Here is a 72,089-nt window from a genome sequence, read left to right on the forward strand (position 1 = left end):
ACCAGTAATTTCATTAATACAATAATTGCTCTTTGTACCCAAAGAATACAAAACACTAATTCAAAGGGATACATGCATTCTTATATTCATTGCAGCATTATTTAAAATAGCCAAGATAATGGAAGCAGCCCAAGTGTTCATCAATTGATGAATAGATAAAGAAGATGTGATATATATACATATATATGTATATGTATGAAATGTAATATTATTCAGCCATAAAAAAGAATGAAATCTAATTTGCAACAACATGAATAGAGCTAGAGAGTATTTAATGCTCAGTGAAATAAACCAGTCAGAGAAAGACAAATATCATATGATTTCACATATGTGGAATTTGAGAAACAAGACAAAGGGGCAAAGGGGTAAAAAAAGAGAATGAGAGACAAATCAAGAAATAGACTCTTAATTATAGAGAACTTCCCGTTACCAGGTGGGAGATGGGTGGGGGTATGGGTGAAATGGGTGATGGGGATTAAGGAGTATACTTGTAATGATGAGCACTGGCTAATGTATGGAATTGTTGGATCATCATATTGTATAATTGAAACTAACATAACAGTGTATGTTAACTAACTGGAATTTAAAAGAAATACATTTCTAAGGACTGAGAACAAACTAAGGGTAGATGGGGGTGAGGGAGAGGGGAAAGTGGGTGATGGGCAGGGAGGAGGGCACTTGTTGGGATGAGCACTGGGTGTAGTATGGAAGCCAATTTGACAATAAATTATATTTTGAAAAATAAATAAAAGAAATACATTTCTGTGGTTTGTAAGCTAAACAAATTTAAAAATTAAAATAAAATGGGAGTAACTACAATTGATGCACTCTCTGGCAATCTTTTGGTCTGACGTGTCAATATCTTATGTGATTTATCTCCTCTGTTACACATATTGAGAAGGGCTACAGAACAGTTTCTATTTTTGCAAATGTAGGTTTTTTTTTTAACAGAGCAAAAGACCGAGGAAGCTACAAAGAAGTTGGAAAACATTAGAATGTTCCTCTGTGAATTGAGAAATCTTTAACCTCTTTATTAAAAATAAAAGTTATATTGCTAATTTTAGAAAATAAAATATTAATGTGGGAATTGTTAGAGTGAGAATAACCTCATACTGGTCCTCTCTGAGAAAAAGCAAAGGGGTGGGAAGTAAGTCAGCTAGTATATCACCATCATCTGTAGAATAGTATCAATCTAAATAAACTATTTGCCATAGATTTTGAAAGATATATAATCAAACTATCATCTTTAGGGGTCTGAAAAATTCTCCACCTAACATTCTGATTTGCCACAGTCACTGCAAGTACCATTGCATCTGCTAAACCATATTCACCAAGTGGCAGAGCAGTTAGCATGGTAGCTTGGGTATACTACAGATCCTTTTCTTGTTCTGGGCCCCACTCGAAACTGACAGCCTTTTAGCATACTCCCTAAATGGGTACAATTAGCACTCCCAAATAAGATATATGATGGACTTCAAAATCAAAAAAGCCCACTAGGCATTTTGCCTAGTAGTAGGGGCCAGTTGCTACAACTTGTTCTTCCCCTTGAAGGGTATTTCAACATTCTCTTTACCTCTGAACCCCTGGAATATTCAACAAGGAGGCCAGCCTCCTGAATTTTTCGTGGGGTTCATTTTCCATTACTCAGGATGTATTCATATTGCCAGGATTGTCACTACATCCTGCTCATCAGGCCAAATCAACATGATGTCATCAATGTAATATGACAGTATAATGTCCTGTGGTATAGAAAGTTGATAAAGCTCTCTGTAGATTAGATTTTGACATAGGTCTGGAGAGTTAATATAGCCCTGAGATAGAATGTAAAGTAACTTGCTGGTCCTGCCACCAAAATCAAACTGCTTTATATGGTCTTCACTGCTAAAAAAAAAAAAAAAAAAAAAAAAAAAAAAAAAAAAACCACAAAAAACAAAAAAAACCTTCATACCAGGCTTCCGGGGATATGTTGCTTTCCTCCAGCAAAGAAACCACATCTTGAAAAGCATGTACATTTGGAGTCATCATCTGACCACTTTTTTTTAATATCAAATTTATTGTCAAATTGGTTTCCATACAACACCCAGAGTTCATCCCAACAGGTGCCCTCCTCAATATCCATCACCCACCCTCCCCTCCCTCCCACCCCCCATCAACCCTCAGTTTGTTCTCAGTTATAAAGAGTCTCTTATGGTTTGGCTCCCTCCCTCTCTTTTTTTTCACTCCCCTCCCCCATGGACTTCTGTTAAGTTTCTCAGGATCCACATAAGAATGAAAACATATGGTAACTGTCTTTCTCTGTATGACTTATTTCACTTAGCATAACACTCTCCAGTTCCATCCACGTTGCTACAAAAGGCCATATTTCATTCTTTCTCATTGCCAAGTAGTATTCCATTGTATACATAAACCACAATTTCTTTATCCATTCATCAGTTGATGGACATTTAGGCTCTTTCCATAATTTGGCTATTGTTGAGAGTGCTGCTATAAACATTGGGGTACAAGTGCCCCTATGCATCAGCACTCCTGTATCCCTTGGGTAAATTCCTAGCAATGCTATTGCTAGGTCATAGGGTAGATCTATTTTTAATTTTTTGAGGAATCTCCACACTGTTTTCCAGAGTGGATGCACCCGTTTGCATTCCCGCCAACAGTGCAAGAGGGTTCCCGTTTCTCCACATCCTCTCCAGGATCTATAGTCTCCTGATTTGTTCATTTCAGCCACTCTGACTGGCGTGAGGTGATATCTGAGTGTGGTTTTGATTTGTATTTCCCTGATGATCAGTGATGTTGAGCATTTTTTCATGTGTCGGTTGGCCATCTGGATGTCGTCTTTTTTTTTTTTAATTTTTTTTTCAACGTTTATTTATTTTTGGGACAGAGAGAGACAGAGCATGAACGGGGGAGGGGCAGACACAGGGAGGGAGACACAGAATCGGAAACAGGCTCCAGGCTCTGAGCCGTCAGCCCAGAGCCTGACGCGGGGCTCGAACTCACGGACCGCAAGATCGCGACCTGGCTGAAGTCGGACGCTTAACCGACTGCGCCACCCAGGCGCCCCTGGATGTCGTCTTTAGAGAAGTGTCTATTCATGTTTTCTGCCCATTTCTTCACTGGATTATTTGTTTTCTGGGTGTGGAGTTTGGTGAGTTATTTATACATTTTGGATACTAACCCTTTATCTGATACATCGCTTGCAAATATCTTTTCCCATTTCGTCAGTTGCCTTTTAGTTTTGTTGATTGTTTCCTTTGCAGTGCAGAAGCTTTTTATCTTCATGAGGTCCCAATAGTTCATTTTTGCTTTTAATTCCCTTGCCTTTGGAGATGTGTCAAGTAAGAAATTGCTGTGGCTGAGGTCAGAGAGGTTTCTTCCTGCTTTCTCCTCTAGGGTTTTGATGGTTTCCAGTCTCACATTCAGGTCCTTCATCCATTTTGAGTTTATTTTTGTGAATGGTGTAAGAAAGTGGTCTAGTTTCATTCTTCTTCATGTTGCTGTCCAGTTCTCCCAGTACCATTTGTTAAAGAGACTGTCTTTTTTTCCATTGGATATTCTTTCCTGCTTTGTCAAAGATTAGCTGGCCATACTTTTGTGGGTCCAATTCTGGAGTCTCTATTCTATTCCATTGGTCTCTGTGTCTGGTTTTGTGCCAAATACCATGCTGTGTTGATGATTACAGCTTTGTAGTAGAGGCTAAAGTCTGGGATTGTGATGCCTCTTGCTTTGGTCTTCTTCAATATTACTTTGGCTATTTGGGGCCTTTTGTGGTTCCATACAAATTTTAGGATTGCTTGTTCTAGCTTGGAGAAGAATGCTGGTACAATTTTGATTGGGATTGCATTGAATGTGTAGATAGCTTTGGGTAGTATTGATATTTTAACAACATTTATTCTTCCAATCCATGAGCATGGAATGTTTTTCCATTTCTTTATATCTTCTTAAATTTCCTTCATAAGCTTCCTATAGTTTTCACCATACAGGTCTTTTACATCTTTGGTTAAGTTTATTCCTAGGTATTTTATACTTCTTGGTGCAATTGTGAATGGGATCAGTTTCTTTATTTGTCTTTCTGTTGCTTCATTATTAGTGTATAAGAATGCAACTGATTTCTGTACATTAATTTTGTATGCTGTGACCTTGCTGAATTCATGTATCAGTTCTAGCAGACTTTTGGTGGAGTCTATCAGGTTTTCCATGTATAGTATCATGTCATCTGCAAAAAGCTGATGCCAGAACTTCCAACAATATGTTAAACAACAGTGGTGAGAGTGGGCATCCCTGTTGTGTTCCTGATCTCAGGGGGAAAGCTCTCAGTTTTTCCCCATTGAGGATGATATTAGCTGTGGGCTTTTCATAATGGCTTTTATGATGTTTAAGTATGTTCCTTCTATCCCGACTTTCTCGAGAGTTTTTATTACGAAACGATGCTGAATTTTGTCAAAGGCTTTTTCTGCATCGATTGACAGGATCATATGGTTCTTTTCTTTTCTTTCATTAATGTGATGTATCGCATTGATTTGCGAATGTTGAACCAGCCCTGAAGCCCAGGAATGAATCCCACTTGATCATGGCGAGTAATTCTTTTTATATGCTTTTGAATTCAATTTGATAGTATCTTGTTGAGAAGTTTTGCATCCATATTCATTGAGGATATTGGCCTGTAGTTCCCTTTTTTTGCTGGGTCTCTGTCTGGTTTAGGAATCAAAGGAATGCTGGCTTCATAGAATGAGTCTGGAAGTTTTCCTTCCCTTTCTATTTTTTGGAAGAGCTTGAGAAGGATAGGTATTATCTCTGCTTTAAATGTCTGGTAGAATTCCCCAGGGAAGCCATCTTGTCCTGGACTCTTATTTGTTGGGAGATTATTGATAACTGATTCCATTTCTTCCCTGGTTATGGGTCTATTCAAGCTTTCTATTTCTTCCTGTTTGAGTTGGAACTGTGTGGGTGCTTAGAAATTTGTCCAGGTTGTCCAGTTTGTCCAGTTTGTCCAGTTTGTTGGCATATAATTTTTCATAGTATTCCCTGATAATTGCTTGTATTTCTGAGGGATTGGTTGTAATAATTCCATTTTCATTCATGATTTTATCTATTTGGATCCTCTCCCTTTTCTTTTTGAGAAGCCTGGTTAGAGATTTATCAATTTTGTCCATTTTTTTTTTCAAAAAACCAACTCTTGATTTCATTGATCTGCTCTCCAGGTTTTTTAGATTCTATATTGTTTATTTCTGCTCTGATCTTTATTATTTATCTTCTTCTGCTGGGTTTGGGGTGTCTTTGCTGTTCTGCTTCTAGTTCCTTTAGGTGTGCTGTTAGATTTTGTATTTGGGATTTTTCTTGTTTCTTGAGATAGGCCTGGATTGCAATGTATTTTCCTCTCAGGACTGCCTTCGTTGCATCCCAAAGCGTTTGGATCGTTGTCTTTTCATTTTCACTTGTTTCCATATATTTTTTAATTTCTTCTCTAATTGCCTGGTTGACCCATTCATTCTTTAGTAGGGTGTTCTTTAACCTCCATGCTTTTGGAGGTTTTCCAGACTTTTTCCTGTGCTTGATTTCAAGCTTCATAGCATTGTTGTCTGAAAGTGTGCATGGTATGATCTCAATTCTTGTATAATTATGAAGGGCTGTTTTGTGTCCTAATATGTGATCTATCTTGAAGAATTCTCCATATGCACTGGAGAAGAAAGTATATTCTGTTGCTTTGGGATGCAGAGTTCTAAATATATCTGTCAAGTCCGTCTGATCCAATATATCATTCAGGTCCCTTGTTTCTTTATTTATTATCTATCTAGATGTTCTATCCATTGTTTTAAGTGGAGTATTAGCATCTACTGCAATTACCATATTCTTATCAATAACGTTGCTTATGTTTGTGATTGTTTTATATATTTGGGGGCTTCCATATTCGGTGCATAGACGTTTATAATTGTTAGCTCTTCCTTAAGGGTCTACCCTGTAATTATTATATAATGCCCTTCTTCATCTCTTGTTACAGTCTTTAATTTAAAGTCTAGTTTGTCTGATATAAGTATGGTTACTCCAGCTTTCTTTTGACTTCCAGTAGCATGATAGATGTTTCTCCATCCCGTCACTTTCAATCTGAAGGTGTCCTCAGGGCTAAAATGAATCTCTTGTAGAGAGCAAATAGATGGGTCTTATTTTTTTATCCATTCTGATACCCTATGTCTTTTGGTTGGAGCATTTAGACCATTTAAATTCAGTGTTATTATTGAAAGATACGGGTTTAGAGTCATGGTGATGTCTGTAGGTCTCATACTTGTAGTAATGTCTCTGGTACTTTGTAGTTCTTGCAACATTTCACTCACAGAGTCCCCCTTAGGATCTCTTGTAGGGCTAGTTTAGTGGTGATGAATTCCTTCAGTTTTTGTTTGGGAAAACCTTTATATCTCCTTCTATTCTGAATGACAGACTTGCTGGATAGAGGATTCTTGGCTGCATATTTTTTTCTGTTCATCACATTGAAGATTTCCTGCCATTCCTTTCTGGCCTGCCAAGTTTCAGTAGATAGGTCTGCCACTAGTCTTATGGGTCTCCCTTTGTAAGTTAGAGCCTGTTTATCCTTAGCTGCTTTCAGAATTTTCTCTTTATCCTTGTATTTTGCCAGTCTCACTATGATATGTCATGCAGAAGATCTATTCAAGTTACGTCTGAAGGGAGTTCTCTGTGCCTCTTGGATTTCAATGCTTTTTTCCTTCCCCAGATTGGGGAAGTTCTAAGCTATGATTTGTTCAGGTACACCTTCAGCCCCTTTCTCTCTCTTCTTCTTCTTCTGGAATTCCTATTATATGGATATAGTTCTGTTTGATTGCATCACTTAGTTCTCTAATTCTCCCTTTATACTCCTGGATTTTTTTTATCTCTCTTTTTCTCAGCTTCCTCTTTCTCCATGATCTTATCTTCTAATTCACCTATTCTCTCCTCTGCCTCTTCAATCCATGTTATGAGTGCCTCCATTTTATTTTGCACCTCATATATACCATTTTTTAGCTCCTCATGACTATTTCTTAGTCCCTTGATCTCTGTAGCAATAGATTCTCTGCTGTCCTTTATGCTTTTTTCAAGCCCAGCGATTAATTTTATGACTATTATTCTAAATTCTTCTTCCATTACATTACTTAAATCGTTTTTGATCAATTCGTTAGCTGTCACTACTTCCTGGAGTTTCTTTTGAGGATAATTCTTCCATTTCATCATTTTGGGTAGTCCTTGCAGTGGCTCCAAACTGCAGGGCACTTCCCCTGTGCTGTCCAGGGTAACTTGTGTTGGTGGGCTGGCTGCAGTCAGACCCGATGTCTGCCCCCAGCCCACCACTGAGGCCACATTCAGACTGGTGTGTACCTTATCTTCCCCTCTCCCAGGGGCAGGACTCACTGTGGAGTGGTGTGGTCCCTGTCTGGGCTACTTGCACAATGCCAGGCTTGTGGTATTGCTTTGATGGGATCTGGCCAAGGGCATATTAGCCAGGGTGGATCTGCAAGGTGCACAGGGGCAGGAGGGGCAAGCTTAGCTTGCTTTGCTGTAGGTGGTCCCCTGTGGGAGGGGCCCTGCAACACCAGAAGGGAGGCAGGCCCATGGGAGGGATGGATCTACAGGAGCACAGCATTGGGCGTTTGCGCCATGCAAGCAAGTTCAGTGACGGGAACTGGTTCCCTTTGGATTTTCGGCTGGGGGATGGGAGAGAGAAATGGTGCTTGCCAGCACCTTTGTTCCTCCACCTAGCTGAGCTCTGTCTTCCAGGGCTCAACAACCCTCCCTCCCAGCATCCTCTCACCTTCCCTGTTCTCCGAGAGCAGAGCTGTTGACCTTTAACATTCCAGATGCTAAGTCCCGCTGGCCGTCAGAACTCACGGAGTCCAGCCCTTCCGCTTTTGCAAGCCAGACTCGGGGGCTCTGCCTTGCCAGGCTGGCTGCCCCTCCACTGCCCTGGCTCCCTCCCACCAGTCCACGTAGCAAGCACCGCCTCTCCGCCCTTCCTACCATCTATCCGTGGGCCTCTTGTCTATGCTTGGCTCTGGAGAGTCTGTTCTGCTAGTCTTCTGGCGGTTTTCTGGTTTATTTAGGCAGATGTGGGTGGAATCTAAGTGATCAGCAGGACAAGGTGAGCCCAGCGTTCTCCTATGCCACCATCTTCCACCATCCCAAATATCATCTGACCACGTTTACAATAATCCCCTGTTAATCTAAAAAAATCCATCCCTCTCCTGTACAGACCGGATCAGAATGTTGAATGGGACTGTTATGATAATCTCTACTCCCTGAATATTTCAAGTCCTTGATGGTGGTGCTAACCTCTGAAGTTTCCTCCATTTGCTTTTGGTTTACTATATGGATAGTTAGAGACAGTTTTACTGTTCTTCATTTGACCTTCCCTATCATAATAACTCATATTCTATGAATCAGGAAACCAGTGTGAAAATTGGTTCAGTTCAGTTTCTAAGTATGTCTATTATGCCTTATGCCTTCTGTGAAGGAGATAACAACAGGTTAGTAGGAGCTGTGTCACTTACTTGAGTGAAAATTCCACAGTGGCATTTTGGGTCGCCAGGATTTAGAGTTACTTCAGAGTCAATGTCTAGTAACCTTTGACAAGTCTGATTTCTTCCCTGTTTCCTCAATGCACAGTTGTCCTGGTAAGAGGATGCAAGTCCTTTTAGGGAAGACCAGATGAAGATTTACAATATTTATTTTGGCTAGGTAGCATAATCCTTTTTCAAGGAGATCTGGCTTCTCCCTTTTTATAGGGCATCCTGTCTGTGAAGTGGATCCAGTGTGGAAACTGATGAGAGGCTGTGATTATTATAGTGATTTAAGTTAGATTTCAACTCATTAGGTATAGAGTCATTTTATTTATACAGATGAAGTAGAATTGAGTAGGCTGCCCATCTAGGGACACCATAATCAACTTGTCAATACCAAAGATCACTGTGAGTCAGAAAATTATTATTACTGCTTGAGCTCTGCCACCTATTATAGTAATAATACTCACCTTGTCTTTGGCAAATATATGTCTCCACTTGGCTCCTTCCAAACCAGGAACACAATGTCCTTTTTCAGTTCAGGAAGCCCAATTTGATGGTAGCAGTTTCCACTCTTATCATGCCCTAACAAGATTATACCTCACAAAGCCTTCAATAATTCTGGAGCTCGCGTCAGGAATGTGTTTCTGATGGCTTTGGTAAAGAGAATCTTCTGGGCTTTTCCAGACACCATTGTGGAGGTATTAAGTGATAAATCCAGTCTATCCTTTCAAACCCTCTAAACCTTTGGATACTTTTATCTCTGCTGTTCTAAGGAAGTTCTGACATTTTAATTTCATTTACTATAGCATGTCTTTGGGTTCATGTTTCTGTTAAATAACCAAGCAAATTGTTAGGTTCACTCTTGTCACTCTATCTGGCATATTAAATATGAGGTTTCTACTCAGTGAGACCATACAAGTAAATTTGGCCCAATGCTACACATTTTTATCATCTGACCTAACAACTTTAGGATCTATTTCTGTATATGTTTCTTTGGTTTCCATTAATATAAGTGAACACAATCATATAACTCATTTTATGTATATCACATTTATTCATAGGCTATACTTTTGAATTCATGTTCTGGAAGCTGCTAGGACTTGAATCTGGTTATAGGTCTAAAAGCAATGGCAACTGTTACATTATGGAGGTGTTAACTAACACTATAGTAGAAATCATTTTGCAGTACAGTAGCCCCCCCTTGTCTGTTGGCAGATATTTTCTAATATCCCTAGACACTTAGTGGGTGTGTGAAGCCATGGATAGTACCAAGCCCCATATATATTATGTTTTTTTCCCTTACATACAAATCTAGGATAAATTTTAATTTATAAATTAGGCATAGTAAGAGATTAACAATAATAAAAGAGAACAATTATAACAATACACCATAATAAAAGTTATGTGAATGTGCCTTCTCTCTCTCTGTCTCTCTCTCTCAAAATATCTTATCTTACTGTACTCATCCTTTTGTGATGATATAAAATGGTAAAGTGCCTACATAATGAAATGAAGTGAGGTGAATGACACAGGCATTGTGACATAGTGTTAAGCTACTATTGGCCTTTTGATGATTTGTCAAAAAAAAGATACTCTACTTTCAAACTGCAGTTGACCACGGGTAACTAAAACCGTGAAAGCAAAATTGCAGATAAGGGGTGAAGGACTAATATATATAAGTATATCAAATCAACACATTTTAAACTTCCATGTATTATATGTCAATCATATCTTAATAATGTTGGAAAAATAAAATGAAAAATAAAAGCAATGATACATTGTATGGGTAGGTCCTAAGGTGAATCAGTAGTCACTTGCAAGGCAACTACCTCAGGTAAACCCATTAGAAGTTTTTCATGCTAGAGGAGACTGATCTTCTCAGACATGAGTGTAAAGGCTGCTACTAGTAGCAAAGGCAGAGCAGCAGAATTTAGGATTTCAAGGATTTTAGATTCAACCTGATTTTCCTGTATGTCCTTGTCTAAATCCTCATTGTTTAATATCTTCCCTATCAATATTCTAACTTTAATGTAAGAGAATCCATGAGGTTGAAAACTAAACTTGTATCATACTTCAGCATTCCACAAGATTACACTTCAGTTTAACTTTTCAGAAACCTTAGCCTCATGACTACAAAAAATGATGACTATTTTTTAGAGCAGTCAGAGGTGTGGTTTGGTTCCCTATCCAAAATTTGATATGGGAATTTAAAACCCTGAGCTCATCATTTTCTTTCTCAAGTTCTCTGGAACATGTAGAAGCAAAAAATCTTCCCTTTATAATACTTATTTTCACTAACCTGTTTTATAGCTACACATGTGTTGTGGTCACCCAAAGTCTTGCCATATATATGCATTTGCTTCCAGGTGTCTATAGGTGATAATATAAAAAACTGTTTTGCTGATGTACACCATGAACTATCATTGTACCCTTTGCCAATGGAAACAGAATCATTGATGTCTTTAAATATATTAAGATCAGAGAACCAATTTCCAATTATCAAGAACTAATTCAGAGAATGCATCCTTAAAATGGTGCCTCTAGAAACACTTCTGATGCCAATTCCTATTCTGGTTATTATTACATTTAACAAATCATCCAAAATATAGTGGTATAAAACAAAAATTGTATTATGCTATATTTTTTTAGTCAGTAACTCTGAGATGGAACAGTAAAAAAGACATCTCTGATCCATTATATCTGGTGCCTCAGCTTGATAGACTTGAAATCTAGGGGTCACTCATTTGCTGGGAAATGAAATAATATAAAGGGACATTCACTCACACATATCATACCTGGACTGGAAGAACTCAAATGCTGACTGTAAGTCAGAGCTCATGTTTGCACATGAACTCTGTACATGACTTAGCTTTCTTATATCATGGTGGCCTCCAGATGATTAGACTTATTACATGGCAGCTCAGGATTCAAAAGCAAGTGTCCCAGAAAGCCATATGGAAGTTGCATTGACTCTTATTGTCTATCCTTGAAAGTCAAATAATGTCATCTTCACCAAACTCCATTAGATGAAGCATTCTCCCAAACCTGCCCAGTTGGAAGGAGAAGGAACATAGACTCCCCAAGCCTCAATGGTGTATAACAATGTTCTTAAACAGCATGTAGGATGGAAGATGAGGTAGTAACCATCTTTGGAAAATACAGTCTTCTACAATCTGCCATATGGCCACAATTATTTATATTCCTTCAGAATGCAAATTACACTTGTCTCCTTCAAGACCTTCCAAAGTCTCTTACCACTAAAAATTCTGCTCAAGACCAAGATCTCATCATCTCAGTTAAGTCCCAGTGCACATGAGGCTCTTCAGGTATTGTTCTTCAGGTTCACCTATTTGAGTACCATTCTCAATCTGAAGACCTGTGAGTTAATGTGACAAATAATTGCTCCCTTCCTTCCCAACATAAAATTTGAGACAGGTACAGGAAAATTACTATAGACACTACCATTCAGAAGGAAATAATAAGCACATAACAGCCACTGAACATGGCAATTCAAATTCTAACTAGTCTCCTCTTGACGTTCCTTGACTAGGGATTAGTCCTACCCCCTGAGATCTAGTCTCTGTGGTTCTTCATTTGCTTTGTGGATCTTGCTTTTACTTTCTGAGTTATCTTTATTTTTCCCTGAGAAGCAGACTGTTTAAAACTGAGTAACCAGAGGTTCTCGGGTTGCTCAGTTGGTTAAACGTCCAACTCTTGATCTCAACTCAGGTCATGATCTTTTCTGCAATGCCAGCGTGGAGCCTGTTTGGGATTCTCTTTCTCCCTCTCTCTGCCACTCCCCCCCTCTCAAAATACATAAACAAACTTTTAAAATGAATAAATAAAACTGAATAAACTGTCTTCTACACTCAGAAAAGTTTGAGTGTCCATATGCCTCTTTTTATTTTGTATAATCCTTATCCCTTTTTTTTTTTGAGAGTAGGGGGAGGGGCATAGGGAGAGAGAATCTTAAGCAGGCTCCATGTTCAGCAAGGAACCAAACATGAGGCTTGATCTCACAATGTGAGATCATGAACTGAGCCAAAATCAAGAGTCAGAGGCTTAACCAACTGAGCAACCCAGGTGCCCCTTTAATTCTTTTTTTTTATTTTTTAAAAAATTTCATTTTTTTAATGTTTATTTATTATTTTTAAGAAAGAGACAGAGTGTGAGCTGGGGAGGGGCAGAGAGAGGGAGACACAAAATCTGAGCAGGCTCCAGGCTCTGAGCTGTCAGCACAGAGCCCTATGTGGGGCTCGAACTCACTGTGAGATCATGACCTGAGCCAAAGTCGGATGCTTAACCAATTGAGCCACCCAGGTGCTCCTAATTTTTTTTTTAAGTTTATTTGTTTTCTTAGGTTTTTTTTTTTTTTTGAGAAAGAGCAAGGGCATAAGTAGGGGAGGGGCAGAGAAAAAGGGAGAGAGAGAGAGAATCCTAAGCAGGGTCTGTGCTAAGACTGATGTGGGGCTCAATCTCACCATCATGAAATCATGACCTGAGCTGATGCTTAACTGACTGACCCACCCAGGCACCTCTGTTTTTAATTCTTTTATATGTATATATATTATACATATATATATATATACATATATATATAAAAGAGACCTATATATACCTATTATAAAAGAGACCTATATATACCTATTATATATATATAATATATATATATATACGAGTAATATATATATGTGTGGTTCATATGATCATTCTACGTTTAACTTCTTGAGAGATCAACAAACTGTGCCAAAACAGCTGCATTCCCACTAGGAATATATTAACATTCTGACTTTTCCATGTCCTCTCTGATAATTGTTGTTTTCCACATTTTTTATTATAGCCACTATTGTAGTTTGGAAGTGGTGCTTCAGTGTGGTTTTGATTTACATTTTCTTAATTCCTAATGGTATTAAGCAGATTTTCATGAGTTTATTGACCATTTTTACATATTTTACATGTATAATTTGCAAATATTTTCTCTCATTCTTTTTGTTGTCTTTTTACTTTTTTCTTAGTGTCCTTTAATCCACAAATGTTTTTCACTTTTATGAAGTCTAATTTACCTATTTTTCTTTTGTTGCTTGTGCTTTTAGAGTCATATCTAAGAATCCATTCTGAAATCCAAGAACGTGAATATTTACCCAATGTTTTCTTCTAAGAGTTCACTGATCAATTTTCAGTTAATTTTTGTATATGGTATGAGGTAACGATGCAGGTTCATTCTTTAGCATGTGGCTATTCAGTTGTCCTAACACTGCTTGTTCAAAAGATTGATGTCCCCCGTTGAATGGCCTTGGCACCCTTGTTTAAAAAATCATTGATTTCATATGTATTGATTTAATTCTGGACTCTTATTTTATTCCATTGATCTATATGTCTATCCTTATGCTTATACCACACAATTTTGATAACTGTAGCTTTAGAGTGAGTTTTGAGATTGGGAAGTTGAGTTCTCTGACTTTGTTCTTTTCCAAGATTTATTTGGCTATACAGGGTCCCTTGAAATTCCTTTTGAACTTTAAGATTAGCTTGTGCATTTATGCAAAATATATATAGACAGTTGGAACTTTTACAGGGATTGCATTGACTTTGTATATCAATTTGAGGAGTAATATCATCTTAGCAATATTAGATTTTCTAATCCATGAACTCAGAATGTGTATCTCTTTATTTAGGTCTTCTTTAATTTATTTCAGCAATGCTTTATAGTTTCAGTGTACAAGTATCACATCTCTTGATAATATTTATTCCTAAGTGGTTATTTTTATGCTAATTTAAGTGGAATTCTTTCCTTAATTTCTTTTTTTGGAACATTCATTGTTAATATACAAAAATACAACTAATATTTGAGTATTCATCTTGTATCCTGTGGTCTTGCTGAACTTGTTTATTAGATATATTCATTTTTTGTGAATTCTTTAGGAATTTTTATAGCATGTCATCTGTAAATAGAGATAGTTTTACTTCTTTTCCAACTTGAATGTCATTTATTTTGTTTTCTTTCCTAATTTTTCTGACTAGAAGTTCCAGTAAAATGTTGAATAGAAGTGGTAAAAGTGGGCACTTTGTCTTATTACTAATCATAGGAACCGTTAATGTGATGTTAGCTGTGGGTTTTTCATAAATGCTCTTATCATGTGAAGAAGGATCGCCTTTATTCCTAATTTACTGAATGTTTTTTTATCATTAAGGGGTAATAGATTTTGTCAAAGGCTCTTCCTGCACCAGTGGCAATGATCATGTTGGGTTTTTTCTTCATTCTATTACTGAAGGTTATTCTATTGATTATTATGTGATGAACTACCCTTGCATTCCTGGGATAAATTCCAGGATTTGGTCATGGTTTACAATACCTTTTACATGCTGCTGTAACCCATTTACTAGTATTTTTTGAGGATTTTTGCATCCATATTCATAAGACATATTGGCCTATAGTTTTCTCTTTTTGTAATGTTCTCATATGACTTTGTTATCAAGCTTAGCCCCATAGAATGAATTAGGAAGTGTTCCCCTCTCTTCAATTTTTTTGGAAGAATTTGTGAAGGATTGGTGCTATTTTTTTTTCTTTAAATGTTTGGTAGAACTACCTATTGATGCTATTACTGGGATTTTCTTTTTTTGAAGATCTTTAATATTTAATCTCTTAATTATTATAGTTCTATTAAGATTTCCACTTCTTGAATCAGTTCTAGTAGTCTGTGTGTTTCTAAAAACTTTTCCATTTTATCTAAGTTATCTAATTCATTGGTTTGTAATTGGTCATAATAATCTCTTATATCTTTTTTATTTTCAGTAGTTCAGTAGTAATGTCCTGAATTTGAGAGGAATGTGTATTCTGCTGATGTTGGATGGAATGTTCTGTATAAATCTGTTCAGTCCATTTAACCTACAGTATTTTTCAAACCCACTGTTTCCTTATTGATTCTTTAGATAATCTATTCATTGTCAAGAGTAGGGTATTAAAGTCCTCAATTATTATTGTATTACTGTTTATTTCTCTTTTTATTTCTATTACTATTTGCATTATATATTACATGCCCTGATGTTGGGTGCATAATTATTTACAATTGTTACATCTTCTCAATGAATTGACCTTTTTATCATTCTATAATGACTTCCTTTGTATCTTGTGAACATTTTTAGCATAAATTCTATTTTGTTTGATATAAGTATAGCTGTCTCTGCTTTATTTTGTTTACTATTTGTTTGGAATATATTTTTCCAACTCTTCATTCTCAGACTAAGTATATCCCTCACTTTAGTCTTTTGTAGGCAGCATATCATTAGATATTTTTTAAATCCAGTTAGACATTCTATGGTTTTATTCTTTATTTTTAATGCTTATTTATTTTTCTTTGAGAGAAAGAGAGAGGGAGAGATTGAATCCCAAGCAGGCTCTACACTGACAGCACAGAGCCCGATGTGGGGCTCAAACCCATGAACCATGAGATCATGATCTGAGCCAAAATCAAGAGTTGGACGCTTAAGTGATTGAGCCGTGCAGTGCCCCTATTCTATGTCTTTAGATTGGATAGTTTAATACATTTACTTTTCAAGTAATTGATAGACAAGCACTTGCTGTTGCCATTTTGTTAATTGTTTTCTGTTTTGTACATCCTTTGTTCTTTTTTCCTTGTCGTCTGTGTGTTCTTGTAGTGTGCTGAACATTTTAAAGAAGATTATTTTGAATTCTTTGTCAGTTCATAGAACTCAATTTCTTTGGGGTCAATTATTGGGGCTTTATTAATCATTTAGTGTTCCATTTTTATCTTATATTCACAATTCTTTTATGCTTGCATTGGTATCTGCACATTTGAACAAGTAGTCTCTTTTCCAAACTTTACTGGTTTGGTTTGGCAGGAAAAAAGCTTCACCAGTCAGCTTAGCTCAAGGTACTGTACAAGCCAGCTGGTATCATTCAAGGGTCGACAGGGCTTGCTGTCAGGGTCTCTAGTTGGGTGAGATAGTGCCCATGATCTTGAGGGTGGGAGGGTTGCTGCTGCCTTGGCTCCATGGTTGGGTGTACCTATTAGCTGGGCTCTTTGTTCAAGCAGGACTTCAGGCTGAGCTCTATGGTTGGGAGGAGCTGTTGTCTGTGTTCCAAGGTCAGCTGGGTCCACTACCTGGTCTCTGCAACCACATATGATTTGGTGGGGCTTCCAGCTGTGCTCCCCAAACAACCAGATGGTGCCACTGGCTGGACTCCACATTCAAGTGGGGCCATAAGCCAGGCTTTACAGTTGGTTGGAGCCTCAGACTATGCTCTGAGATCAAATGGATGAATTCAGGCTGTGCCATAAAGTTAAATGGGGCCATAGGCTTGGTTTTGCAATCAGGTAGGTTGTTGCTGTCTTGGCTCTCTGGTCAGCTGGGGTCACAAGCTGTGCTTCTCTGGTCAGGTGAGGTCACAAGCTGTGCTTCCCTATTGCCCAGACCCAATGGTTGAGATGCCTGCTTGGGTGAGGCCACAAGTTTTGTTCAGAAATAAGGCAGGACTTTAAGCTTTTCTCTGCCACTGGGTAGGGTTACAGGCTGGACTTAGTGATACTATAGGATGGGCTCCAAGGCTGCTCAGTGTCACTTTTCAGGCTCCCTGATTATGCAGGACCAGATGCTATGTTCAACAGTTGGGCAGGGATGCGGGCTTGGCTCTCTGCCCAGGTAGGTCATTGGATGGGCTCTGAACTTTCCAGGTGACTTTGGCCACACTTCCTGGAGGGGCAGGACTTGGAGGCTATGCTCAGCAACTGGGCAAGACTGAAAATTTGCTCTCTTGCCAGGCAGGCGATAGAATGTGTTCCACAGCTGTTGGGCATCTGTGTCCATACTTCCCAGAGGGGCAGGACTGGAAGTTGTGCTTAGCAGTTAGGCTAAGGCAAATTAATTCCTTTGCCTGGGTAGAGCCTTAGAATGGGCTCCAAAGGTGGTATGGCCTGTTGCCTAGGGATCCAAATCAGGCAGAACTCCCTTGGCTAGAGGGAGCTATAGCTTCAACTCTGCAGATAGGCAGAGCCACTAGCTGGGATCTCTGCTCAAGCCCCACTGTAAGCAGAAACATGGCCCACCAAGATCTGAGTGCTGGTTGCTGTAACTTCCTCCCCCCTTCCCATCTCTATCTGATCCCCAGTAAAACTCCACAGATTCTCCCGGGACCCCATGAGATGAAACCTCTATGGGCCTCCCAGGAAGTGTCCCACAATGCTAGGAAGCTGGATGTCCATCTTGGATTCTCTTCTTTCCACTGGAGAAAACCATAAATTCTGTGGAGCTCTGTCAGTGTGCTGGTCTCAGATAGGGGCAATGTGGTTAAAATGAAGCCGATTTTCTGATCCTTCTAATTTGGTCTTTCCTGGCCTCTGTGGTCCAAGGGTATGCTTCAGCCTCACCCTTGCAATCTGTGATTTTCACAGTTGTATCTTGTCTAAGGATATTTGCTAAATGATCTTCTTGTGAGGGGGACTGAAGTCAGGAATGACATATGTCACCATCTTGACGTCATTCCTGCACTCCTCTTGAAGTATGATAGATACATTCATACAATGGAATACTATGCCACTATGAAAAATAAGTTACTAATAAATCTACATGGATGAATATAATATATGATGCTTATAAAATAGACCAACTATACAAAAAACTATAAACTGTATGATTCTATTTATATGAAGTTCAAGATCAGAAAAAACTAATCTATGTTGATACAGGTCAAAAAAGCTGCTGGCTCAGTAGCTACATCTACTGATTAGAAAAGGGTATGAGAAAATTTTCTATGATGGAATAAGTGTTCTACATCTTGAACTGTGTGGTGGTTATCAGGATGTTTATATATGTGAAGTGACATTAAGCTGTATAATTAATATTTATTTTAATTTTTGAAACATGTGCCTCAACTGAGAAAAGTGAAACACAGTGGACAAAAAACAAGTTGAAAAGATAAAAGTGATAATTTAAAAATCAATACATTTTGATGTTTTTATTTATTTTTGAGAGAAAAGGAGAGAAAGCACAAGTGGGAGAGGGACAGAGAGAGAAGGGGACAGAGAATCTGAAGTGGACTCTGTGCTGACTGCAGAGAATCCTATGTGGGGCTCAAGCTCATGAACCATGAGATCGTGAACTGAGCCGAAGTCAGACGCTTAACCAACCGAGCCACCCAGGTGCCCCCAAAATCAACACATTTGACTTGGTCAACAATTGGTCAACAACTATAAGCAAATATCTTATTTTTTTCTCTTTATACACATTTAATACAGGGCAAAATGACAGGTAATCTATGAATACATCTATTGTAATAAAATTAAAACCACTACAATAGGGCTAGCTATAAAAAATACTTTTAAACTTTTTAAAAATGCTTATTTATTTTTTTAACGTTTATTTATTTTTGAGAGGGAGAGCATGAGTTGGGGAGGGGCAGAGAGAGAGGGAGGCAAAGAATCCGAAGCAGGCTCCAGGCTCCAAGCTGTCAGCACAGAGCCTGATGCGGGGCTCGAACTCACAAACCATGAGATCATGACCTGAGCTGAAGTCGGACCCTTAACCGACTGAGCCACCCAGGTGCCCCTGTTTATTTATTTTTGAGAGAGAGACAGACAGAATCCAAAGCTGGCTCCAGGCTCTGAGCTGTCAGCACAGAGCCCGACCCAGGACTCGAACTCACGAACTGTGAGGTCATGACCTGAGCTGAAGTGGGATGCTCACCTGACTGAGCCACCCAGGTGCCCCCCAAAATACTTTTAAATTTTGAAAGACACTTACTGCAAAATTATTATAACAGTATATAACACCACCTGCAGTGTGCTTTTTCTACATACTTTAAGTCACTATATTAAGTTTATTTTTAATGTTACCAAAAGTGATAGGCAAACATTAATTTTGTATCATTGTTTGCATAGGCATGTTTAGGGATTTAATAAGCATGATCATCTCCCTCACTCTATACTTACAAATAAAAACCTTGGACATAACATAGCAAATATGGAAAAAAAAACAAAACAGATCACTGGAAAGGAGAAGACAGATTGTCCAGGGACCTTGGGATTTAAAGGACACAGCAAGTGAGGTACTTTGGTTTCCTTATTGCCTCTCATATGCCCCAGAAAGTGACTGTAGAAACATCCAACTCTGAAACACCAACAGGCACAGACAAAAATAAACAAAAGCTCAAAGAAAAAGCTATTCCCCTGGCCAGGTCATGGATAAGTGTGGCTTAAAAACAGAAAAACTTTTTGACAATACCCACCCTACTTCAGAGAAACACCGATGAGAAACTACTCTCATTCCCACAGTTTCAGTGGGGTGAACAGGAAGTGGATTGTCCATCTTACATAATCCATGAAATCAGGTGTACTTTTATACATAGTGGTGTCAGTGAGGCTGGTCAAGAAGCTAACTCATGCTCTACCTGGCAGACACAGGCAGCATTGTGATTCCTCAGCCAGGTGGTGGAGAGTCTAGCAGGAAGCTAATATACCATTTATGGTATAAACCAGAGCTTGTTGACAGCCCTGTCCTTCTTTTTTTTTTTATATATATATGCAATTTATTGACAAATTGGTTTCCATACAACACCCAGTGCTCATCCCAAAAGGTGCCCTCCTCAAAACCCATCACCCACCCGCCCCTCTCTCCCACCCCCCATCAACCCTCAGTTTGTTCTCAGTTTTTAACAGTCTCTTATGCTTTGGCTCTCTCCCACTCTAACCTCTTTTTTTTTTTTCCTTCCCCTCCCCCATGGGTTCCTGTTAAGTTTCTCAGGATCCACATAAGAGTGAAACCATATGGTATCTGTCTTTCTCTGTATGGCTTATTTCACTTAGCATCACACTCTCCAGTTCCATCCACGTTGCTACAAAAGGCCATATTTCATTTTTTCTCATTGCCACGTAGTATTCCATTGTGTATACATACCACAATTTCTTTATCCATTCATTACTTGATGGACATTTAGGCTCTTTCCATAATTTGGCTATTGTTGAGAGTGCTGCTATGAACATTGGGGTACAAGTGCCCCTATGCATCAGTACTCCTGTATCCCTTGGGTCAATTCCTAGCAGTGCTATTGCTGGGTCATAGGGTAGGTCTATTTTTAATTTTCTGAGGAACCTCCACACTGCTTTCCAGAGCGGCTGCACCAATTTGCATTCCCACCAACAGTGCAAAAGGGTTCCCGTTTCTCCACATCCTCTCCAGCATCTATAGTCTCCTGATTTGTTCATTTTGGCCACTCTGACTGGCGTGAGGTGATACCTGAGTGTGGTTTTGATTTGTATTTCCCTGATAAGGAGCGACGCTGAACATCTTTTCATGTGCCTGTTGGCCATCTGGATGTCTTCTTTAGAGAAGTGTCTATTCATGTTTTCTGCCCATTTCTTCACTGGGTTATTTGTTTTTCGGGTGTGGAGTTTGGTGAGCTCTTTATAGATTTTGGATACTAGCCCTTTGTCCGATATGTCATTTGCAAATATGTTTTCCCATTCTGTTGGTTGCCTTTTAGTTTTGTTGGTTGTTTCCTTTGCTATGCAGAAGCTTTTTATCTTCATAAGGTCCCAGTAATTCACTTTTGCTTTTAATTCCCTTGCCTTTGGGGATGTGTCGAGTAAGAGATTGCTACGGCTGAGGTCAGAGAGGTCTTTTCCTGCTTTCTCCTCTAAGGTTTTGATGGTTTCCTGTCTCACATTTAGGTCCTTTATCCATTTTGAGTTTATTTTTGTAAATGGTGTGAGAAAGTGGTCTAGTTTCAACCTTCTGCCTGTTGCTGTCCAGTTCTCCCAGCACCATTTGTTAAAGAGGCTGTCTTTTTTCCATTGGATGTTCTTTCCTGCTTTGTCAAAGATGAGTTGGCCATACGTTTGTGGGTCTAGTTCTGGGGTTTCTATTCTATTCCATTGGTCTATGTGTCTGTTTTTGTGCCAATACCATGCTGTCTTGATGATGACAGCTTTGTAGTAGAGGCTAAATTCTGGGATTGTGATGCCTCCAGCTTTGGTCTTCTTCAAAATTCCTTTGGCTATTCGGGGCCTTTTGTGGTTCCATATGAATTTTAGGATTGCTTGTTCTAGTTTCGAGAAGAATGCTGGTGCAATTTTGATTGGGATTGCATTGAATGTGTAGATAGCTTTGGGTAGTATTGACATTTTGACAATATTTATTTTTCCAATCCATGAGCAGGGAATGTCTTTCCATTTCTTTAAATCTTCTTCAATTACCTTCATAAGCTTTCTATAGTTTTCAGCATACAGATCCTTTACATCTTTGGTTAGATTTATTCCTAGGTATTTTATGCTTCTTGGTGCAATTGTGAATGGGATCAGTTTCTTTATTTGTCTTTCTGTTGCTTCATTGTTAGTGTATAAGAATGCAACTGATTTCTGTACATTGATTTTGTATCCTGCAACTTTGCTGAATTCATGTATCAGTTCTAGCAGACTTTTGGTGGAGTCTATCGGATTTTCCATGTATAATATCATGTCATCTGCAAAAAGCGAAAGCTTGACTTCATCTTTGCCAATTTTGATGCATTTGATTTCCTTTTGTTGTCTGATTGCTGATGCTAGAACTTCCAGCACTATGTTAAACAACAACGGTGAGAGTGGGCATCCCTGTCGTGTTCCTGATCTCAGGGGAAAAGCTCTCAGTTTTTCCCCATTGAGGATGATGTTAGCTGTGGGCTTTTCATAAATGGCTTTTATGATCTTTAAGTATGTTCCTTCTATCCCGACTTTCTCAAGGGTTTTTATTAAGAAAGGGTGCTGAATTCATGTATCAGTTCTAGCAGACTTTTGGTGGAGTCTATCAGATTTTCCATGTATAATATCATGTCATCTGCAAAAAGCGAAAGCTTGACTTCATCTTTGCCAATTTTGATGCCTTTGATTTCCTTTTGTTGTCTGATTGCTGATGCTAGAACTTCCAGCACTATGTTAAACAACAGCAGTGAGAGTGGGCATCCCTGTCGTGTTCCTGATCTCAGGGAAAAAGCTCTCAGTTTTTCCCCGTTGAGGATGATGTTAGCTGTGGGCTTTTCATAAATGGCTTTTATGATCTTTAAGTATGTTCCTTCTATCCCGACTTTCTCAAGGGTTTTTATTAAGAAAGGGTGCTGGATTTTGTCAAAGGCCTTTTCTGCATCGATTGACAGGATCATATGGTTCTTCTCTTTTTTTTTGTTAATGTGATGTATCACGTTGATTGATTTGCGAATGTTGAACCAGCCCTGCATCCCAGGAATGAATCCCACTTGATCATGGTGAATAATTCTTTTTATATGCTGTTGAATTCGATTTGCTAGTATCTTATTGAGAATTTTTGCATCCATATTCATCAAGGATATTGGCCTGTAGTTCTCTTTTTTTACTGGGTCTCTGTCTGGTTTAGGAATCAAAGTAATACTGGCTTCATAGAATGAGTCTGGAAGTTTTCCTTCCCTTTCTATTTCTTGGAATAGCTTGAGAAGGATAGGTATTATCTCTGCTTTCAACGTCTGGTAGAACTCCCCTGGGAAGCCATCTGGTCCTGGACTCTTATTTGTTGGGAGATTTTTGATAACCGATTCAATTTCTTCGCTGGTTATGGGTCTGTTCAAGCTTTCTATTTCCTCCTGACTGAGTTTTGGAAGAGTGTGGGTGTTCAGGAATTTGTCCATTTCTTCCAGGTTGTCCAATTTGTTGGCATATAATTTTTCATAGTATTCCCTGATAATTGTTTGTATCTCTGAGGGATTGGTTGTAATAATTCCATTTTCATTCATGATTTTATCATTTGGGTCATCTCCCTTTTCTTTTTGACAAGCCTGGCTAGAGGTTTGTCAATTTTGTTTATTTTTTCAAAAAACCAACTCTTGGGGGCGCCTGGGTGGCGCAGTCGGTTAGGCGTCCGACCTCAGCCAGGTCACGATCTCGCGGTCTGTGAGTTCGGGCCCCGTGTCAGGCTCTGGGCTGATGGCTCAGAGCCTGGAGCCTGTTTCCGATTCTGTGTCTCCTTCTCTCTCTGCCCCTCCCCCGTTCATGCTCTGTCTCTCTCTGTCCCAAAAATAAATAAACGTTGAAAAAAAAATTAAAAAAAAAAAAAAAACAACTCTTGGTTTCGTTGATCTGCTCTACAGTTTTTTTAGATTCTCTATTGTTTATTTCTGCTCTGATCTTTATTATTTCTCTTCTTCTGCTGGGTTTAGGCTGCCTTTGCTGTTCTGCTTCTAGTTCCTTTAGGTGTGCTGTTAGATTTTGTATGTGGGATTTTTCTTGTTTCTTGAGATAGGCCTGGATTGCAATGTATTTTCCTCTCAGGACTGCCTTCGCTGTGTCCTAAAGCGTTTGGATTGTTGTATTTTCATTTTCGTTTGTTTCCATATATTTTTTAATTTCTTCTCTAATTGCCTGGTTGACCCACTCATTCGTTAGTAGGGTGTTCTTTAACCTCCATGCTTTTGGAGGTTTTCCAGACTTTTTCCTGTGGTTGATTTCAAGCTTCATAGCATTGTGGTCTGAAAGTATGCATGGTATTTCAATTCTTGTAAACTTATGAAGGGCTGTTTTGTGACCCAGTATATGATCTATCTTGGAGAATGTTCCATGTGCACTCGAGAAGAAAGTATATTCTGTTGCTTTGGGATGCAGAGTTCTAAATAGATCTGTCAAGTCCATCTGATCCAATGTCTCATTCAGGGCCCTTGTTTCTTTATTGACCATGTGTCTAGATGATCTATCCATTTCTGTAAGTGGGGTGTTAAAGTCCCCAGCAATTACCACATTCTTATCAATAAGGTTGCTTATGTTTATGAGTAATTGTTTTATATATTTGGGGGCTCCGGTATTCGGTGCATAGACATTTATAATTGTTAGCTCTTCCTGATGGATAGACCCTGTAACTATTATATAATGTCCTTCTTCATCTCTTGTTACAGCCTTTAATTTAAAGTCTAGTTTGTCTGATATAAGTATGGCTACTCCAGCTTTCTTTTGGCTTCCAGTAGCATGATAAATAGTTCTCCATCCCCTCACTCTGAATCTAAAGGTGTCCTCAGGTCTAAAATGAGTCTCTTGTCGACAGCAAATAGATGGGTCTTGTTTTTTTATCCATTCGGATACCCTATGTCTTTTGGTTGGCGCATTTAATCCATTTACATTCAGTGTTATTATAGAAAGATACGGGTTTAGAGTCATTGTGATGTCTGTATGTTTTATGCTTGTAGTGATGTGTCTGGTACTTTGACTCACAGGGTCCCCCTTAGGATCTCTTGTAGGGCTGGTTTAGTGGTGACAAATTCCTTCAGTTTTTGTTTGTTTGGAAGACCTTTATCTCTCCTTCTATTCTAAATGACAGACTTGCTGGATAAAGGATTCTCGGCTGCATATTTTTTCTGTCTAGCACACTGAAAATCTCGTGCCAATTCTTTCTGGCCTGCCAAGTTTCAAAAGAGAGATCAGTCACGAGTCTTATAGGTCTCCCTTTATATGTGAGGGCACGTTTACCCCTTGCTGCTTTCAGAATTTTCTCTTTATCCTTGTATTTTGCCAGTTTCACTATGATATGTCGTGCAGAAGGTCGATTCAAGTTACGTCTGAAGGGAGTTCTCTGTGCCTCTTGGATTTCAATGCCTTTTTCCTTCCCCAGTTCAGGGAAGTTCTCAGCTATTATTTCTTCAAGTACCCCTTCAGCACCTTTCCCCCTCTCTTCCTCCTCTGGGATACCAATTATGCGTATATTATTTCTTTTTAGTGTATCACTTAGTTCTCTAATTTTCCCCTCATACTCCTGGATTTTTTTATCTCTCTTTTTCTCAGCTTCCTCTTTTTCCATAACTTTATCTTCTAGTTCACCTATTCTCTCCTCTGCCTCTTCCATCCGAGCTGTGGTGGTTTCCATTTTGTTTTGCATTTCATTTAAAGCGTTTTTCAGCTCCTCGTGACTGTTCCTTAGTCCCTTGATCTCTGTAGCAAGAGATTCTCTGCTGTCCTGTATACTGTTTTCCAGCCCAGCGATTAATTTTATGACTATTATTCTAAATTCACTTTCTGTTATATTATTTAAATCCTTTTTGATCAGCTCATTAGCTGTTGTTATTTCCTGGAGATTCTTCTGAGGGGAATTCTTCCGCTTGGTCCTTTTGGATAGTCCCTGGCGTGGTGAGGACCTGCAGGGCACTTCCCCTGTGCTGTGGTGTATAACTGGAGTTGGTGGGCGGGACCGCAGTCAGTCCTGATGTCTGCCCCCAGCCCACCGCTGGGGCCACAGTCAGACTGGTGTGTGCCTTCTCTTCCCCTCTCCTAGGGGCAGGATTCACTGTGGGGTGGCGTGGCCCGTCTGGGCTACTTGCACAATGCCAGGCTTGTGATGCTGGGGATCTGGCATATTAGCTGGGGTGGGTAGGCAAGGTGCACAGCGGCGGGGGGGCAGGCTTAGCTTGCTTCTCCTTAGGTGATCCACTTCAGGAGGGGCCCTGTGGCAGCCGGAGGGAGTCAGATCCGCTGCCAGAGGTTTGGCTCTGCAGAAGCACAGAGTTGGGTGTTTGCGCAGAGCGAGCAATTTCCCTGGTAGGAACCGGTTCCCTTTGGGATTTTGGCTGGGGGATGGGCGGGGGAGATGGCGCTGGCGAGCGCCTTTGTTCCCCACCAAACTGAGCTCTGTCGACCGGGGGGCTCCGCAGCTCTCCCTCCCTTTGTCCTCCAGCCTTCCCGCTTTCCGAGCAGAGCTGTTAACTTATGACCTCCCAGACGCTAAGTCGCGCTTGCTGTCGGAACACAGTCCGTCAGGCCCCTCCGCTTTTGCATGCCAGACTCGGGGACTCTGCTTGGCTGGCGAGCCGCCCCTCCGCCCCGGCTCCCTCCCGCCAGTCCGTGGAGCACGCACCGCCTCGCCGCCCTTCCTACCCTCTTCCGTGGGCCTCTCGTCTGCGCTTGGGTCTGGCGACTCCGTTCTGCTAATCCTCTGGCGGTTTTCTGGGTTATTTAGGCAGGTGTAGGTGGAATCTAAGTGATCAGCAGGACGCGCAGTGAGCCCAGCGTCCTCCTACGCCACCATCTTCCCCTGGAGACAGCCCTGTCCTTCTCTCTAGAATCAGTGGGGCCCAGTGTGGATCTGTGTTTCTATGTCACACATCTACAATAAGGAAGTGTGAGTGAGTGTCCCACTTTTGCCTGGATGGTGTTGGTAAAGTTGAGATAGAAGCTGAACATACATATTGCCTGGGCGTTCCATTACACCTCAGCAGGGGGGAGAGCCATGAAAAATTAAGATGAAACAAGATACAAAGTCTCATAATATGTAAGATGTCCAAGATACAACTGGAAATCATTCCAAACATACCAATAAGCAGAAAAACCACAAAATAAATGATAATAGACTATACACCAAGATGCCGTACCAAGATGAATGGGCTATTGGAATTATCTGACAAGGATTACAGTAGCCATCATAAAAATGCTTGAATAAGCACCTAGAAATTATTTTAAAAACTGAAAATAAAGATAACCCCAGTAAAGAAATAGAAGTTACATAATAGAGCAAAATATAAGTTTTAGAAATGAAAATGCAATCATTGAAATAAAAATCTCACTGAGTGAGCTGAATAGCAGAGGCATTATTGAGGACAGAATCAGTGTACTTTTTAGATAGTTTAATGGAACTTACTATCTGAACAAAAGAGAGAAAATAAACTGAATAAAGTGAACGTTTTCAGTGATCTGTGGAACAACAATAAGAGATCCAACATTCAAAAAAAATCCTACATTCATATTATTGGAGTCCCAGAAGAAGAGGAGAGTGGAAGTGAGAAGGTATTCAAAGAAATAATAGCTGAAAATTTCCCAAATTTGATGAAATACATAAACCTACAAATTAAAGATGCTGGAAGAATCCCAAATATGATAAGTTAATAAATTCACACCAATACACATCAAATTAAACTTTTGAAACCTAAAGAAGGAAAAATATTGAAAGAAGCCAGAGAGAATATGGTGGCAGTGGATTTCTCATCAGAAACCACTGGAAGCCAAAAATAAGTGGCACAATATTTTCCAAGCACTGAAAGAAAAGAATGTCAGTTGTGAATCCCTATTTCTAGGGATAATATCCATTACAAACAAAGGGAACATAAAGATGTTCTAAGATTAAGGAAAGCTAAATATTTTTTCTATAACCACATATAATTATTTTACAGAAAAATAGTCAATAAAGACATTATAATCCTATTGTATCTGGTGCTCTTAGCTCTGTTTTCATCCTTGTGTATCATAGGTAATGGAATCCCATAGATTACATTTCCCAGGTCCCTTTCTTGTTTGGTATCTACTATGTTATGACAATGGGAGGCAAGGTTTGGAGATTAGGAGGTGGGAGAAAGAGAGAAGACATTGTTCCTTTTCTTCTCTTCTCTTTTCTTTTCTTTTTTCCTGTACTTTCCTTCCTTTTTTTTCCTTTTCTTTTTTTCCTTTCCTTTCCTTTCCTTTTTCCTTTCCTTTTTCCATTATTTTCCTTTGTTTTACTTTCTTTTTTCTTTTTTTTTTTTGCCACACTTCCTGAAGGTACAGCAGCAACAGTGGGGAAATGGGTTCCTCAGCAGTAACACAGGCTTCTCAGTGGAAGTGTAGTCTCCTTGGTTCCTACTCAAACAGAAGGGTCCCAGCTATGGTGATAAGTCACAGATGTTCTAACAGCCTAGGCAGCTATGTGCTCCTGGCTCTTGTTTTAACAGTGGCCTTGGGAGTTCCAGAAGGTTTGGTAACACAACACTTGTATGCTCTGATCCCCATAGCTTCAGGGCACTCATGGGCTTTGGCTCTGATGAGAAAAGTGGCAGGTTACTTTGAGCTTGTGGGCATCTGTAACACCAGTGTTGCTTTCTCTTGCACACATGAATACATACATACATACTTACACCTTAAAGTAAATTAACAATAGTTAGAATGTGATGATGTTGGGGTGTTATGATAGGACTCTTATAGTTCTTTTCTTTCAAGTATATTCCATGCATGAAGCCTTTGTATGATCCCCACTCTTTTCATTCTCATACCTCTACTATATTCTCATTGACAAGTTTCCTTCTTTGAATCCCTGGTGAACATAAATGTAAAAATTCTCAAAAAAATACTAGCAAAACTAATCCCACAATACATTTAAAAAAATCATTCACCATGACCAAGTGGGATTTCCCTCTGTGTTGCAGTGTTGGTTCAGTATACATTAATCAATCAATGTGATACAACACATTAATAAAAGAAAAGATAGGAACCATAGGATCATTTCAATAGATGCACAAAGAGCATTTGACAGAGTACATAATCCATTTATGATAAAAACACTCATGTTTTAGAGAGAACATACCTCAACATAATAAAGGTCATATACGAAAAACACACAGCTAATGTCATCCTCAGTGGGGAAAAACTGAGAGATCTTCCTCTACAGTTGGAAATGAGACAGGAATGTACACTCTCACCACTGTTATTTAATATAGTACTGGAAAGTCCTAGCCACAGCAATCAGACAACAGTAAATAAATAAATAAATAAATGGCATCCAAATTCACAAGAAAGATGTAAAACATTCACTATTTTCAGATGACATGATACACTATATAGAAAACCTGAAAGACTCCACCAAAAAACTGATAGAACTGATAAGTGAATTCAGTAAAGTCACAGGATACAAAATCAATGTAAAGAAGTCTGCTGCATTTTTATATACAAATAATAATACAGCAGAAAGAGAAATTAGGGAATCAATCCCATTTACAATTGTACCAAAAAACAATAAAATACCTAAGTATAAACCTAACCAAAGAGGTGAAACACCTATACTCTGAAAACTATGAAACACTGAAGAAAGAAATTGAAGAGGACACAAAGAAATGGAAAAATAGTCCATGCTCATGGTTTGGAAGGACAAATATTGTTAAAATGTCTATATTACCCAAAGCAATCTGCACATTTAATGCAGTCCCTATAAAAATACCACCAGCATTTTTCACAGAGCTAGAACAAACATTCCCAACATTTGTATGGAACCACAAAAAACCCTGAATAGCCAAAGCAATCATGAAAAAGAAAGGCTAAGCTGAAAACATCACAATTCCAGACTTAAGCTATATTACAAAGCTGTAGTGATCAAAATAGCATGGTACTGGCCCAAAAATAGACACATAGATCGATGGAACAGAATAGAAAACCCGGAAATAAACTCACAACTATATGGTCAATTAACACTTTGACAAAGCAGGAAAGAATATCCAATGGAAAAAAGACAGAATCTTCAACAAATGGTGTTGGGAAAACTGGACAGCTGCATGTAAAAGAATGAAACTGGACCACTTTCTTACAGAATACACAAAAATAAATTCAAAATGGATTAAAGACTTAAATTTGAGACCCCAAAGCATAAAAATCTTAGAAGAGAGCACAGACAGTAATTTCTCTGGCGCTGGTCATAACAACATATTTCTAGATATGTCTTCTGAGCCAAGGGAAACAAAAACAAAAATAAAATAAAAGGACATCACAAAATAAAAAGCTTCTGCACAATGAAGGAAACGGCAAAACTAAAAGGCAACCTATAGACTGGGAAAAGATATTTGCAAATGGTTATTGCAAATGATATTGCAAATGATAAAATGTTAGTATTCAAAATGTATAAAGAACTTATAGATTCATCCTTCCTCAGCCACAGTTTCTTGCAGCTTGGAAATGGTTGGATTTTGTGAAATTTGGAGAAATTTTTGATTAAGTGCCAGAGTGCAGTGGAGAAGAAACTTGCAGAGTACAAATGTAATACCAACACAGTAATTGAACTAAAAATAGCTCATTTTCCTGAAGATCTTGAGAATTAAATTAGAACTTTCTGACTTGAATAAACCCATCAACTCTTTGGGGATGATGAAAATGATTTTGTTACAAGGATCTGAAGAACCTATCATGCTATATTGCTTGTAGCCTGTCAACATTGTTTCATGTCAAATATGCATCTAGAGTTGATGAAAACTTCGACTGTGTAGAGGCAGATGATGTAAAGGGCAAAATTGGACAAATCATTCCACCTAAATTTTGTACAAACACGAATGATTTTCTCTCTTTGCTGGGAAAAGAAGTTGATTTCAAGACATTTGGAATCATACTGCATACATACTCTGTTCTCAGTCCAACAAGAGGAGAAAACTTTACCTTTCAGATATACAAGTCTGGCATGGCATGTAAAAGCATTTGAGAATATCATTAAAGGCTTCAGTCATTTTTGATGTGGTTTATTGAAAGTGCTAGCTGTATTGACGTGGATTATGAAAGATAACACTAGTTTCTAGTCTTTGAGAAGTATAATAAAGATGGGGCTACACTCTTTGCAACCACAGGCTACCTGACAGTCTATAATTACTATGTGTATCCAGACAAAACCCAGTCATGTATAAGTCAGATGCTGATACTGAGTCTATTTCAAGGTCAAGGCCATGGTCCTCAAATTCTTGGAAACAGCTCATAGATACCACATTGTATTTCCTTCTGTTCTTGATATTACAGTGGAAGATCCATCAAAAAGCTATGTGAAATTAAGAGACTTTGTGCTTGTGAAGCTTTGTCAAGACTTGTCATGTTTTTCCCAGGAAAAGTTGATGCAAGAATTCAATGAAGATATAGCAATAGAGTCCCAACAGAAGTTCAAAATAAGTAAGTGCATGCTACACAGGTTTATGAAAATCTTCGACTACTGGTAACTGACAAGAGTGATGCTGAACAATTCAGAAGCTATTGACTGGGCATTAAAAGAAGATGGATTAGCCGGTATAAGAAAAAGCAGAGAGATCTTGCTAAAATGAGAAAATATCTCAGACCAGAAGAATTGACAAAACAGATGAATCAAATAGAAATAAGCAGTCAACATGAACAGCTGCAAGAAAGCTTTCGGGAACTTGTGGAAGATTACCAATATGTTACTGAACATCTTGCTCAAGAGTAAAGATTAGTCTGCTCTGTACAGGAAGTTTGCAAATTTCTGTACATAGTGTTATGGAAAATCTGATGATGACTTTAATTTTAAAAGCTTGTAACATTTTCTTATATTAAATTTTTTAACGTTTTTTATGTATTAGAGAGAGACAGAGCATGAACATGGGAGGGGCAGAGAGAGAGGGAGACACAGAATCCAAAGCAGGCTCTAGGCTCTGAACTGTCAGCACAGAGCCCGACGCAGGGCTCGAACTCACAAACCATGAGATCATGACCTGAGCCGAAGTCGGACGCCCAATTGACTAAGGCACCCAGGTGCCCCTTTATTATATTAAAAGCTATCTATCTTACCTGTAGTTGGATATTTTCTTTTGGAGAGATTTTATATTTTAAAATACTGTTTAGAGTCTATGAGCATACATTACATTTATATATATATATATATATATATATATATATATATATATATTCTGAAATACCACTGCAATTGCTTCACCTAACAGAATAATAAATGTTTAGTTGTGATTAAAAAAAAGAACTTATGCAATTCAACTCCCCAAAAATGGATAATACAGTTAAAAATGGGCAGAAGACGGGGCACCTGGGTGGCTCAGTTGGTTAAGCAACCAACTTCGTCTTAAGTGATGATCTCGCGGTTCATGGGTTCAAGCCCTGTGTCAGGCTCTGTGCTGACAGCTCAGATCCTGTGTTTCCCTCTCTTTCTGCCCCTCCCCTGCTTGCTGTCTCTCTCTCTCTCTCTGAAAAATAAATAAACGTTAAAGAATTTAAAAACAAAATAAATAAAATAAAAAATGGGCAGAAGACATGAAAAGATATTTCTCCAAAGAAGACATACAAATGGCCAACAGACATGAAAACATGCTCAACATGACTCATCATCAGGGAAATACAAATCAAAACTACAATGAGATACCACCTCACACCCGTCAGAGTGGCTAAATTCAACAACACAGGAAACAACAGATGTTGGTGAGGATGTGGGGAAAGGGGAACCCTCTCGCACTGTTGGTAGAAATGCAAAATGATACAGCCACTATGGAAAACAGTATGGATGTCCCTCAGAAAGTTAAAAATAGAACTACCCTATAATCCAGTAATTGCACTACTAGGTATTTACCTAAACAATACAAAAATACTAATTCAAAGGGATACATGCACCCCCATATTTATAGCAACATTATCCACAATAGTCAAATTATAGAAACAGCTCAAATGTGCACTGATTGATGGATTGATAAAGAAAAAGTGCTATATGTATCACACACACAATGGAATATTACTCAGCCATAAAAAGAATGAAACCTTGCCATTTGCAGTGACGTGGATGGAGCCAGAGAGTATTATGCTAAGCGAAATAAGTCAAATGAGCAAACAAATGAGCAAAGGGAAAAAAAGAGATAGAGGCAAAGCAAGAAACAGACTCTTAACTATAGGGAACAAAATGATGGTTACCAGAGGGTAGGTTGGGGGGGGGTAGGTGAAATAGCTGATGTTAATTAAGGAAGGCACTTGTGATGAGTACTAGGTGTTGTACTGAAATGTTGAATCACTATGTTGTACACCCGAAACTAATATTACAATGGAATTTAAACAAAAACTTTTAAAAATATTCCTTCTTTGATATAGACATTTCTTTGCTGATTCTTCTGCTCTGTCCTGTCCTTACCACAGTATCTTCAAATATTGTCCATTAAAAACAAAGTTTCAACCTCCTCAGAGTTAAAGCAGTAAAAGACAAGGTTAGGGCAATTAGTAATCCTAAAACAAGAGTCTGATTAAAAGCACTGCTTTAGGGCGCCTGGGTGGCGCAGTCGGTTAAGCGTCCGACTTCAGCCAGGTCACGATCTCGCGGTCCGGGAGTTCGAGCCCCGCGTCAGGCTCTGGGCTGATGGCTCAGAGCCTGGAGCCTGTTTCCGATTCTGTGTCTCCCTCTCTCTCTGCCCCTCCCCCGTTCATGCTCTGTCTCTCTCTGTCCCAAAAATAAATAAACGTTGAAAAAAAAAAATTAAAAAAAAAAAAGCACTGCTTTAGTAGAAAACCAGGAATTAAACACAGATCAATGCCCCAAGGATTTTTCTAGAGCATAAAAAATCCATGCTGGATTTTTCATCTATATCTTCAGATACTCTGTAATTCATTTGAAGCTTCATTTTCCCTTTTTTTTTCTATGCTTGCTATGCCTTCATTAGCCTCTTGCTATACACCTAAGTAGGTTAGGACTAAACAGTTTCAATCATTGTCACTTTGTTTATGTGGCTTCATAAATGATAGCATTAGTCTTCTCTACTTACAGTTCTTTTTTCAGTAGTTTCCTGGAAATTCTCAGATGGTTTCATTTCAAGTGAACATTTCAAGTTGTTTTGATTCCTTCTATCAAACCTAGAGGTAGGTATTAAGATTATTCACATTTTGTCTTTGTATGTACTTTGTACATACAAGTGAAAGAAGCTACTAAAGATCACATGACTAATAAGTGGCAGAGCTGGGAAATAAATTCTTATCTATAAGATTGCCTGTTTTATTGAGAATATCAAATATGTAACCATCCAGTAATAAACCTCCCTAATAATTTCTAAAGGCTAGACAGTGGACCTTGTGAATAGTCTCATATATATATATAGATATAGATATATACACACACACACACACACACACACACACTGGAAAATGATGATGACCTGTATTTAATGTGCATATAAGAATAATTCTGATCCAACCTAGTCCTTCTTTTAGGGGTCCCCTAGAGAGTCAGATGGCTCCTTCTTGTTTTGGAGTCCTCCAGAAAGACCACAAAGGGTCTTGTTCTTTGTTTGTTAATCCCAAGAAGAGTTGTGTCTATACTGCAACTGTAACCTGTTATCTCAGAGTGTGACAAGAGCTGGTGGTTGTGAACTGTGCACTGTGCTAATGTAGTTGTCAGTCTTCAACAACTTCACTTATATCTTTTTTTAAAATCCTACTATTAAATCACTCTAAGTGGTCTACCCCATAGTTTCATTAGCAATTGGCAGTATGTAGGTTTTAGTATTGACTCAAGAACACAAAATCCCCAAAACAAGTCAAACTCAAACTTGTGTCCCTGCAGGCAATGTGTCAGAGTGAGTTCATTTCTCTCCACTGGAAGCATTTTGTCCTTCACCACCATGTTCCCACACATTTGACCAGAAATTTCTCAGCCCCCTTTGGCCCTGGAAGTGACTCACTTCTGTATCTGAGCACTCAACTCCAGGAAGTTCTTTTCTTCTGCTCTTGTACTAAAGGTGTGCAAACAGGATACATTTTTATGACCATACTATTTACTTATAGCCAGTGTTGGGTATTGGTCAAGGCGTATGCCTTCACGATTGTTACATGCTTTGTATATCATCAAGTTAAAAATTTGCTTTAAATAAGTTTATCTCTAAGGTGTCAAATTTCATTAACTCACTAGTAAGGGAACCACGAAGATGACAAAGTCATTTAAAAAGGAGTGTGCCCAGTCAGAAAGAATATTGAAATGGAATGATTACAAATTTGGAGACTAGGAATGCTTACATAAGCAAGTAAATTTTTATACCAATTAAAATCTTCTTTCACAAAGTCTTAAACACATAATGTCTTTAAACATATAATGTTCCAGTTATTACAAAGGAAGCTTGTAGCGGGATGGTACATGCTATCAGTCAGAAGATAACAAGCAAGTGCATTTAAGTAGCAAATGTTCAGAATATATCTGCCTGAGATTGGGGCTCGGTTTTATTCTCCAGCAATGTGCATAATAGGGACATCTATCAGGAAAGCATGAAACATAATAAACAGATATTGGAAACAAATCACTAAATGATGGTAGTGCCAGTAATTTTTTTCAAGCTGATACAAAGATGCAGAATATAAAGTTTACCCATTTCTTAGTTTGGGGACAATTGTTCTTCTTTGACTGTCACTCCTTTTGGTTTCCTCCTCCAAAAAACAATAATCATTCTCATTTTGACTTACTCTTTGATTTATGTAAGTTGTGTCTGCCCATGCACCTAAAAGCATGTTTCTACATATCCTAAAGGGACAGTTACTGAAACATATTTATATCAATAGTACTTCAGTTATACAAAATTAATGTAGGAGTTGATTTCCCCTCTTTGATTTGACAGTTTTTCTATAAAGTGTATCTGAAAAAATAGTGGTCCTTCTAACACTGTGAATCCAATTACAAAATAAAGAGCATAAAAAATATACATGTCTGTTTTTCATTCCTTCTTTTATAAGGTGAGGGAATAAGCCTTTTGTATTATCTTCTAGGTATCTAGAAACTGCTAAAGTTGATTTGGGTATAAGAGACATCTTGACAGTTTTATTACTCTACATTTAGGGTTAGATTTTGGAGAAGAAAATAACAAAAGGGTCTTTTAGGGGAAACTGGCTGCTCAGTTCAAATTTGATCATAGGTATCTGAGAATAAGGAACAGTTTTATCATTGGCTACCTTGCTAAACCGAGTGACAATGCAACATTTAAAATAAACATAGCACCTGAAGTTAATAGATATTGTATGTCAACTACACTTCAATAAAAAAGAACTACAAAGTATAATAAAATAAACATAGCAGAAAGAAGCAAATCAATAAGTAAAAACTTTAGCTTTTCTTTAAATGCAGAATCTATGAATACAATAAAAGACAGTGTAAAAGGATACAACTTAACTGTTCTGAGTTTAAAATATACAAACAGAGAGGGGCGCTTGGGTGACTCAGTCTGTTAAGCATCCGACTTCGGCTCAGGTCATGATCTCACAGTCCATGAGTTCCACGCGTCAGGCTCTGTGCTGACAGCTCAGAGCCTGGAGCCTGCTTCAGATTCTGTGTCTCCCTCTCTCTCTGCCCCTCCCCTGCTCATGCTCTGTCTCTGTCTCAAAAATAAATTAAAACATTAAAAAAAATTTAAAATATACACACAGAGAAAGACAGATACCATATGTTTTCACTCTTATGTGGATCCTGAGAAACTTAACAGAAGACCATGGGGGGAGGGGAAGGAAAGAAAAAAAAAAGTTAGAGAAGGAGGGAGCCAAACTATAAGAGACTTTCAAAAACTGAGAATAAACTGAGGGTTGATGGTGCGGGGGGGGGGGGGGGGTGGGAGGGAGGGGAAAGTGGGTGATGGGCATTGAGGAGGGCACCTGTTGGAATGAGCACTGGGTGTTGTATGGAAACCAATTTGACAATAAATTTCATATTAAAAAAATAAAAATAAAAATAAAATAAAATAAAATGAAATAAAATAAAATATACATACAGGTGAGGCATATTAAAACTTTCTGCAATCTGGATAGAATAAAGGAAAAATAAATAATAAGTCTATACGATCTCATTGGGAAGGGAAGTTGTACATTCTAAGATCAGTTTTCATTTTAACTGCTTAATCCTCTCCTTTCTATTATTCCTAGGTTGCTCTTATTTGCACTAATGTATCATTATATGTATATATTTAAACATACAGCCCCAGATACATGAAAAGGTTTAACCTTAAGCTTTAAAATATAATTTTAACTGCTGAAAATATTGCCATTTTAATTAGAAATATATAAAAAGTAAATACTTTTATACATAAAACTATAATTAAAAATTATTGCATTGCAACTTGGTATGTTTGATGCTCTGTGTTTATGGATTCTGATCTTCTGAGGAATTTCCCAGGTATCCAAAAAATATTCCCTCATTACTTTTGAGGTCTTAAAGTCAACTACAGAACTTAGAAATTAAGTTGACATTAAAAAAAAAATACACACACACAATCATGGGGCACCCGGGTGGCTCAGTCGGCACTTGATCTTGGCTCAGGTCATGATCTCGTGGTTTATGGGTTCGAGCCCCATATCTGGCTCTGTGCTGACAGCAAGGAGCCTACTTGGGATTGTCTGTCTCCCCCTCTCTCTGCCCCTCCCTTGCTTGTGCTCTCTCTCTCTGTCTCTTTCAAAAGTAAATAAACATTTAAAAAAACAATTAAAAAACCACAATCATTGTTAACATTAAAATTTTGGCTGTATAATATTTCAATGAAAACCTATACTATAATATATTCCAAATAGAATAATTGTAGGGCCACATATTTTGTAGCATTGTCTGAAGTTGGCAAGAACTGATCCTTTTGTAAAAACTTGGCTTACTGCAATTCAGTTTCTCGTTATTATCTTAAACATTTCATGAGTAATGGCAACTTCTATGAGCAGCAAAATCAGTAATTGAGGCAATGTAGGAAGTTCAGATTAATTAGCCTTTTTATAATATAATAGTCCCAAACAATGCAAATCAAGAAGACAAGTCAAAGGACTAGGTCAACTATGAGGCCCATAAAGCAGAGATTTCTACATATTTTTTATTCTCACTACTGTGAAAAATTTGTTGAAGCCCCGCAGTTCATATTTTTATAAAGTATATATTAGAGTAAAAATAATTTATTATGAGCATTTAAAAGTGTTTATAAATAAAAGCTTATAAATAAAATGAAACAAATGAAAATTTTTGAATATTTGCTTCCTAGGCCCGACTGGATAGTCTCATATGTGCTCTGGAGTATATGTATCTCTCTTGGTGGAAATCATTGCTCTACCACCTATTTAGTCATGCCACTCTGCTACCAAAAGCCCTAAATGTTCTCTGTTAATCTCTATAATGTTCAACTTTAGGGAATCACATCAAACATTTTTCGAAATACTAATTCCAGTTTACAGTCAAGCAGTGTATGAACATTTAGTTTCCCCTTATCTTCACCAACACTTGGTATATTCAATATTTTATATTTTGGTATATTTATTGTCTATATTCCACTGGTTTCTTTTTAAAGCATTTTTCAATACCAAAGAAAATTACAACAGTATCAAAAACAATAAAAAAGCAACGCTCAGAGTAGAACCTTTTTGTTCTGAATAGCAATGTTTCTCACGGTTTTTCCATTTTGAAAAACAAAGTTGAGCAGTTCTCTGTTGTCAATGTTGCTATGTTTCAATGAGCAGTTTCTTAGTATTATGTCCTTGATAAACAGCAGAGCCGCTTCCACAGTTTTGTAAAGATTCCCATGAACAGAAACGGTTTTCATAGAATTGCAATACTGAGAAGATTTGGTTTTCAAAACTATATTAGAGCCCTTGAGAGAATGTGCTGTTAGAAATCATATCAGATATTACAAGACCAAAATAAAAAGACTTTAATCTGGAAGGGATCAAAATGTTTTGTATGTTAAAAGAGCCTCAGGAAGAGCTGACCAGCATTTTTCTCCTACTTCTGATTGAGGTACACAAAAGTTTCTTACTTTTCCAGCAATGTGTTTACATTATTATACGTTTTGAGGTTAATTGTAGATACATAAAAGTTTATACATCCTGGAAACAATGAACAAATTGCAACAATAGCAACAAAATACATGAAATAGCAGATGAAACAAAAATGTCAGCTTTATTAAGAGAGGAAAGCGAATTGCAGGATATTGCTCATTATGAGAGTGAAATGGTACTAACAGACCCCATGGTTTAAGCAAACTATCCATCAGCCTAGAGGCCTGGTTAGTCTACAAGCAAAACCTAACTGCACTACTTGTGCTTTGTTTGTGTCCTTTGCCAGTTTCTCTACCCTACTGTTCATTTCTTTCTCAATGAAATATAAGAACTAGTTTAGGGCTATTTTTGTTTATCCAATCATATGGATTGAAAAGCATTCTAAGTTTGTGGTTGATTTTTTACTTTCGCTTATTGTGATTTTACTATTGACACATATGGTTATTTTTTTTCAATTTGAGTATAGCTAGATTTTGTTTCAGGATTTTTGTTTAGAAGTGACTTAAGGAAGGAAGTATTAGATCTAAGTGAAAAGAGATACATATTATGTCCCAGGTTCAGATTCAAAATTTTAAATAATTAATTCTACCTAAAATAAAGTATTCATTCATTAAAATCCCCATCAAGACACTTAGCATGCTTTTGTAGTGGAGCTTGACTAGCAGGTTTCAAATTTACCAGAGATAAAGTATAAGAGAAGGCCTGGAAAAAACGTGAGGAAATCTTTAACTGCATCTTTATTAGAGGAAAAAGAAATTTGCTACCTCTATTTCTTTTCTTTTTTTTCTTTTTTGTTTTCAGGAAATCACCCACCCTAGGGGTTTGAATGGAAACTGAACAGACATGTTGCCATTACACTTCAAAATTCTTTAAAAGGGTAAGTTCTTCCTTTTAACTGTATTTCTGTTTAACTTGTGATTCTCCTCCCTCTAAATGAAGGAAGCACCTCCTGCTTTCTCCATCACAGGGAGGGGGCGGAGCATTCTCTAGAAGCTTGGATGTGAGCTGTGCCTGGCCAGTCTTGGGAGAGGAGCCGTATTAACATACAGACTTGGAGGCTTCCGCTGAAGAGAAGCTTGGAGGTAATGGCTGTCGTAAAAGCTAGTTATTTTCGGAGATTTCTGGAAACTTCCGAGTAAAGGTGAGAAAAGAAGGGACTGCTGGTTTGGAGTAAAGGGAAAGGGGTGTCTTTTCGTGGGAGTCGTTGTTTCTGTGAGGGAATTGATATCTGGATTTTGTATTCCTCCAGATATCTTAAAAGCCCACATTTTGAAAGTGGGGGAGGTGGTGATCAGATTACACCTGCAGGAAAAATAGTTCATGAGGTTGCCAAAGCTAACTTCTGAATAAGGCATTTTAGGTTTGAAACAAAAAGCAGCGGTAACAAGAGATAAATGATGAAACAAAAGTTGAGAAATTAATCTTTCTTCTTGTGAAAAAAGATTGTGATAATCCCAAATGAAAAATGAAGTTAGTTAGGGTTGTTGGCTTTTTATATTACTTTGGTTGTATTGTATTTCTAACAAATCTTAACTGTTGTGGTGGAGTTTGTATGGTAATAATCTGAAGTAATGTATAACTGTGCAGATTTAAATACTTCTGAAAATTAGGAGTTTGGTTATTTGTCAAGGGATACTCAATGCCCTAAAAGAATTGCCTTTTTATGGATGTTTAGAAGACCATCTTTGTCTACATCTCTACCTATCTATGAAAAGAATGATGTATTCCTTTATTTGCTATAATCTGAAAAATACCTGAAAAATCATAAGCTAAGGAATAATGGACATATATTAACATAATAAAACACAACAAACACTATGTCTAGTAATAAAGGATGTCTGGAGGAAAAAAAGAGGAAATTTTCCACTTCTTCACTTTTCCACATTTCACTTAGCATGTAATACTTATGTCAGCATAAAAAACAGAATTTTAAAACATGGGGGAGAAAATTATCTTCCCCAAAATGTGTGTGTGTGTGTGTGTGTGTGTGTATAAACATGGAAAGATATTCAAATATATGGGTGAATAAATGTAATCTCAGATAGTACATTCTAGAACATGTATGATGAGGGAAATAATCAAAGGGATTAGACCCAAATGTAAGCAGTAAACATCTCAGTGGTTGAAGTAATGATGGTGTGTATTTTCTTCTTTAGATTTTATGTACCTTTAGATTTTTTTGGAAATACATAATGGAGCTGAAAAGGAAAATCCATTTTGTTACCGTTATTTAAATAGATACCACGCACACTCCATTGTCTTTATCTGGAGGTGTATCTGAGAAGGCTGGTTATCTGTTTGCTTGGATTTTCTTGCAGTTCAGATATTTGGACTACAATCCAGACTTGGGTTCAAGCAGAAGGTATTTATTTTTATTTTCATGTACTCTTGAGAAATAATTCAAAAAATGCTTAAAACATATTATAGAATAGTTACATGGGATAGTGCATCCATAATGTTGAGTACTATGCAGCTGTAAAAAGAAGAAACTAATGCAGTGAGCTAAATGCAATAATAAGAAAAAGTGTCCATGATATATTCCAAAAATAGGCAAATTGCAGAATGGCCTATATTATGTTAATACAATATATGCCAGAAAAATCTGGAAATATGCATGCTACTTTATTAATTGGGGATATAGGTTTAGTTGCACAGACAGCACACTTCAATCTTCTATATATAATATTTCTCCATTAAAAAAATCTTACTTTGAGGGGCACCTGGGTGGCTCAGTCGGTTAAGCATCCAACTTCAGCTCAGGTCATGATCTCACAGTCGGTGAGTTCGAGCCCCGTGTCAGGCTCTGTGCTGACAGCTCAGAACCTGGAGCCTGCTTTGGATTCTGTGCCTCCCTCTCTCTCTGCCCCTCCCCTGCTCATGCTCTGTCTCTCTCTGTCTCAAAAATAAATAAAAACATTAAAAAAATTTTCTTAACCTTATTTTGAAAATAGTAACCTGAAATAATTTTCATTATGAGAAAATGAGATAAAATTTTAGAAATATAGACAACTTGTTTAAAAGTAATTCCTACTTATCCCAAGGGCAAGTGGAATGGCAAGATAATGCAGAAAATATTTATTGATGTGGAGAGATGATAAAATACATTCTTGTTTAAAAAAATACACATTTATAAATATCTGTAGAAAAAAATCTAGAAATATATAGAGCGAACCATTATATTTTGACCATTATGGTGGGGATTTGCTTTCTTTGAAAAATTAAAAGATGAAGTAAGAACTACAATAATGCATGAGAGATATTATAATAAAAGCCATTAAAATGAGGAATTATGATTCCATTTTTGTCTAACACAATTCTTAAATTAAGGAAATATATTATGTGTGTATATATATATTACATATATATATAAAAAAGAGAAAGAATGAAAACATATAGAAGCCTAAGGCCACTGTCTGCATAACTGTAGGTCCCACTCTTCCCCACAAAGGACCAGGGTATCTGCAGTTCTGTTTACAGTCACAAGATGGCACTTGCTAGGTGTCTTAATTTTTCTCCAGGCACCCATTTTTATGAAGTGGATGAACAAAGCAATGAAACATATTTTTTCATCAGCAGATTATGAAACAGTACATAGAATTTTATTGTAGTTCCATTGAAAATTTTCACATGTATAACAGAAAAAGCATCCATACTAGGACCGATGTTAGAATTCAAACAGAAAGCATTAAAAAAAAAAAAGTAGCTATACAGGTTTGGATGTGAAAGACACAGGCAATTGTTATGTCCTTTCTTTCCTGTCCCCAAATCATACTTTTCATGAGAGAGCTTATTTTAGCATGAACCAAATAGCAATTGTATCACAGAGAGCATTTCAAATAACAACAAAACGGGTAATGAACATAGCATCTTCATCACAGATGAAACTTCACTTCATTTCTGTGCTTCAGAATAACACATCTGCTAAAGTTTTGGTAGCGAAGTTTCTTTATGCCTTTTCCATTTAATTGGTTTGATTCCCTCTCTCTTTTTGGACAGAGTAGGTTAATATCAAAGATGCACATGACTTGGGAAATCTGCATGTGATCTCAGTTGAGCCCTAGAAAGGCAGTGCGACCTTAGAAGTGCTGAGCAGGGAGAAGGCTCTGCCGGACAAGCAGTTGGAGTAAGAATCAAGACAAGAAGATCACAGGACCAGCCTTCCCATAATTTATGAGATACTGGGTAAAGCTTTCCCCATTTCACGAAATATTTCATGTTAAAAACATGTTGAGAACTTGGAATGTAATTCATTTTGCTTCCTGCTTTCTAGCCATAGCATTTTAAATTACAAGCCACATTTCATATTAAAATTACATTAGGTTGAGAATTAGAGGTACAATTAATATTCTTCCCTATTCTGTAATTAAGAGTCAAAGTTTCTCATTTGGGGGGGGAATCTCATGTGTCAAACCACTGTGAGGAAAATTGTGCAAGCGTCTATTCAGGTATCTACCTGAGGTTTCAGCCAATGGCCTGACTCTATTCTTTCACCACTATTTTAGGTTGTCATCACCACATCCTAGATAACATAGCTACAAAGATTTCTTAAAACCTGCTTAAGGTCTTATGACCTTCCTTAAATAGGCATCTGTATAGTCTCCTGAATAGTATCTTATAGTGGTTTAACATTTAATTCTTTCTCAGCAGCCATCACGAATCTGACTCCTAAAGTCATGCTTTTAGTGAGGTTGGTACTGAACCCTCCTATCTGTGTCTGTGAGATCTTTGGTTGCTTTGGACAGATGGGGCAGCACTCGAAGCTTAGGAAACATAAAGCCAAGCTTTCCCTCATGATAACCCAGTAGGGTCCAAAAGGCCCAAATTATCCAGAGCCTCTCTGGATGCCAGAGAGATGCCTCTCTGGCTCTGCTGCCAGAGCCTCTCCCACATACGTTCCCTTCTTATATTACATTAGAAATAATAAAGATAGCATATTGGGTTTGTTACCATAATACTTCTTCTGTTTTTGTTCCTCTCCCCCAAAATGTGTTCCATATCTCTGACCTCCACTGATACTCACTACTTATTCTTCTGATTTTTATGTTATCTTCATCCTTATTTTCCATGTTCTTTCTGCTTAGCAAAGTAAACTTTTATTTGATCCCTTTTCTTTTCCACTATGTTTTAATCTAATTCAGTTGTCACCCATTGAAAACAGTTTATTCAGGCTATTTTTTGAAGTTTCAGAAGGATAAGAGGCTACAGCACGTGAGAACCATTTACTAGCCCTAGTAAGAAGAGTTAAGGGTTCTTTAAAAACACTGCTTTTCTAGAAAACCAGGTAGCTAAAACCAGATCATTGATGTAAGGATTTTCCCAGCATATAGGGTATCTTTTGATTGACTTCTTGTCAGATGCATTAATTGAACATGTGCAAATTCAATTTCTCTGTGATTACGTTAGGACATCTTTTACCCCCTTTCCCATACTTCCTGTCTCATCTGTCTCTTTCTACTCACTTATACAGGTAATAAACTCTTTTTTATTCTAACATTAAATGTGATTTAATATTTAGACAATGTAGGTTAATATCAGAGATAACGTGTGACTCATGCATCTTTCTTAACTATGTTGTCTAATATGGGGAGATGACAACTTAGCATAGTTGCCAAGGATTTGATATTTTTTCTCTCCACTGAATTAATACAGGTCTCAAACCCAAAACTGTCTGCGTGCCTGCCTGTTTGAACCCTTCAGAAACGTAACTCTGTCATAATGCCTCCATGACAAATTCTCAAAAGCTAGGCATTGGATTCTGCCAACAAAAATCCGTATCTCCTCACCAAACAGCCCTTGATGTCCTTTATTCAGATTGGTTAGCAGAATAATTTTGACCCAGCCTAACACTGCTATTATGTGTCTCTGGAAGAATGATGGCTTCTTCTTTCTTCAGAGTCCCCAGTGCAGACAGTTTTCTTTCTCTTGTTTGCTAATTACAAGAAGAGCTGTGTCATACTGCAGTTCTGTTTCTGTCACCTGAATAGTCAGAGGTGGCAGGAGGCAGGAATTGTGTTTACTTGTTCACTGTGGTAATGGATAGGGTTGTGAGGATCTCACCAACTTTACTTATGTTTTATAATTTTTTTTGTTTTTAAACTTGGCATAACATTATCTTAAGAGAACGAACCCTCTGAATGATCCACTGGCAGTGTGTAGGTTTTTGCACTTCCTGGGAAACAACACCTCTAAGTTAAAAATCTAAATTTAAACCTTAATTTCTTGAATATTTTATAAACACAAAATCTCAATAAAAGCAGATAGAAAAATGATTTTCTAATATTGAACTAGAATCTGCAAACAACAAAAGCACAAGGAGTTGACAAATGTAAAATGAGGGTGGAATGAACTGGGGCATTTCTCTACCTAACAAATGATTTCCAGTCCCTGCTATATCTTAAGGGAAAGGTATTGCCAGGCTCTGAAACACAAAAGAGATATGTCCTACCTACTACGTGGCCAAGTGAATGCTATCATGCAGATATGGTCAGTGCAAAAACATAATGCAGAAAAATATTTTTAAATTTGTGTGGGAATGTGGATGTATGTAAAAGATGGAGAGTTTATATATAAGTATGGTAGCTACTGAAAGTGGTTGTAGTTAACCAATGTGTTTACCAGAAGGGACATGAGATTAAGCAATGCTCACTCTGGGGCTACATTTGCCAATTTCTTCACAATCTGAAGGTAAATGACATCATCCTTGGTTCTACCAAAGAGTCAGGATTCCAAGCCCAGGAGGCAGGGAATACTTGTAGAGAAGATCCTTTTGTTTGGAAGTCAGGTAGACTTTGGCTTTAATTTTGTTTTGACCTCTTTCCAACTTCGCGACCTTGCACATGGGTAAGAGTGCCCATTTCCTAATTTTCTGGTCAACTGTCCATTGTATCATTTCCTTGCGTTTTTGTGATTTAAATTAGGTAGAAAAATCTCATTTCTGTTTTTGTTTGCATCTCTTTGGTGATTAGGGAAGATGAGTATCTTCCATGTATTGCCCAGTTTTAATTTTTATTTTGAATGTTTGGGTTTGGGGAAGGCCCATGAATAGCACTTTCTTTTCTCCACTGAACAAATTGAGCAAATTGATATAAAACAAATAAATTTGCAGATGGGAGCCAAAATGTCAGCTTTGTACAATGGGGAAGATAAGTTGCAGGGCATTGATTATTGTGAAAATCCAGTGGCCCTTATAACACCACATTTAAATTTTTTTTAATGTTTATTTTTGAAAGAGAGAGACAGAGTACAAGCCGGGGAAGGGCAGAGACAGAGGGAGACACAGAATCCAAAGCAGGCTCCAGGCTCTGAGCTGTCAGCACAGAGCCTGACACAGGGCTCAGACTTAGGAACTGCAAGATCATAACCTGAGCCAAAGTTGAACACAACTGACTGACCCACCCAGGTGCCCCAACCACCACATTTAAACAAATCTAACAAACAGCCTAGAAGCTTGCAACCATACAAAAAGGACAGAGATACCTGTAGTTGAATTACTTGTGCTTGATTAGAGCAAGTAAATATTAGGAGCAGGGAAGAACTATTCCCTCAGAATATTGTGAACTGCCTGTTTGTATCCTTTGCTCTTTTTTTTTCATTTTGCTGTTTATTTCTTATTTTTCTTAATTTTTTAATGTTTATTCATTATTGAGAGACAGAGGGAGACAGAGCATGAGCATGGGAGGGGAAGAGAGAGGGGAAGACACAGAATCCAAAGCAGGCTCCAGGCTCTGAACTGTCAGCACAGAACCAGATCTGGGGCCCGAACTCACAAACCACAAGATCATGCCCTGAGCTGAAGTGGGACACTCAACTGACTGAGGCACCCAGGAGCCCCCATTTTGCTGTTTATTTCTTATTAATTTGGAAGCGCTACTTTAGAAATTTTTTTAATTGAAAATGGTTCTCTCAAGTTTGTTCTTCTGTTTTCAACTTTGGTTTATTGTGTTTTTACCATATTTTTAAATTTCAGTATATTCAGAGACATGTATCTTTTCTCTAAGGATTTTGGTTGATATTTTATGTTTAGCAATGACTGTACTTGAAAAAAACTAGAAGATATTCTGAAGGATAAATGAGACAAAGACATATTATGTCCCAGAGCCAAAACTGTAGACAATTAATTCTTCACAAAATAATGTATTGATTCACTGCGATCACAAACAAGGATCTAACAGCTCTTTTTTATGGACAGTCACCAGCGGGGTCTTAAAATCTTATAGAAATAAGGTGCCAAAAAAGGCAAGAAAAATATGCAAGAGCTATTTTAACTGGGTCTTTATTTTATGATAAAAGGATTTGCTACTTCTTTTCAGGAAATCACCTTACCTGTGGTTTGAATGGTTATTAAAGAGACACGTGTTGTCATTTCACTTTCAAGTCTTTTAAAAATGAACGTTTTTCCCCTTTAAGTGAATTTCAGTTAACTTGGCGATTCTCCTCCCTCTAATTGAGGGAAAGCCCCCCTACTTCCCCCATCACAGGGAGGGGGTGGAGCATTCTCTGAGAAGCTTGGAACTGAGCTGTGCCTGGCCAGTCTTGGGGGAGGGGCTGCATTTCAGGAGGCTGCAGCTGACAAGAAGCTTCAAGGTAATGGCTGTCTTAAAGCTAGTTATTTACTGGGAATTTCTTCGGGCTTTGGTGTTACGGTGAAAAAAACCAAACATTGTTGCCTGGGGGAGGTGGGAATGCACTATGATTTGGGGAAAATTGCTGTTAGTGTGACAGAATCAATCCCATGAAAATTTAGTTTCTCGATATTTTTTGAAGTCCACAGTGTGGGAATGAACGATCAGATTACAGCTTCTAAATTCTAAATTCAGTGAGGCATGCTGTTCATGTTAATTTTTTACGTGGCATGCATGTTTCTATTTTTGTTAGATTTTAATTATATTTTGATGTAAACATTTATTATTCTACACAAAAAGTGAGAAAAATGTAAACATAAAAAGTGATTGGCACATACACAAATATAAATGTACACAATCGAATGTGGAAGAGATTCATATATACTGTTGAGTGATAACACTTGTGAAAAATATATGCATTTTCATTAGAGAGCTAGACTCCCATGCTAACAGTCAGCATCTCTGAAGTGTTTAGATTACTGGGGATTTCAAAATACATTTTTATTTGGTTTCAGCATTTTTAGAATTATTTTGTTCCATGATTATTTGTATACTTAGAAGAGCAACATAAAGCTGAAACGCTGTACCTGTCTGGTTTCAGACACATAAACGTTCACAGACACAACAACAGACATGCAAACATACCCCCTCCTTGTCTTTTGCCGATAGTGGAGATTTTCCTGGACCTGATCAAGTGCGTAGCCTGGTTGCTGTGTTGGCTACCACCCTGCCTGTGTGTCCTCCTTGCAACTCATTCTTTCAGGCCACAGGTATGGCTGTGGTCAGCAAGAACCATTTTTCTATATCTTTTAAGTTTATTAGTGGGACAGGGGATTTGGCTTATTTCTATGAGCAGTTTTAAAAATATGATGTGGCATGGTGCATCCATACAGTTGAATGGTATATAGCTGACAAATGGAGGTATGAACATGTGATGATTTGAAAAAATGTCTGGGAAGTAATATGAAGTGAAAACTGGAAATTACAGAATGGCAAGCATTATATTATGTCATTTAAAGATAAAGGACTGCCTTAATACAACATGTATAACAAAATCCCCCAAAATATAAGGCCAGCTGCTAATGGGATTGTGTGGTTATAGACATAGGACAGTCTTTACTATCTCTACGTAAAAATAATCCTTAATACATAGTTATTCATTTTTTAATAGTAGCAGGAAAAAAGTTTGAAGTAAAATCTTATAAATTAGGGGGAAATTACATTTGAAGCAAGTCATTAAAAAATCACATTGAAAATACTTACTGATATGGGAAAACTTTCAAACCATGCACTTGAGCATGATAAAAAAGCTGGTCTGAAATCATATGCATTCCGGTATATTTTTAAATAAATATTATGGAAAAATATTCAGGAAACAATAATATTATTTTTCTAGAATTATACTTTCTTTTTATAAATCAAATCTTTTCAATTTTCATTAAGTATGCAATTTTTTATCAGACCATTGGAAGTAGACATTAGCATTCCATTTTTTGCATAATGCATAACAAAACTCTAAATTTAAGCATGGTATATTCTAGAAGCCTGAGAAAACTGCTGGCTTGGCAGCATGTAGTTTCCACCCTTCCAAAAGGATCTGGCAGTAATACAGTGCAGTTCTGGTACTGGTCACAAGATGGCGCTTGCCAGATTTTTCCAAATTTTTTCCAGGCAACTGTTTTTATGAAGTGTGGAAACAAAGCCATGAAGCGCATTTTGTATTAGTAAACTATGAGATGGCATGTAGAATGTGATTATAGTTCTATTGAAAAAAACCGTATGTGTCTAGAAGAAAAAACTCCACATGAAGACTGATGTGAGAACTCAACCAGAAAGCACTCTTTTTAATTTTTTTTTTCAACGTTTATTTATTTTTGGGACAGAGAGAGACAGAGCATGAACAGGGGAGGGGCAGAGAGAGAGGGAGACACAGAATCAGAAACAGGCTCCAGGCTCTGAGCCATCAGCCCAGAGCCTGACGCGGGGCTCGAACTCACGGACCGCGAGATCGTGACCTGGCTGAAGTCGGACGCTTAACCGACTGCGCCACCCAGGCGCCCCAAGAAAGCACTCTTTTTAAAAGTAACTACATAGAATTTGGCCTATAGAAAACACAAGGCAATTGTTATTTCCCTACTCTTCTGTCCTCACCTCACCTTTTACTGATAAAGATGATATCAGTATGAACCAAATAACAACTGAAATGCACAGAGAACATTTCAAATAACAACAACAAAAGAATATAAGCATGACATCTATATCATAGATGAGATTTTGTCTTATTCCTGTTTTTCAGAATGACACACCTGCTAAAATTGTGGTAGGGAAGTTTCTTTACACCTTTTCCATTTAAAAAAAAATTTAATGTTTATTTTATTTTTGAGAGAGAGAGAGAGGGAGACAGAAGATCCAAAGCAGGCTCTGTGCTGTCAGCAGAGACTAATGTGGGGTTCGAACTCACAAACCATGAAATCATGACCTGGGCTGAAGTCTGACACTTAATGGACTGAGCCACACAGGCACCCTTTATATTTTTGTAATGTTTATTTTTGAGAGCGAGAGAGAGACAGAGCGTGAGCAGGGGAGGGGCAGAGAGAGAGAGGGAGACACAGAATTTGAAGTAGGCTCCAGGCTCTGAGTTGTCAGCACAGAGCCTGAAAAGTGGCTTGACTCCATAAGCTGTGAGATCATGACCTGAGCCAAAGTCAGAGGCTTAACCGACTGAGCCACCCAGGCTCCCCACACCTTTTCCATTTAATTGGTTTGATTCCCTGTCTACTTTTGAACAGTGTAGGTTAATATAAAAGATGTGCATGACCTGGGGAATCTGCATGCGATTTCAGTTGAATCCCAGAAACACAGTGTAACCTCAGAAGTGCTGAGCAGGGAGATGGCTCTGCTGGACAAGCAACTGGAGTGAGAATCAAGACAACCAGATTACAGGACCAGATCCTCCATGATCCACGTGACATTGGGTAAGACTCTTCTCATTTCATGTTAAAACATGGTTAAGTTGAGAATATGCAGCACACTTTATTTTTATTCTGGCTCACTAGCCATAGCATTTTAAATTATAAGTCAGAGATTCTAGTGTTAGAAAAGAATTAAATATGTTAAACTCCTATGAAGAAATTATACAAATGGAAGTGTATTTATGGAAGACTTTCAGGTCTCTGCCAACTGTCTGACTCTCAAGAAATCCTTGAGAACTACCCTATTCAGTAGGTAGCTATGGCAGCCTCTCAAAATATCTAACTCCTAAGCTCATCTTCTTAATGAGGTCATGGTGCTGTACAAACCCCAGTATCCGTCTGACTGCCTTGGGTAGATAGAACAGCACTGGCAACTTTAAGAACTTAAGATTACCCTAGAATTAACCTCAAGAGACCCCAAAGTATCAAAATATCCAATAATAGAAATGGTCTCCCTGACACATTCCCCAACACCCCCCATCCCCTACCATACACATACTCATTCATATTTTATATGTAATAGCTACAATAAGTATTACATAGTGGAGAATTATAGAACTTTTTTTGAATTTTCAAATATTTTTCCCCAACCACAATATGGGTTTTTTGGTGCCAGGTATTTATTAATCTTTTTGTATGTCCTCTCCATTTTCATTTTCTACCTTCCTTCTTTGACAGAAGAAATCCTTTTGCTTATTTTCTTTTCTCTTTGCCTTCTGTTTAAGTAAATATTTTCTTATTATCTCCCATTCAAAATTACGAATTCGAATTCGAATTCGAATTCAAGCTTCCTAACAAGTTTTCAGCAGGATATGTATTAGTACTGAATGAGAAAACTAGTTAGTAGCTCTAAGGCAATAGAGGCCTCTAAAATCACTGTTTTTGTGGCTACCTAGGCAGTCAAACATAGCCCAATGACCTAAGGATTTTTATAAATGATTCAGATTTCTAATCTATACCCAGATGTACCAGTCAATCACACACAGATTCAGATCTTCAGTGATTCATTTTGAACTCTGTTTATTTTCCCTTTCTTATGTTCATATCCTTGCTATGCACACTTAGACTGTTACTGAACTTTTACAAATTATTTTTCCTTGTAATGTATTTTTCTATCTTTAAAATTTTTTTAATATTTACTCATTTTTGAGAGGCAGAGACAGAGAGCAAGTAGGGAAAGGGCAGAGAGAGAGGGAGATACAGAATCCGAAGCAGGCTCCAGGCTCTGAGCTGTCAGCACAGAGCTTGATGCGGGGCTTGAACTCACAAACCACAAGATCATGACCTGAGCTGAAGTCGGACACCTAACCAACTGAGCCACCCAGGCACCCCTCCTTGTAATATATTTTGATATCTAGTAGTACCAGTTGCCCCTCCAGTCAGGTAGTAAAGTTAGAACCTGGTCCCAAACCCATGTCTGTTTATCTATTTGAAAACTTCTAACACGTAACAACCTTACTGTAATGCTTATCTGAGAAACTCTGATATTTAGACATTGTATCTTTTAATAGTCTGTCATATGTCTGAAAAACTGATAAAACTGATAAGTACATTTATTAAGAGTGGTAACAAGAAATAATTTTGGTTCAGCCTGGATCTTTCCCTATGGATGTCTCTGAGAATAATGGAGTGTGGAGGGGAGAGAACAGGAAGGGGATTCCTTTTTTAAGTTCCCCAAGGTAGATCCCATACAGTCCTTTCTCTTTGCTTGTTAATCCTAAGAAGAACATAGCTGAGTCTCTCTACTTCAAAGTGTAGGAAAGCTTTGTTTGATATGTGCTATAATGATGAAGTTGTGAGGTCCTCATCAACCTTTCCTTTATTTTATTTCTTTTAATATATTTCCCATTTCATCATCCTGAATCTTAATTTCCTAGCAGCTTCAAATGTTAGCACTTTGTAGGTTTTAGCATTATCTGGGGAATACAAAATCTCCAGACATGGCAGGTTTATCTTCTTGTGACCCCTGAGTCACTGTTTTTTTTTTTTTTTCCTGTTTTCCCTGTCATGGTCACATACACTTGACCAGAGATTATGGAGTCCCTTTGGCTCTGGCAGGGATGCACTATCTGGCTAGCCTTTTTTCTTACCTGAGATGTTCATTCTTAGTAAGTTTTCTTCTAATGTTCCTCCTCTTCAGGTGGGCTCACATTCAGCCAGTGAATGTTAATAATAAGATTTTAACTTTGTTTATAGCCAGTGTCCATTATTTGTTTGTGCCTATTCAATATTTTGTATATCTGCAAATTCCTTGTAGTATCTGCAATTCCTTGCTTTACCAGTGCTCATGGCCCCCTCATGGTTTTTTACGAGTGTTGCTATTTGTTTATTCTATAACCATTCTTTCTCTTGTATATTATTTGGCTTATATTTTCTCATTGAGGGGCATACTTCTTATCCGGATCTCTGTCTCCAGATTATAACACTTTGGCTTTTACTGCTTCTTTTCCTTCCATTCACATAGTTGAGTGGTTATGTGAGAACTTCAGTTTAGTTAAAAGCTCTGCCAATGAGGATAAGTTTACAAACTGTAAGGTGACGATGTCATCTGGATTCTTGACATTTGTCGTGTGTTAACTAACATCTAATGAATATCAAACTCTTGTATGTATCCCCATTACTTACACAGTAAAATCCAGTCTTCCTATATAGGTCATATTCTGATTTTGAATGCCTTTTTTAAGGCTCAGATTTATTGAAGTGTAATTTACATAGACTTAAAGACTTTTAAGTGTATAGTTTGATGAGTTTTCACAAAGATCTGTAGTCATGTAATGATGAATACAGTCAGGCTATAGATCATTACTATAATTCCAAATTGTTCCCTCTTGCCCCATTGTAATCAATACTCACTCTAATTCCTGGTGACCACTGATCTAATTTCTGTCCTTATAGTTTTTTATTTTCAAAAATGTCTTATAAATGCAGCCATATAATACATAGTTTTTTTTTAATCTGGATTCTTTTACTTAGCATGATGTTTCTGATATTTACCCATGTTGATGTTTGTATCAGTAATTTGTTATCATAGCTTAGAAGTGTTCTAATATCTACAATTTGTGTATCTACTCACCAGTAGATTTATAATTTGGGGTGATTATGATTAAAGTTGTTATAAACATTCCAGAACAGATCTCTGTGTGTATATAAGTTTTTATTTCTCTTGGGTAAATACCTAGGAGTGGGATTCTGGGTTATGTGGTAAATGTGTGTCTAACTATGTTAGAAACTGCCATACTGTTTTCTAAAGTAACTGTGATATCTTGTATTTTCACCAGCAGTGTATGAGTTCTAGTGGCTCTGCATCATTGCCAGCAGTTGATACTGTCAGGATTTTTCTCTTTTTAATATTAGCCATTCTTATAAAGTGATGTCTTATTGTGATTTTACTTGCATATCCTTAACTGTTAATAGTGTTGAGCATCTTTCAATGTGTTCACTTGATATTCATATATCTTCTTTGATGATGGTCTTATTTAAATTGTCCATTTTTTTATTGGGTTGTTAATCTTATTGTTAAATTATAAGAGTTTCTTCTATATGTTGAATAAATGTTCTTTATTAGATATGTGTTATGCAAATATATCCTCCTGTGGATTTTCATCTTATTTTTCTAAAAGCAGAAGTTTTCAAGTCTAATTTATTAATTTTTTTATGGTGCATGCTTTTTATGTTTTAATAAATCTTTGTTTAAGTGAAGGCTTCAAAGGCTTTCTACTTTGTTTTCTACTAGAAGTTTTATAGTTTTTGCTTTTACATTTAGGTCAGTAATTCATTTTGAGTTCATTTTTGTACATGGTCATAGATAAGGGGTCAAGACGAATATTTTTGCATATGATGTCCAATTTTTCCAGCACTATTTGTTTAAAAGACCATCATTTCTCCATTTATTACCATTGTCAAAAATCTGTTGACCATATTTGCTGATATATTTGTGTTCTATTTATCTATGTGTCTATTTAATTTTAATAGTACACTATAATAATTAATAATTGATAACTAATTAATAATACACTTGATTGCTGTAATCTTAAAATCAAATAGCATGAGTCTTCAAATTTCATATTTCCTTCCCAAAAAATGGTCTGCCTATTCTAGTTCCATTGCTTTTCTTTTTTTTTTTTTTATTTTTTTTTTTAAATTTTTTTTTCAACGTTTATTTATTTTTGGGACAGAGAGAGACAGAGCATGAACGGGGGAGGGGCAGAGAGAGAGGGAGACACAGAATCGGAAACAGGCTCCAGGCTCTGAGCCATCAGCCCAGAGCCTGACGCGGGGCTCGAACTCCCGGACCGCGAGATCGTGACCTGGCTGAAGTCGGACGCTTAACCGACTGCGCCACCCAGGCGCCCCTCCATTGCTTTTCTATGTATAGAGATAACTTTCCAATTTCTACAAAAAAAATTTCTGCTGGGATTTTGGTTGAGATTATAAAGATTCTATTGATAGGTTTGGGAAGAAGTTACATCCTAAAAATACTTAGTCAATGAACATGACATATTCATTTATTTAGGTTCTTCTTTAATATCTTTCATCAGTGTTTTGAAGTCTTCAGGATACAAATTGTGCACGTATTTGTTAGATTTGTTCTATCTTAGTATTTCCTGGTTTTTGATGATATTATACATGGTACTTTTTAAAACTTCAACTTCCAAAATAACCTAATATAATTATGGGAGTGAGTGACATCCCATCACTTTTGCCAAATTCTATTGATTAGAAACAAGTCACAGGTTCTCTCTATACTTATCAAGAGGTTCTGTCAACTCCCCATACATAATTATTTCAACATTAACTAATTCACCTGTTCATCCAGGCACATTTATAGAGCACTTTTCCATTTGCAGTGGGGTAGGTACAGTGTATCTTAGTGATTAAGAGCATGGACTCTAGAGTTAAAGTACCTGGATTAAAATTCCATGCACCACATGCTCTCTAGATATCCTTGTAAACATTCATTAACCTCTCTAAAGCCTTATCTACAAAATGGGAATACTCATAACACCCACCTAACAAGATTTTATGAGAATTAAGAGAGATGGTGTATACAGAGCAGCTGGTAGAACACCTGGCACATGGTAAGAAACACTTCTGGCTTCTATAATTTTTATCATTTTTTTAATGTTTATTTATTTGTTTTTGAGAAAGAGAGAGTGAGAGGGAGGGGCAGAGAGAGAAGGTGAGATAGAATCCCAAGCAGGCTCCACAGTGTCAGTGCAGGACCCGATGCGGGGCTCAGTCTCACAAATGGTGAGATCATGACCTGAGGGAAAATCAAGAGTCAGATGCTTAACTGACTGAGCCACCTTGCACCCCAATTTTTGTCGTTATTATGAATAATACTACTGTTGTGCAGAATGAGTTAGTTATGGGACTCTCCATGAAATAACCATCTGATTATTAAATGAGATAATATGTTGAGTGCTGGGAACAGGTATTAAATATTATTATATTCATAATTATTATATATATTCATTATAATAATAGTAATAATAGCTTTTTTATTATTGGTTATCATTCCTTTCCACCTCCTGCTATATAGAACAATAAAACATAAAATATTATCCAAGGAATTAATCTTTTCCTTTGCATTTTGTTTGGAAAATGGTAAGGTAATGTAGCATTTCTTGATTCATGTGCAATATAGAAAATAGACAAATGAAAGAAAGTATAGTTTTGATGTAATGGCCATACTTTATTTGCATTTGTTTTTTTCTAAACATGTGAAATGATAAGAAAGGATAATAAATATTTCATTTATAAAATATATAGTGGAATCTCTTTACATTATATAGTAATACCTTGAAAGCTTTGAAAAGTATTAATTCTGTAATAAAAATGATATTATTTTTGTTAGTGATTACAAGATCGACTGTTTTGTTCTGCTACTAGAAAGAGAGACTGGAAAACACAGTGATTTACATAAGATAGAAGTTTATTGTGTCATTAAGTTATAGGAATGAGCTGGCCCCATTATTGAGGGGTTCAGGATCTTCCATCCCTAGTGAGTTTCATCTTTTTTCTACATCACTTGGTCCAGAATGACTGTCTGAATTCCACCATGGTCAAATTCTAGGGGGGAAGCAAGAGAAAGAAGGAAAGTGAAAAAAGCCCAAGTTGGCTGTTTACTCCATCTGGAAGTACCTTCTCTGGAATCTTTACAAGTATTTCTGCTTACATTCTTTGGCAAGAAATTCCATCATATGACCATGGCTTGTACAGTAAGAGAGTCTGGAAAAAGTAGTATTTTAAGAGTTTACACTGTACCCTGAATGCGACTGGGGTTCTGCTAATGAGGACAAATGGAAACAGTGGATTTTGGGTGAGCAACTAGAAGTTTCTGACGCAGTCATTATAACTATGATATGTGGTTGTAAACAAAAAAAACATTAAACAATAAAGGAAATCTATAAAAGATTGAAAGGGAAAACTTTCAAAACTTTGGCAGAGAGAATGCTAAGGGGCTCACCAAACTCCATTTCATTTTTCTCTTGGGTCACAGGGAGACTGCCTCCCCGAGGCTCTATGGCAGTTCTAGCTAGTTGACTGTGACTAGCAGTGATGTTTGCTAGACCTGTCCCTAAAACCTGCCACAGTATTCTCCAGCCTCCCTCTTTATAAGATTGCTAGCCAGATGCAAAAAAATGCAGTTGAGGACTTCAAGGCTAAAGAAGATGGTATAGCCATAGGATGGAAGAAGTTTGAGTCTCTTAATGACTCCTTGGAATAGAGCTCCCTCCCTATAATAGCAACATGATGGCTTGCATTTTATTTTGACATCAGGAAAATAAACTTCTGTGGCTGAGCCTCTGAGATTTAGGGGTTGTTTATATACAGAACATTACATACTCTAGTTGTTAGAGCCCCCAATAATATACCAGTCTAGAGATGACCTTCATTAATTTATTGATACTTACTGTTCCAATGTTAATCCTTATATAATGGTAGATTTTTATAATATATATGTTATATATTACATGATAGAGTGGCCAAATAAAACATGTCATCCTTAAATATCTTCATCCCCAAATTATCACTAATGATATTGAAAATTGGCTTTCTAAGTTAAATCAGGAAATCTAAATTTAAATTTAACACAGGAAAATTTTAATGAATAAAATTTACAAAATACCTTTCAAGGGTACCTGTGTGGCTCAGTTGGTTAAGCGTCTGACTTCAGCTCAGGTCATGGTCTCACAGCTTGTGAATTCTAGACCCACATCAGGCTCTGTGATGACAGCTCAGAGCCTGGACCCTGCTTCTAATTCTGTGTCTCCCTCTCTCTCTGCCCCCTCATACCCTATCTTTCACTCTCTCAAAAATAAACAAACATTTAAAAAATTAAAAAAAAAACAACAAAATACATTTCAGACATACAAAGACATGTAAATTTTTATAAATTAATTATCCCCACATTGAATTGCCTGAGTGAAAAATACCAACAAAATAAAAGAAGGAATTTCCAATTATTGATGAGGGTATGTGAAATGGGTACTTTCCTGCAAAACCAGTGATTCTCAGCCTTTAGTCAGAAATATCCATGTTTGTGAAGAATTCTCTGAAACTTTTCTAAAGCATTTAATAGAAAAACAATAAAAGGAGAGATTTACCGTGTCATGGAAAAAGAAAAAAATATATAAAGCAATCTCTCTAAAATAAGGTAACACTTTTAGTGCATTCCCAGTCAAGACCCCTAATGAGCTATTTTATTGGAGGTTTAACAGCTGGGCTGTAAAATTTACCTGCAAAGGTAAGGTACCAAAGAAGGCAAGGAAAAAAATATGTTAGGAATATTTTAAACTAGATTTTTGTGTTTTAGTAAAGTGGTTTGCTAACCTCTTTTTATCCAAAAATTGCACGCTGTCAGAGTTGAGTGGAAATTAAACAGGCACTTGTTGCTATTCCACTTTAAAGTTCTTTGGGAAAAAAAACATTTTACCCTTTCATACTTCACTAGTTTAACTTGGCAATTCTCCCTTCTCTGATTCAGGGAGGTGCCTCTGTCATCTCCATCACAGGGACTGGGCGGAGAATTCTCTGAGAAGCTTGGAAGTGAGCTGTGCCTGGCCAGTCTTGGGGGAGGAGCTGCATTTCACCAGTCTGCAGCTGACAAGAAGCTTCAAGGTAATGGCTGTCTTAAAGCTAATTATTTTCTAGGGACTTCTCAGGGCCCTGGAGTAGAGATGAGAAAAACAAGGAGGGTGGTCTTGGAGTGGTGGGAAAGGTATGTGCTTTTCAGAGAATTGCTGGTGTTTTGAAGGACTTAATCCTTTGGAAATGTTGTATCTCCCAATGCTTTAAAAGTCTACAGTAAGAGAAGGGGTGATCAGATTACAGCCTCTATATTAAGGCCTCTGTGCAACATGGCCGTTCATGCTAATTTATTGACTTGGCATCACTTGTTTATATTGTTAGACATTCTGTTACTGTTTGAATTTTTAAGCATTTATTAAGTTACACACAAAAATGATAGATAAAAATATTTAACAACTTGGGGGGAAATACTCCTGTGAATTGATTACCATATAGAAATACTATGTATGTGTCATATGTACATGAATATGGAAAGGGGAGCATGTATGTAGCTGAGTGAAGACATTTGCACATATATATGCATGTATATATGTGTGAGTAGAAGCAAAACCTGGGAGAAAATAAACTCCCATGTTAGCATTTCTGGGTGGTCAGGTTACTATATTAATGTTATTTTTTTAGTGTATTTCAGCATCTTTAGAATAGGTTTTCCCATGATTATTTTTTTTTCAAAATTTAGAAAATTTTATTTTATTTTTTTAATATGAAATTTATTGTCAAATTTGTTGCCATGATTATTTTTATAATCAGGAAAGAAAAATAAAGCTGAAGTAACATGCCTATTTTGTTTCAAACACATAAGCAAGCATTCATAGATACATGCAGACATGCAAACATACCCCCCCTTTTTTTTGCCAATAGTGGAAATTTTTCTAGACCTGATCAAACATGTAACCTGGTTGCATGTGTTACAGGCTACAGACTTGCATATGTTCTCCTTGCAGCTAATTCTTCCAGACCACATTCTTCCAGACCTGTGGTCAGCAGGGCTGTGATCTAAGAGTGAGATACAGTGGTTTATTTCTATAAACAGTTTTTAAAATTGTTACAAAGCATGGTGTACTATGTATCTGGAGAATAGAAACATGAACTCCTACATCTGGTGATTTGAAATGTCTGAGAAATAAATGGTATGAAGTGAGAAAACCAAATTAGATCATAACATTTATCATATGACTTCACTTAAAATTAAATATGTATGTTAGTGAAACATGTGTATGCTACTACAGGACTTGCAACCAAATCACGGAAAATGTGTCTGCCACAGTATTAATGGGATTATTTGCGTAGTTGGAGATACAGAGCTAGCTTTACTGCTCTCTATTTAAAATAGTATTAATATATGTTTATTCATTTACTTGATTTTACATCATAAGGGAAAATACTAACATAAAATGTTGCAAATGTGGGAAAAATATCATTTTAAGTAATTCATGAAATATCATGTGGAAAATAATTTATGTAGAATGATGTTCAAACTCTGCTCTTGAGATCTGAAGTTGGTTTGAAATTATATGCATTCATTTATACATGTAAAAATTCTGGAAAGAGAAAATATTCCTAGTGAATATTTGTATAGAGCTGTACTTTATTTTGCATATATCTTTTTGTATCTTTTAAGTTTGCTTCTGGATATTTTTACAACCAGAAATATTATAGTTGAAGACATTATAATCCTGTTATAATTCTATACAATAAAATCTTATAACAAAATAAAATAACATAAAAATAACAAAAAAAATAACAACAAAAAAAAACAAAATAAAAGCTTATAACAAAAATTATAGAAACCTGGGAAGGCTCCTGGCTGGCTAAATGCAGTTCCCACCCTTCTGTCATGAGAAGGATCTGATAGTGATTGAGGCCTTGTCTGTACTTCTCCAGGAGGCTGCAGTTCTGGTTTTGGTCACAAGATGGCACTTGCCAGGTTTCCTGAATTTCTCCAGGCAACCATTTTTTGAAGTAGGCGAACAGAACAATGACACATATTTGTATTAGTGAACTATGATACAGTATATCGAGTGTAATCAAAATTCTGTTGAGAAAATTATATATTTAAAGAAGGAAAAATACACATGGTGATCGATGTGAAGATTCAAACAAAGGTCTATAGTCTGGCTCATAATAGACACAAGGTAGTTGTTACTTCCCTTCTCTCTTATCCCTACCTTACAGTTTTCCTGAGAGATTATTTCAGCATGAACCAAATAGCATAATTGTATCACAGAGAGTGTATTTAAATAATAAGAACAAGAAGGAAAATAAACATAGTATCTATGTCATAGATGAGATTTCATCCCATTTCTGTGTTTCAGAATGACATGCCTGCTAAAGTTTTGGTAGGGAAGTTTCTTTATGCCTTTTCCATTTAATTGGCTTGTCTCTTTTTGGACAGCTTCCCTCCTTTTAGAGTACGAATGGAGACAACCAGATCATAGGGACACAACCTTCACGAGTCACAAGTTGGGTAAGGCACTTTCCATTTCATGAAACATTTCACATTAAAAATATGTTGAGAACATGTGGTGTAATTCATGTTGCTTCCTGCTCTGCAACCATACCATTTTAAATTAAAACCCACATTTCATATTAAAATTATGTTTGTTTGAGCATATGAGGTATAATTTATTTTGCTCCCTGTTCTATAGCCATAACATTTCATAATTAAGTATCAGAGTTTCCATTTTGGGGAAAGAATCTCATGTGTTTAACCACTATGAAAAAATTATGCAAAAGGCTATTAAGATTTCTACTATGAGGTCCTAGTCAGCTACCTGACTCTCAAGAAATCCTTGATAACTATCCTAATAAGTGAACATAGCAGTCATTCTGAATCTCTGCCTCCTAAGTTCATGCTTTTAACAAGGTCATTGTATGTTGTCTGAGTCCAGGAAATACATAATCCTATTGTCTGTCTGCTTTGGGTGAACAGAGAAACATTTGTTTACAGCTTAAAAATTATAAAGCTGTTTGTTCATCTAGAACAGTGCTTCTCAAGGAGTTCCTGGACCAGAAGCATTAGAATCACTTGAGAACTTTTTAGAAATATAAAATGTTGGGTCCTATCTAGACCCTCTGAATATAACTCTCGGGATAGGAGCTAGAAATGTAGTTTTATCAAGTGCTCCAAATTATTCTGATGCGTGCATAGTTTAGAGTCCCACTGGCCTAGGTAAAACAGGGGACACCTAAGTCCCAAAGCATCTAATAACATAGACTCCCTGACATATCACTGCAGCCTCTTCCACCTCTGCCATTATGTATACAAATTTACTCCTTAATAATCATGTGATAAGGGCAAGTTTTTGAATTTGAGATATTATAAAAACATTTCTCCAATTCTTGTCCCCCATCTTACATTATGTTGCTTTTTTCTCCTCCCAATTGATACCCCATTGAGCACTGTTCTTTCTTTTACTTCTCTGTTTGCAATTGCCCACCTCTACTTGCTGATACCTTTCTTCTTTTCCTTTGACTTATTCTAGTATCCTCCATATTGTCCCATTCAAACACCATGTTCAAGCATCCTTGAGAAATTCAGCTGGAGAAGAACAGGTGACACAAGCTGTATATCCTTTGTAGTTCTAACACAAAAGAGGCTTTGATCAGAGTATTGCTTTTGGTTGAAACTGTCTTAGCAGAGTCAAGAATAGCCAGACACCTCAATCTCTGATAATAACCTCTTGGCACACGTATATAAATCATAATGGATGCCGAGTATGTCCTGTGCAACTGGAAAGACCAGTTATGGCCAGCAAAAGTTTTGTCTGGATATGAGACTTCATCAAACAGTAAAAGAAAAAAGGCATTTTCCCTAGAAGTTCAAATACTCTCACTAGATGAAAAAATTAAAGTGGAAAGCACGGAAACAAAGATTCTAAATAAATCTCAAATTGAAGCCATTGCCTCCTCACTAGCAGCACAGTCAGAAGTCAGCACTCCACCTAGAGCAGAAACAGCCTATGAAAGGTCATTAAAAGTGGCACTGGATATTCTGAATGAAAGAATATATTTGAGTCAAGCAAGCAGTTCATATGACAAAGAAACCACTACTCTGTCTCAAAATGATCCACAAAAATTTTCTGATTCACCCCCTCATAAAAAGTACCGGAAGCATGAAGGAGACTTATCAGAATGTCTTGAGGAAAGTGAAAATGCAACATCCTCGTTAGTATCATTAGAGAATAATGATTCCCTGTATGATGATAAATCACAGGTGCATGCAACCACTGATACTCTTCCAAGTGAAATGGAAACAAAGTCATCAGAAAACTCCAGCTGGTGCCAGAGATTTCCTTCACTTTCAGAAGATGATGATGAAAAGGAAAGCAAGAAAGAGATTGATATCTCAACAGTTATGCCTTTGCATTCCACAATCAAAGAGGAGGATGTATGTGTTAAAGATGAAAAGTTCACTCCAACTTTGCCATTAGATACACTCACTGTGCCCAAAGCTTTGAAAGAGGAGGCACAGGACATTTGCCCAGAGACCCAGGCTATTTCCTCTGAATGCTCTTCCTTCTCAGGGAATATTGAAGATCCTGGAGAGGGCCCTTCAAATCCGTGCTCAGATACCAGCCAGAATCAAACTGCAGAATCAGAAGCAAGTGCTGTGACATCCCCCAGGCATTGTTCATGGGAATGTCAAGTTTCATTTAGTGCCTCTAACAACGTCCTGGATTATTCACTCCTTCTTGTGAATAATGAAAGAAATCCTCAGAGACTGGATTTTGAAGAACTTGGAGAAGACCTTCAAGCTTCTGATAAGTCAGTGCATCTAAATCCTATTGATACTTCCATAGTAGATGAGAATGAGGAAGATGAAGAACTTCCACGCTTTGTTTTTAATTATGAGCCTCGTTCATTTGAAACAGGAATGATAGTCTGGTTTAAATATCAAAAATATCCATTTTGGCCAGCAGTGGTGAAGAGCATCAGGCGAAAGGAGAGAAAAGCAAGTGTGCTTTTTGTTGAGGCAAATATGAATCCTGAAAAGAGAGGTATTAGGGTGCCTTTTAGAAGATTAAAGAAATTTGATTGTAAAGAGAAACAAGCACTAGTGGATAAAGCCAGAGAAGAATACAGTGAAAGTATTGACTGGTGTATCTCGCTGATTTGTGACTACAGAGTAAGACTAGGTTGTGGTTCTTTTGCAGGCTCTTTCCTTGAGTATTATGCTGCTGATATTAGTTATCCGATTAGGAAAGTAATCAAACAGGATACCTTCAGGAACTTATTTCCTAAGCTGCATAATGAGAATCCTGTGGAACAGATGGTTGTGACTTCCCAGACCAAGAAAATGTCCTTCCAGAAAATTCTTCCTGACCGAATGAAGGCTGCTCGGGACCGAGCCAACAAGAACTTAGTGGACTTCATTGTGAATGCAAAGGGAACAGAGAACCATCTTCTAGCCATTTTAAAAGGTACAAAAGGATCCAGGTGGCTGAAATCATTTTTGAACGCAAATAGGTTCACTCCCTGTATTGAAACATACTTTGAGGATGAAGATCAGTTGGATGAGGTGGTGAACTATTTACAAGAAGTCTACAAACAAATAGATGAAAGAATGCTGACTGTGATAAGAGATGATAAAATTAAATTTATCCTGGAAGTTCTTCTGCCAGAAGCTATCATTTGTTCAATTTCTGCTGTTGATGGATTAGATTACAAGGCAGCTGAAGCAAAGTATCTAAAGGGACCATCCCTAGGATACAGGGAAAGAGAATTATTTGATGCAAAAATCTTATTTGAAAAGAGACGGAAACCATTAACAAATGAGTCTCATTAAATCTCTTGAGAATCCCAATCATAACAGAAAAATTACATACATATTAGTTTTAAAAAGTCGCTGAGCAATTCTAACATATATTTTCCAGAAATGAGAAAGTTTGGGTAATGTATTCACTTTTTTTTTTTTAGATCTCTAGGATTTGTGACTATTACTACATTTTTGTTTTCTTTTCTTACACTTCTTCAAAGTCAATTTTACTAACATATATCAGCAGTTCTACTTTCCCATACATTTTTAGAATGCATAATTCCTAAATTATTTTTAAGGGAAAGTACTGTTTTGTTTTTTGACATTTTTGTGTCTATGCTGTATAGTTAAATACAGTGTGCACAATCATTTTAATATTAAAATTGTACTGGTGTTAGATATTAACAGAGATAATTAGAAAAAAAGTCTAAAGAACATCACATATATTTTTTGCTTAATTTTTATAAAATATTGGGTTTTCTCTTAAGCTAGTTGAATTATTTTTCCTGCCACGCCTATTTATTTTTGGAAAAAATATCTCTGAGATGTGGAACCAAAGATAGAGAGATGCTTTGCTATATACTATAACTAACTGCAATTGCTTTTGCAAGATAACAGTCTGGAATTCAAAAATAAAGTAAATAGATTACCTGCATGCAGTCTTTCTGTGTGTGAATAACATCTCAGCATGCAGAAAATAATTTTGGCAGCCTTGAACAGGATTGTTCATTTTATGTTTCCCTGAAATACCATTTATGGAGTGTCTTTTATTCAATAGTTGAATGGTTTCTTGCCTTTTGGCTGTCTTCATTATTAACAGTGAGACTGTATCTTAATATAGCCGTCTGATCACATGTGAAAGGCAGCTAGAGTCATTGTATTCATGGTCTGGCTACTCTAGATGAATGAATCCGGACTGACTGCTTAAAAGCCCATCTAATTTGATATAAACTATAGAAATGCAAGCACTTTGTTCTGAGTCTTGTATCTCTGAATATACAGTCATTTGTTTCAAACCAACCAATCTTCAGCATCTGGCTTATTCGTAAAATAGTTCTAGTTGGTTCCAATAGTATAAATGCCAACTGGTACGTTATTCCAGGCTACTAGAAAGAGTAGATGGACTAGAATCTGTGAATTTGGAAATGGGTCACAGAAAAAGCCTTCATTTGGCCAAAATTGACAGTTATCTGAATATGATTTAAAAATATACAATTAAAAGTTAAAGTTTGAAGCCAATGAATTGTTTATTCTAACTTGAAACAAGACTTTAGTGAGAATAAATATTAGGAGAGCTGCTTTATTTTTAAAAATAGATGTAAAAATAAATGCTAAAGGCTTAACGTTTACCTGTCTGCGTTTTTACTGAGACACATACCATTCTTGGGTTTTTGTTATGTGTTCACATGGCCACATGTTTATGTAAAAGTTACAAATGTTTTATGTTTTGATTTGCAATAAAACTATTATACCTTTCACTTTGGATTGTCACTTTATCATACTTCAGATTGTGCAGCCTCCAAAGTAGTGTTTCTGTAAAAAAAATTATACACACACACATATATTATAATTTGGAATTTTTGCCTATTGTAGTTGTCATAACTTTAACACATTATACATTATCATTCTAAATAAATATTCACTTTCATGATGGATTTTGTATTATTTTAAAAGAAAGCCATCTAAATTGTATAAGCTTCAGATTCCACAGAACCTTCTTTGGACCCTGCCTGACAAAGACCAAGACTCTGGGCATACAGCCAAATCAATCCATATAGCTTCTTCATGGTTCTGAGATGTATTTGACAACAGACATCACCACACTATATGTGACCTTGTACCCTGAGAAAACACTGTATTTACTCTATAGAACTGTGTCCCTTTGATTCCAATCTATTACCAACCTTCAGTTTTCTCAATGGAGCCAACTCTATCACTTGGTTCCAATATTTTCTTTCCTACCTCATTCATTCATTCATATGGTTGTGAGTCAGGAGAGCAAACAATGTGTGGTTTAAAGCTCAACTCTGAGGATTTAAGGTACCCCAAACGACAGGGTTAGATCTAAGGTGAACCAGATGATAATCTAATTTCTAAAATGATTAGGATGCACTACATCATAATAGTGAGAAGTACTTATTAACCTTGTGGACTGCTTATATTTCAAAACAAGAGCCCCAGGCTTCCCTGTATTTGAGTCCTGAGTATGTGGTTTGGAGTAAAAGGAGGGTAACTGACTCCTCCTGGGATGTCATGTTGTAGCATTTATTGCAGTGAGGGAAATATGCTTCAGACATGCATCTATTCTCTATAAATGGGTTGGCATTTGAGGTATGGGAGTGAATGAATTTGGCTTCCAACTCAGCGTGGATTCTGAGATACCTTTCAGTCTAAAGTGGTTGTTGGAGCAGCCTCTAAGACTGCCCTAATCTGAATCTCTAACCCAAGTTTGTGTGTCTAGTAAGAATGCCCAACCTGTCATCTACACTAAGCCATTAGGTTAAGGAGACCTTCATCTCCTTCAGTCATAAAGAAGACTGCTGAATGTAAGGCACAGGTTCTAATTGTAAGGCTAGAAGAGTTTCATGGAAACTGCATTCACATTACATGTCTCTATATCAATGTATGTACTCCAATAAAGAGTAGAACTCTAGGAGTTGGAATGGTAATGAGTATGAGAATCTTGAATATCTACAATCCCCTGAATCCTCAGCCTGGCAAAAGCAGCCCCTTAACCCTTATAATTGGAGAGCAGCCTCTCTCTTCCTAAAGACAAGGCAATAACCTCATCTAAGGCAGCTACCTCAAAAAAAATTGCTTGTCTTCCTCAACACCCAGCATTGATATATTTCATTACTTCTAACTCTTAAGGGTGAGGTATCACAGCACAAAGAGCAAAATTTAGTCTTTGTTTAGGTGGAAAATCCAGAAGGAACTACAGAGACTGGCTGATATGTACTAGCACGAACCGGGATAATATATGTTGGAATTGACTTTGAGGATGATGAATTATCAAGAGAATGAAACAGAAAAAAAGCGAATATACGAGAGTACTTACTAACATGGGAGTGCAAAACTATGACTCAGAATTCAGTGACCTAGAGCTGCCTTAATATGCTGCTCAGGTGACATCTTTAAGCTTGGATGACAACCTATAGTAAATGAGATAGCAATACTGGAACTTCTTGCCAGAATGCTGAAGAATTGGTGAAAAGGTCAAAGGGAGTGAAAGTATTAGAAATGATTACTAGTATGAGACAAGAGGACCTATCTCTAAACTATTTTCCTGGGGGGGGGGGGGGGCAGAGAAGACTCTACTATAATGAGTCTGTGGGTGAGGGGAAACACATTTTTTAGAAGCTCAATATTGGCTCTCCTCTGCAAACCATGATTGGAAGTAAACTATGTTGCAATAAAGATGATAGGATTCCAGGCCCCGGTGCCAAGCACAAAACTTCAGGACATCATTACCATAATGGGAAACAAGGTCAGAGTGGAGGAGGCTTTTTGGACTGACAAAAATCTGTGGCGATGCTTTATATATTGTATTCCAGGGCTAAATGTATGGACAGGTGTCCATTTTGTCTTTAATACAAAAAGGAAAACATGAGACTTGGCAAGGCAAAGTCTGATGTTAGCAGGTCTGGTGGAATATCGTGGTCCCCCACCAGTTTTTCAGATCTGCAGTGCAAGTTGTCCTGCTACTCTGACCGTATGATTCAGCATATCTGATAGTGTTTATGGTGGTATCTATGGTAGATAAGGATGCACTATCTAGTCATTCTAAGCCATAATATGGGAGGCACAACACAGAATCCTGGGATTCTGAACAAAATCCATATATTCTGTGCCTGTAAACTACTTGTTATTTAAAAAAACAGCTTCTTGGGGTGCCTGGTTGGTTCAGTTCGTTAAGTGTCTGACTTCGGCTCAGGTCATGATCTCATGGTCCATGAGTTCAAGCCCTGGGTCAGGCTCTGTGCTGACAGCTCGGATCCTGGAGTCTGCTTCAGATTCTGTGTCTCCCTCTCTCTCTGACCCTCTCCTGCTCGCACTCAGTCTCTCTCTCTCTCAGAAATAAATAAACATTAAAAAAATTAAAAATAAAAAATAAAAACAGCTTCTTGGGGTGGCTGGGTGGCTCAGTCAGTTAAGTGTCTGACTTCAGGTCAGGTCTGATCTCACAATTCGTGAGTTCAAGCCCCCCCGTCGGACTCTGCAGTAACAGCTCAGAGCCTGGAGCCTGCTTCAAATTCTGTGTCTCCCTCTCTCTCTCTCTGCCCCTCCCCAGCTCATGCTCCATCTCTCTCTCTCTCTCAAAAATAAATAAACATTAAAAAAATAAGTATTTCTGAAAAGTCTTTTAAAAAGAACAGCTTCTTATATGCTATTAGAGGCTTAGTAGCTATAGAGTGCCTAGCCAAGAGAACAAATGACTATATACAGGAGCACTCCACCATAAGCTGTACATTATAAGATGCACCAAGTGATAAGTTATGACAGGTTTAAATAATTTGTTTAAGTTTATTTATTTTGAGAGAGACAGAAAGTGCAAGCTGGGGACAGGCAGAGAGAGAGAGGGAGAGGGAGAGAAAGAATCCCAAGCAGGCTCTGCAGAGTCACTGCAGAGCCCAAAATGGGGCACAAACTCACAAAACTGAGCCAACAAAAGTCAGAGGCTTAACTGACTGAGCCACCTAGGTGCCCCAAGGTCTGGCAGGTTTAAGAGCAGTCCACCTTATGGTGGAAATGCTACATTCAGGATCCAGCCTGAGAAGGGACAAATAAATCAGCAGATTTCACAAACCCCTATGACATCGACCATTGTTGCAATAATGTCCTTCCTGGGGTATGGAGTGATGTACGATCAGCTAATGGAAGATAGCGTACAATGTGTCAGCACACTAAATATTGATGATAGTGCAAAAATGTGTCAGCACATTAAATATTGATGATAGCTGTAAATGAACTGCCACCATACTTCAGCTTCAGTTGGAAAAGCCCTAAAGGATAATGTTCAAAGGAGAAACCAACCAGTTGGCAGAGCTGTGAGCATTACACCTGATCCTTCACTTTACATGGACAGAATAGTAGCTTGATTCGATGTCCTGGACTGAATAGTAGCTTGAGGTGATGTCCTGGGCTGTGAAGAATGATTTGGTATGTCAAGATCTTGGAAGAAAAATTGGAAATTGAGGACAAGAAAGTTTGGATAAGAGGCATGTAGAGGGACTATGGGAATGGAAACAAAGCATATGCATCTCTGTGCCTCATAATAATAACTATACAAGGAATTGACTGTAGAAAAGGCACTTAACCACGTGGATCTGATGCCTCATGCTGTGGATATGAAACAGCTTCTGTCCTCAGTCATCTTAGTTCTGGCACAAGGAATGATGAATTGTCATGGTGACAAGGATGGAGCTCAATAGCTTTGGATCTCCCTCACTAAGAGTGATTAAGCTACTGCTACTGCTGAATGTATAACTCCCTAAGAGCAACATCTGATTCTGGGCCCTCAATTCTGAAACCTTCCTTCAAGGATATCATTCAGCTACCTCATTCCACTTTGAATGCACTACACTCATTCTATCTTATAATAGATAGTGGTAGTTATTTGTTCTCACAAAAATGCATACCAACTTTGGACCCACAGGTCACACAGAACCCCCAGGATCAACTACGCTTGCCTATAGTGGCGTGAAACTTCATAACACATCTTTGATCTTTCCACTTTTTTGTTTCACCCTTCATTTTCCTTACTCTGACTCACTAGAACCATTTACCCAAATGAACTACTCATGTGGAAACTGTTGTATTGCATTCTCTTTTATGGGCACTCAGGCTAAGACAACCAGCAATAATTATGTTTATATTTTATAAAACATAATTAGGTACTTATATATCAAAAATGTGTTAAAGATTTTAAATTTATTCATAAGTGAAAACTATTAAAAGTACATTTTCCAGGGGCACCTGGGTGGCTCAGTCAGTTGAGCGTCCAACTTTGGCTCAGGTCATGATCTCACAGTTTGTGGGTTCGAGCCCCGCATCAGGCTCTGTGCTGACTGCTTGCTCCGAGCCTGGAGCCTGCTTCAGATTCTATGTCTCCTTCTCTCTCTGCCCCTCCCCTGCTCATGCTTTGTCTCACTCTTTTTCTCAAAAATAAATAAATGTAAAAAAATTTTTTCAGAAAAGTACATTTTCCAGGAGAGGCTGGGAAAATGCAGAGTAAGAGGACCCTAAGCTTGCCTCATCCCACAGATACAACTAGATAACACTCACATCAGTGTAAATAACCCAGAAAATAACTTGAAGGCTGGAAAAACAAACTCCACAACTAAAGGTATAGAAGAGGCCACATCAAAGAGGGTAAGAAAAGTAGAGATGTGCAGGAAGCTAGATGGACCATAGCCATCTGTAAGGGGAAGAAGCCATAGGCACAGAGAAGGGGAGAAACAGACTGTCATACCAGGGTGCACACACAGGGAAATATCTCCATAACATTTGGCTTTGAAAGTGAGAGGGGACAAATTTTCAAATTTCATGAGTTCTTATAACCAACAGGACTTAAAACCTGGAATTTTAAAAATTGGACTCCTGTCTGGGAGAGCCCAGAGGACAAGAAGAAGCTGAGTCCCCACCCTTAAAGAGACAGCAGAACAAATAGTTCACAGAGATACAGCCTGGGACATACAGGAGGAAGAGTAGCTTACTCATTTCAGAGCACATCTTAGAGATCACAGGAAGATCTCTCCAGGAAAAAAAGAGCTGACAGGCACCATCTCCCTCCTCTGCCCCCCAGCATAAATGCAAAGCCACCTGTAGGAACTATCACAGTACGGGCATTCACACTACCTAACTTGCTAACAATGTGTCCCTCTCTCCCACCCCTAGCTTTCTCTGATCCTCCTTTCCCAGTCCTGCTCACTGCAGTCCCAACACTGTGGGTCCCCTCCTCCAGAAGACCAGCGCAAACCTTGCCAATACTGTGTCTCCTGACTGGTACATTTTTCAAGTCCTTGGTCTCAGTGGTGGTGGTGGGGGCAGCAGAAGCCAGTCCTGCGGAAGACCAGTGAGTACCTTGTTGAAATAGCACGCCCCAAGCACATGGGCTTTGCAGATCTTCCCAGGCTAGCATGGAGCCTTGGAGCCACAACAGCAGATATCATTTTGCAACTAGACCAGCAGTCGCCATGCTAAAACTGCATACCCCATTCTGGCCCAGTCCCAGAAGCAGCACATACCCTCCAATATGCCCTCAGCTAGAGCCCATCCAAAGCATTGCCACAAGCCTGGAAGTGCACAAGCAGCTCCAACAGAGGCCAGCACCACTCCAAAGTGACTACTGCCTAGAAAGAGGGAAAGATAACCATATATGCCAGTCACACTGTAGCCCCAGAAGTGGGATGGAGGCAGACAGCTGGTCTGAATGCAGGCCCCGCCCACCAATGAAAATTTTTCAGTGAACAACACAGGGAAACTGCCACACAGTTTGGTACTACTGCATCTTTAGCAAAAGCCTGGTCTGACTCAACTCAAGCCCAAGGCGGCTCCAGACTGGTCCACTAATAACACAGAGACCCAACATGCCTACAGCAGGCAAAGAAAGCCACTGAAGATAACTAGAATGAAGAAAAAAGCAGCCAAGACACAACAGCAGCATGCAGCAGTTGTGTGCATGCAACACACACAGGAGACATTCCTGTAGTCAAGTTCTGGTGAACAGGGGACACTGCATTGCAGGGCACTAAAGGACCTCATCTTCATAAGGCAATTACTTTTAAGAGCAGAAGAGATAGATGACTTTCCTAACACAGAGAAACAAATAGAGTTAGACAAAATGAGGAGAC

The 72,089-nt window shown here is 37.7% G+C and overlaps 1 protein-coding gene and 1 pseudogene across 1 annotated transcript; both read left to right on the forward strand.

Moving 5' to 3' along the window:
- Window positions 1-7,601: 7,601 nt before the first annotated feature.
- LOC124514055 (histone acetyltransferase type B catalytic subunit-like) lies at window positions 7,602-31,478 on the forward strand (annotated as a pseudogene).
- A 30,706-nt stretch (window positions 31,479-62,184) lies between these two features.
- PWWP3B (PWWP domain containing 3B) lies at window positions 62,185-64,266 on the forward strand. The gene has a single exon (XM_047081788.1). It carries the CDS (start codon window positions 62,185-62,187, stop codon window positions 64,264-64,266), a length of 2,082 nt encoding a protein of 693 aa, XP_046937744.1.
- The last annotated feature ends 7,823 nt before the right edge of the window (window positions 64,267-72,089 follow it).

The sequence above is a fragment of the Lynx rufus genome, unplaced genomic scaffold, assembly GCF_022079265.1.
Source record: "Lynx rufus isolate CCGP_SWC_20201006 ecotype Redwood Valley unplaced genomic scaffold, mLynRuf1.p SCAF_19, whole genome shotgun sequence".
NCBI classification, from domain to species: Eukaryota; Metazoa; Chordata; class Mammalia; order Carnivora; family Felidae; genus Lynx; species Lynx rufus.

Bases quoted from the DNA above. Each gene is read 5' to 3' on its own strand.
- PWWP3B (XM_047081788.1), top strand. From the start codon at position 62,185: ATGGATGCCGAGTATGTCCTGTGCAACTGGAAAGACCAGTTATGGCCA.